At 43.2% G+C, this 54,936-nt stretch overlaps 7 protein-coding genes across 8 annotated transcripts in view; 4 read left to right on the forward strand and 3 right to left on the reverse strand.

Moving 5' to 3' along the window:
• LOC117858476 (uncharacterized) overlaps positions 1 to 3,984 on the reverse strand; it is a 5,135-nt gene extending 1,151 nt beyond the window's left edge. The window contains exons 1-12 of one of the 2 annotated variants that reach the window (XM_034741547.2): positions 3,790 to 3,984; positions 3,125 to 3,385; positions 3,006 to 3,040; positions 2,851 to 2,929; positions 2,648 to 2,726; positions 2,289 to 2,357; positions 2,073 to 2,203; positions 1,621 to 1,674; positions 1,183 to 1,342; positions 662 to 881; positions 286 to 393; positions 16 to 141 (exon numbers count right to left, since the gene is read on the reverse strand). In XM_034741547.2, coding sequence (XP_034597438.1) covers positions 16 to 141; positions 286 to 393; positions 662 to 881; positions 1,183 to 1,342; positions 1,621 to 1,674; positions 2,073 to 2,203; positions 2,289 to 2,357; positions 2,648 to 2,726; positions 2,851 to 2,929; positions 3,006 to 3,040; positions 3,125 to 3,328 — 1,265 coding nt within the window. In that variant the 5' untranslated portion in view covers positions 3,329 to 3,385; positions 3,790 to 3,984. Of the gene's footprint in view, positions 1 to 15; positions 142 to 285; positions 394 to 661; positions 882 to 1,182; positions 1,343 to 1,620; positions 1,675 to 2,072; positions 2,204 to 2,276; positions 2,358 to 2,647; positions 2,727 to 2,850; positions 2,930 to 3,005; positions 3,041 to 3,124; positions 3,386 to 3,789 lie in introns of both variants that reach the window. The other variant, XM_034741546.2, reaches the window with a different exon arrangement.
• A 9,819-nt stretch (positions 3,985 to 13,803) lies between these two features.
• LOC117856052 (selenium-binding protein 1) lies at positions 13,804 to 17,344 on the forward strand. The gene is made up of 8 exons (XM_034738473.2): positions 13,804 to 13,946; positions 14,037 to 14,235; positions 14,829 to 15,024; positions 15,136 to 15,363; positions 15,600 to 15,831; positions 16,114 to 16,221; positions 16,308 to 16,580; positions 16,892 to 17,344. Exons 2-8 carry the CDS (start codon positions 14,076 to 14,078, stop codon positions 17,174 to 17,176), a joined length of 1,482 nt encoding a protein of 493 aa, XP_034594364.1. The 5' UTR covers positions 13,804 to 13,946; positions 14,037 to 14,075; the 3' UTR covers positions 17,177 to 17,344.
• Positions 17,345 to 19,415: 2,071 nt separating this feature from the next.
• Positions 19,416 to 23,876, reverse strand: LOC117856051 (E3 ubiquitin ligase PQT3-like). Its single transcript, XM_034738472.2, has 6 exons — positions 23,223 to 23,876; positions 22,293 to 22,395; positions 21,660 to 21,800; positions 21,120 to 21,562; positions 20,192 to 20,948; positions 19,416 to 20,067 (listed from the first exon to the last, which is right to left on the reverse strand). The coding sequence occupies exons 1-6, from the start codon at positions 23,404 to 23,406 to the stop codon at positions 19,665 to 19,667; spliced, it is 2,031 nt and encodes a 676-aa protein (XP_034594363.1). The 5' UTR covers positions 23,407 to 23,876; the 3' UTR covers positions 19,416 to 19,664.
• Positions 23,877 to 24,129: 253 nt separating this feature from the next.
• Positions 24,130 to 27,269, forward strand: LOC117856053 (uncharacterized). The gene is made up of 4 exons (XM_034738474.2): positions 24,130 to 24,430; positions 25,606 to 25,697; positions 26,353 to 26,466; positions 26,799 to 27,269. The coding sequence occupies exons 1-4, from the start codon at positions 24,235 to 24,237 to the stop codon at positions 26,994 to 26,996; spliced, it is 600 nt and encodes a 199-aa protein (XP_034594365.1). The 5' UTR covers positions 24,130 to 24,234; the 3' UTR covers positions 26,997 to 27,269.
• A 6,149-nt stretch (positions 27,270 to 33,418) lies between these two features.
• On the forward strand, positions 33,419 to 35,370 carry LOC117857282 (glycine-rich RNA-binding protein 4, mitochondrial). Its single transcript, XM_034739867.2, has 5 exons — positions 33,419 to 33,578; positions 34,205 to 34,343; positions 34,433 to 34,501; positions 34,613 to 34,719; positions 34,867 to 35,370. The coding sequence occupies exons 2-5, from the start codon at positions 34,217 to 34,219 to the stop codon at positions 35,068 to 35,070; spliced, it is 507 nt and encodes a 168-aa protein (XP_034595758.1). The 5' UTR covers positions 33,419 to 33,578; positions 34,205 to 34,216; the 3' UTR covers positions 35,071 to 35,370.
• Positions 35,371 to 35,515: 145 nt separating this feature from the next.
• On the forward strand, positions 35,516 to 36,903 carry LOC117857283 (uncharacterized). The gene is made up of 2 exons (XM_034739868.2): positions 35,516 to 36,527; positions 36,616 to 36,903. The coding sequence occupies exons 1-2, from the start codon at positions 36,131 to 36,133 to the stop codon at positions 36,648 to 36,650; spliced, it is 432 nt and encodes a 143-aa protein (XP_034595759.1). The 5' UTR covers positions 35,516 to 36,130; the 3' UTR covers positions 36,651 to 36,903.
• Positions 36,904 to 37,286: 383 nt separating this feature from the next.
• LOC117857281 (THO complex subunit 2) lies at positions 37,287 to 54,428 on the reverse strand. Its single transcript, XM_034739866.2, has 33 exons — positions 54,112 to 54,428; positions 53,891 to 54,019; positions 52,833 to 52,874; positions 52,652 to 52,711; positions 52,484 to 52,546; positions 52,191 to 52,271; positions 51,082 to 51,156; positions 50,945 to 50,992; positions 50,782 to 50,850; positions 50,498 to 50,631; positions 49,968 to 50,043; positions 49,367 to 49,557; positions 49,001 to 49,081; positions 48,717 to 48,912; positions 48,127 to 48,315; positions 47,967 to 48,047; positions 47,758 to 47,877; positions 46,759 to 46,818; positions 46,430 to 46,557; positions 46,168 to 46,264; positions 45,960 to 46,088; positions 45,778 to 45,881; positions 45,394 to 45,571; positions 45,117 to 45,268; positions 43,848 to 44,454; positions 43,628 to 43,732; positions 42,332 to 42,487; positions 42,183 to 42,263; positions 42,011 to 42,086; positions 41,664 to 41,932; positions 39,923 to 40,963; positions 39,400 to 39,692; positions 37,287 to 37,940 (listed from the first exon to the last, which is right to left on the reverse strand). The coding sequence occupies exons 1-33, from the start codon at positions 54,253 to 54,255 to the stop codon at positions 37,871 to 37,873; spliced, it is 5,325 nt and encodes a 1,774-aa protein (XP_034595757.1). The 5' UTR covers positions 54,256 to 54,428; the 3' UTR covers positions 37,287 to 37,870.
• Positions 54,429 to 54,936: the final 508 nt, after the last annotated feature.

Consider the following 54,936-nt stretch of genomic DNA (forward strand, 5'->3'; position numbering starts at 1 on the left):
AGAGATGTCATGTACCAGCCACCCCGTGGAGCATCTGAGTAAGAACTTGGGTCCATCGGGTCAAGCTCATCATCTTCTGGGCGATTTCTTTTGCGATGATCTTTTCTGTTCTGTTTCCCAAAGGGTGGTTTTGAGCTTGATCTGCATGCAAATGGAATAAATGGCACGTTTATGCCAAAGTAGGTGATGGGCGGACATAAAGTACCATATAGACTATAGATCATATGGAAGAAGCATGGCCATCCAGCGAACCCATTAATGAGCAAAGTGCATAGATCATTATACCTGTCCTTAGCTCCAACATTCCCCTGAGTTTTGGGAGCATTGTTACCACCAGAGTGCATCGTATTGTTTGGGTAAGATGGATACTGTTGAAAAGGAAGATTTTGAACCCTGCCATAAGTTACCAGCAAACATTTAGCTATGTTTCTCAACATTTATAAATTGGGCTGGTGTTAATAATAGTTCATAACATAAAGACAAAACATGAAAGGTTGGTAGTACATCGGTCAATGACAATATCACGAATATAGCTTAGATCATAGAGATCCATTCAAAAGTGTAGTTTCATACAAAATCATGTCATCTATAGGATTGAGATAAATCATAGATCAAGCTTCACAATAAAACATTAGATCTGGGGTGAGATTAAAAAGATTACCTTGTGCAGTGATTGCAGTATCCCCAAGGCTGGACAAGACCAACTCCCCATCCACCACAGCCCAAACATCTCTGCATTTGAGAGTTCCAAATATCTGCAGTTTGAGCGACCGGCTCTACTGCAGTTTTGGTGGGAGCAGGAGGTGTAGCAATGGCGTTCACAGGAGTAGGAGGCTCCCACTGTGTGGCCTGTGTCCTTGTATTATAATAGTATCTGTGGCCTAAAATAATGCACACATCACATTAACCTGAGGATGATAATACCACACATGCACATTCCCAGGAAGCAAGGAAAAAAAGCATAGTTTGGGTCACCAAAGGGTCTCATGTTTTTAATGAATGTTTTAAAGGATAGTTTGTCCAAATGCAACTTCCAAATTATAGCTTAAAGTATGGCATGTTTCTGATCTTGCATCTGATTATTTCAAATTCTTTTAGAACCTTTGAAAATTTTAGGGCTAAAGATGCATATAGGCGATAAAGTCTATGATACATTAGATCTTTTTTTTTTTGCTCCTGTACCTGTTGATTTGTCAATTGCCTCCTCCCAATTCTCTGGCAAGGATGGAGAAACTTGATGGTGCATGGTATTCACAGCACCACCGGGACGATTCCATTGACTCACTCCAGTGCTTTGGTTGTAGAAATAAGGAGCACCAGTGGTCGGGTCCTTTGCTTCAACCTGAAGCCAAACAAGTTAGCCTTAATGCGGAATAACCAGCTCTTGTGTAGCTATACTACATTCCTTCTCTAGGATGGGACAAAGGTAACTATTATCCTCTAATTCTATAAACCATAGTGAAAACAAATAGAAAGTGTATCTGTTAATGGTACCCCTTGTACTGGCGCACTGTGAACTGACCAATAAAACATATATTGGCTAAACATTCAGTTTGATAACCACATGAACATAGCAGAAAAATAACAAAAGAGAGAGAGAATACTTGGGCACAAACTCACCCAACCAGGAGGCAACTCTTGCCCAGATTTGTTCTGGATTTCTTGGGAATCCACCTGTAATTCAGTGGCACGAAACAAATGATGCATTAATTAACACAAAAAATGTGCTAAATAAAATATAAATTGCACATCAAGGCTGTCAGATGTGCAAGCTAAAGCTAAATTTTCAAACCTTTTCGGTATCAACAAATATCCTCAGACAGTATCATTAAATTTTCAATTGTCCTTCTGGAATTATGTAGCACAAGTGGGATTTCAATTAACCATATAGCTTTCATAAGTTCATATGCTGCATAATATCATCTCCATGTCCAAATAATGAGTATAAGCATGATCCTAGATTATAACAAATGATCCATGCCTACCATGCTGGCACTAGATCAAGGTTCTCTCAACTACCAGTATTTATTTTCCACCTTCCTACTTTAATTTCCAAGGAATTTTTAACTTACATTCTGTGTATTCATGCTATTCTTATTTGTTGTCTCATCTTTGAGAATTCCCCTTGCTCTTAACCTCTGCTTCAAAAAATCAGGGAGATCGTTTGCACATTTTGCTTTATCAGATTCATCTCTAGGTTTATCTGAAGAAAAGGATAATAGTTAGCTCTCATTTATAATACTGGAACCAGCAAGTGACTTAAGGATGTGGCATACTCATTTGAGTACTTGGCAAGTTCGCAGCATAATAAGCACCCCCTCCTGGTACACCATAGCCATTGCCAATTTCAACATTGCCTGTAAGCATGCTCAACCATCAGATTTGGGAAAGAGATACATCATTGTATACTAATAAAAGAATTAGCAAGTAACCAGCTGCTTCATAACTACATGAGGAAACAATAGCCAAAACACAGTTAGCAGAAAGATGCATAAGTCGTGAGACAGAATTGCTAATCTTCATGAATCAGTAAGTATTCAACATCACAATCATCATAGTTGCATATCCACTCTAGAAGTGGACAGCTAAAAATGGAGGAACAAATTGAAAATAAGTAAATACAGCATTATCATGGAAAGACAATGACCATTGTTTGGATGAACTGGCTTCCCCCTTTTGTTTGCCATCTCTGCACGATGATCAGCTGTCATCTTTAATAAGTGTTCCTAAACGTCAGAGAATAAAAACAATGACTTAACTAATGAAAATCGTACAGAAAAACACATGATGTGGAAAACCTAAAACCCATAAAGAATAAAAAAACCAGCGATAAGATCAATCATCAATCACCTTCAATGCATTAGGGTCACGGCGGTTCGAAAGTAAGTCTTCCCCATATGCTGTAGGTTCACTTGTTGTGTTTGCATATCTGATGGAAAAAGGGGTAACGGAAACATCAAGCAGCTGTCAATAACTAGTGCAGAATGAAATGGGACAAAACACACCTTTGATTTTGTATGACTTGCTGGGTCTCAACGTCCTAGTTATCAGAAACAATTACCAACAATCAAAAAAACAGAAACATATCTGCAACTCTCAGGATAGAATCTGGGTATATGTATACCTGTGCATGAAGAACAGCCTCTTGGACAGCTGATTCAATGCCTGCTGCACTATCACTATTGTTGCCACTAGCAGTGTCATGTCTAGTGTCAAATGGAGAATGATAAGACTGTGGGTCAGAATTGAACTGTGGTGGGTGATTGGGAGGTGCCTGTGACCATGTTCCAACACCAGGTGGTAATGGTTGATTCTGAGAGCTGTCCATGATTAAGCAACAAGTAAGTAGCTGAAGTTCTGGGCTTCTGGCATTTGATCTCACAATCTGCAATATAAGGCAATCAGCGTAGCAACATCAGCACATAACGAGGTTAACAATACATACTGTTTGGCTCTAAAATCAAACACAGCCCGTGGTTCCACTAATCCGACACATTCAAAGGAATATATGCTTAGCTAAAGCTGCCTCACTTATGAAATTTGCCAGGTGCTGCAGCCTATCAAGTATCAGTATCCAAATCCATTCACAGTTCAGTCTCTGAGCACAAAATCACACTCGCATAGGATATCAGCACTACAAGTTCCAAATTCGCGCCGCAAATTACCACAACTTAAACCCTAATCTTAACACCTACTTCAATAATTACATTGAGTGCAGGAGAACAGCGGCTGACTTAGCGTGGGATGAGTTCATAACTCAACCTTAGAAAGAGTCGAATTAGGGTTTACCAGGAAAAGGGGTCGATTCCAAGTCCCGATGGATCTTCAGTCTGGCGCCAACCCGGCACCACCAGGGAGTGGCGACGCCGGAGGCCTCGAGGGCCTTCGAGGTAGCTGGTGTGCTCCGACCGGCGGAAGGAGGCCGGAGGCGGGTTCGTCAGCCGGACTGGCGGAGAAGAGAGAGAGAGAGATGTGGGTCCGTTCGAGGAGGGGGATGAGCCGAGGAGGCCTAGTGCCGGACCGGGCCTAGCTTTGGCCCAAGCCCGACCAAAATATGGTTAGGAGAGGCCTGCAAATTAGATTTTGATTTCAGCCCAAAATTTGTTTCTCTCTAAGGCCCGTTTGAATTTCCTCTTTTCTTCATCTCTCCAGGCATCATTGTTTGTTTGGATTTGAAATGATCCAGACATGTTTGAACTTGAAGCAGTCTTCAAGTCCCCTCCCCGACGGCTGGACTTGCATATGTCGTGCATGCTTTTGTGGTGAACTCGTGCTAATTTGACTTGCGCAAACCCTAATGTTGTTCCTTGGTACCATGGGATCTCAGAAGAACGCATGCAGCACGCAGTTGCATGACCGCGAAACATCGTCATCGTATTTGGTATTGTGGAATCTTCCAATTTGGCACTTGCTCAGAGTCACATGGAACTTCTTCCAATCCATCCTGTGGCTGTGTGGCAAGCAAGCAAGGGCCCCTGACTTTTGTGTCCTCTTCCGCGCCTGCTGTTCTCGCTCTCAGTCTCAGATATGAGGGCAGCGCAAGATTCTGACCCCTGCTCTTGTAATATTCATGCAATTATTTGTTGCTGTTTTGCCTGAGGCTACTCTGAAATGCGTTGGCCGTGCCCGGCTCCAGTTCTAGCTGTGAGGCCGCCAAGAAATTGATTATTCGTGGATGAGATATGAATAAGATATATCGGTCAGCTTCACTCATGCTCCGAATCGAAGAAGCACCATTGGAGATCTTTTGATAACCAAAGTTAACACTGCACCTAGAGAAACAAAACTTTGCAAAGACTACGTGTATCAGTGTATGTGTATTGTTTTCGGACTGATCGATCCAATAGACCCCCTCTATTTATGCAAAGAGAACAGCTGAACTGAAATACTTAATCTTTCTCGCCAGTTTCACAGCACGAGAAGGGCAAAGAGCAGTTCCACTGCACGAGAAGCGTTGAATCTTTCTTGACAGTTTCACTGCACCAGAAGCATGTACGTCTTCAGGCAGGCCTATACTAGAAACTGGAAGGAACGGAAAAGGGAAAAAAAAACGTTGTCACCCGTTTCTTCATGCCTTTTTAATTAGTAGTAACAGCTTAACACTAGCTATGATCAGGTAACTAGGCTGGATTTTAATTGCAATGCAGTGATTCGCTCGTACAATACCATGCGCTCAGCCCAATGTCTCAGTGGCAGTTTCATAGAGTTTCATGAGCATTAATTTTTATGCCACATCACCAATTTTGCTGACTTGGCTAGGTATTTATGAGGAGAGAGAAGAAGTTTCATCATATGTGAGAGGAGTTTCATCCCCATAACACTAAACAAGCATAGTTACCTAGTTCTCAGTTTTGGTAACTGTCCAAAAAAATTATCCACTGAGACTGGCCTAATCGAATCGCAAACACAGAGATCACATAAATAAACTAGTGTTCCTCCTTCCTCCACCGATCCCAATTCCCATGCACTGCTTAATTGTAACACCCCTGCTGTTAATAACACTCATTAAGCCTTTAACGTGGTAGTAACACTAATCATGCATGCATAACTGTATTTATTAATTTTTGATAACATTTCTACACATGTAATGTTAGTTCTTTCAAAGTGCAATTTATGGAGGGTTTAAGCTTTTGGCAATTAAATACAAATAAAAAGTATACATTTGAAAATATGAAATTTTATGCTTCAATATAGTTTGAAATGTTACATGAATCAATTTTGAACCTTGAAAATGTTTGATCGTTGAAACAAGCTCAAAATCCCAATTTAAGTGCACGTTTGAATCAAAATTCCAAGTGTTGGAAATTCTAAGAGTAACCATTTTTGGTGGTTTTGAAAATTAATTTTACCTAAACACATAGCCAAGGTCTTGATCAAAATGAGTCGCTCTATGATTGAAGTTTACATGCACATGCTTGTTGTTAATTTTGGATCGCATTTAAACTTCAAAGTCAACCCGAATCTGGCCAAATAATATAAAATGTCAGAACTTAACATTCTGACCTTGGTTCAGACACGTGGTTTTCCCCATCTTTAAGGTAACCGATCTCCAAATCCTTCAACCAAACCATCATCGAACCTTTACAAAAGTTAGCCCTTTGTACCATCTTTAACTTTTACTTTAGCCGTTTGATAAGTTGTGATACAAAACCGTAAGAAAATCTAGCTCCAGCTCGTTTCGATTCAGTCGGTCGTTGCCCAACCAACGCTCTGGGGCACGACGACTCGCGCCGACGACGTCCACGCCCGCAGGTCCTCACCCCTCCACGCGCCAGTGCCTCCACCTTGCTATGCTATCGCCATACGCCGCCCATACCGCGACCGCGCGTCGGTCAAGGTGTTCCTAGATGCCGGCCGCGCGAGCACACGATCCCAGCGCCCAGCCGCCTACTCCAGTCCTCCTCACCCGATCTTATCTTCCCTGACTTCCACGGCCTTGACTCCTCCCCTAGTCGTCAACCTCCTCTCCCTCTCCCATTTGCTTCCTTTCTTCTTCCTCCGGCTAGGACAAGGAAAAACAGAGCCGAGCCGGCCCCAGCCATCCGCCAGCCAAATCCTCCCCATCCCCTCCACCATAACCAAATCGCCGCCACCACGACCTCTGCAACCTCCTAGGCTCCACCCTCCACCACTCCTTGTTGAGTTTCGGCCACGGTTCCACTGGAAATCGTCGGATTTCCAACCGCTTGTGCGCCACCGCCCACCATGGCCACCCTCCCGTGGACAGCTCGCCTCGAGTCAGCTACACGCCAATGACACCCATGAATGGGATCCCAATGAGCTCTTTGGTGCCCATGCCCTCGCCATATCACCGTTTTAGCTAAGTTGCTGCGCTCGATTTCAAGCTTGCCGCCGAGCGTGCGCCGCCGGTCGTCGCGGGTAGAGCTAGGGTTCGGGTTTTGAGGAAAAAAAACTAGGGGAGCGGGTGCGCCACAACGTGGGGAGGCTCTTTGGGTATTCACCAGGGTGCGAGGCGCCGCCCCAGCACCGCCGTGGCTGCGCCGCCATCGTGCGCCGTGACTGCACGGGCGGTTTGGAGGAGGAAGAAAAGGGGAGGGACTCGGCTGCGAGAAGAATAAAAGTGTAGGGGGTTTTGTGAAAATTACTAGGGTTTAAGTGTTAGGTAAGTTTTCTTACAGGAGCCTAAGCGCTAGATCTGGGGGCTGCAGTGTAAAAGAAGAAGTAGATCCGCTAGGAAAACTTGTTTCTGAGGACGTATCCACAAAGTACTATTCCTTTTTTGTCTTTTAGTTTTGTTGAAAAGATTGAAAATTGTGAAATCCATAGTAAATCATATAAAAACGGTAAAAATACAAAATAAATTTTGTTGGGTTTTTGATGCTCAAATCTACCTAGGAAAATACTTGTCCTTGTGAAATATGTGTTTCTATTGCTGATTAAAATACATGTTGTTTAATCTCCTTAATTTGGAATAAATATTTTGAGTACTCATAAAATCCTGATAAATTCACAGTAATATATTACTATGTTGAAAAGTATTATGGAAAGTTTGTAGAACCAAATTGCTTTTATAACTTCTGAAATAAATTATTCTTCATATCTGCAGTTTTGCAATGTTTGATTTTTAATAAATTTTGTGGTAGTCCCATCATATTGAAATTTTTACAGTAGTGTGTTTGTGTGATTCGTAAGCTCATGTAAATGATTTATGTTCATATAACATAGAATGCTACCTGAATAATTATTCTTTCTATAAACTAGTTTAAATTATTAAAAATACTTGATGCTGAAATTATAGGCTAATAAATTATTTTTATGCTCTTTATTAGTAGCATGTTCATCCCTGAAAAGTTCGCTAACAGGATCTCTATAGTTGCTTGTATATGTCTTTTGTTTGACCTCTAGCATGTTATTGCTATAGTTTCACTCATAAGCATGTTTTACCTAGATCTTGCTGCTATCATGATATGCTAATCACTTGTTTTGGATCTTGTATTCATGCCATGCTGCAACTAAAATACTGAAATATTATTGGCTTAATTTGATAATTGTATGTCTCACATGAAAACTCTAGTTAGTTCTTTTAACACCAACCATATTTCTTTGTGTAGATAAAGTTATACTTTTATGCTCTTCTTTTTGTCTTTACATGCTATATGATTGAGTTTCTGCGAAGTTAACTTGTTGTACGATTGAGATGCTGCATAAAACTTGAAGTTGCGTTGTTATGTTTATGATTTATTCACTCGCTTGCATTTCATCATAGCATACATGTAGATTCCGTAGCTAAGGATGTGGTGTTCCGGATCGTGGGTGAACAAGGAGAAAGGATCAACAGCAACAGCCCGAAGACCCGACCCAAGGTCGGAAGGGCCCAAGGCATAGAAAGTACTAACACCACAGCAGAAAGGCAAGCCCCAGAGCATGACCTTTATTTTCAAAACTATGCAATGTTTTATTTAAGTATTGTGCATTTACGTTTTCAGGAGTTTAACGAAACCATAGATGCATGATCCATAGGTTTCCATGATTATACTAGCATGTGTAGGTCGTTAGCTCTCTCATGCTTAATTAAGTTTGATAGAATTCGGATGATTGCTTGTCACTCGCGAGATATAGGACCTATGGATACTAATATTTTGTTTTATGGATAAATGGTTTGAATGGTAAATTGGGAGATCGGGCGGAGAGGATATTGGTTAAGGATATGACATATGTATTGAAAGATGTACCTCCGCCTGTGTCAATTAAGGCCCGTTCGTTGTTGGCCCTGCTGACCGAGTTTGAACATTACTAATCACATGTTGGGAGTAGGAGGTAGTCGAAATCGGTAAACCTACGTACCTTAGTGCGCGCTAGTAGTTGAGTTGATACCATCTCTCTAGAGGGTGCTAGTCAGTAACTCATGTCTGACCCGTCAGGGTATCGGTGGGGACTAGTACTTAAGGGTCGTGGAGCAGTTCAATGTATTTGGCGCTCTCTCTAAGAGAACGGTTGCCACGTGCCGCTTGACGGGGGGCGCATGTGTCGTGTGATTAGGTTTTCCTTGCAAGCATCAAATCAGATCGATTCGCTGCCACTCTCGGATAAAAGGACCTTGGTCACCGCGTCGGATCGAAGTGGAATAGGATGATGATAATTACTGTGGTTTGTATAATTAATTATTGTTTTCCCCGCTGTTGTGTTGTAGTCCTTCAAACTTAGAAAATAGCTGCTCTCACATTTAAATTTAGCCAAAATGTTGAAAGTAAGGATTCATTCTTAGTCGCTTTCTAGCAAAACAAACCCCAGAGCCAAAAGCCTGGTATGCTAGGAGTCGGCTATGTATATACCATAGTCGGGTAAGTCTTGCTGAGTATTAGTGTACTCAGAGTTGTTGTTGTGACCCTTTTTCAGGAGGCACCGCTTCTCTTTGATGTCATACTGATGGGCTCGGTGTGATGTCCTCCGCTTGCCAGCGTTACCGCTTAAATCTATGTATTATTCTTGTATTTAAACTCTTTTTGTAAACTTTAGTATTATCTTGTGTTGTTTGTAATATCAGTGCTCATCTTCGTACGAGACTACCGATGTTTGTTTCGATTAGCGTGCTAGGGAACCACGTCTTCATATGAGACTACCGATGTTTGTTTCGATTAGCGTACTAGGGAACCATTAAGATAATGAGCCGAATTTGTTCACATGATGAGCATTCATTTAATTGGAGTTTTAATTTGGCGGTTCTGTCACGTTAATTTCGCTCGGTCATCCTGAGTTCATGACCACCTCGTCGCAGCCGTCGACCTCGATCTCCTCATAGGCGCACCCATTCAGACGGTACTCCTCGAGGATGGCCATGTCCTTGTCATGCTCGTCCTCGGAGTTCTTCAGAGTAGCTTCAAGTTCTAAAAGACCCTCACGAAATTCCAGCTCCACTTGGGACTCGGCAGGGTGATCGAAGACGATGGGGCGGCGAGACCTCCAGCGCGGGGGGCGCGCCAGAAGTACGTCGATGTACTGCTGATTCACCTGCACCTTCAGCTTCTTCGTCGTCTTCTTCACGGCTCCCGCAGGCTTGCCCTCGACCTCCTCCGCCGCCGTCTTGCTCCCCGCTGCCACCGCTTCCGCCATAGCCGCTCTCTCTCCTTCGATCGGACTTTCCCTGCCTCTCTCGAACCAAAACTATCTCTCTCTGGATTGCGGGGTCGAGGCGGCTGCGGTTTGTGTCGATCTAGCGGACGCCCAGGACGTCGATCATAATCCCGCAATGGCGCAACCCTATGCGATATCGGATCCCTTCACCGCCTCGGACTCTACCACTGATCCCGACGTCCACAGACCACAGTGGCTTGATCACTAAGCATCCTCCTCCTGATGGAACCTGATGGAGCACGACAGGCTCCACAACATCCTCGTAATATTGTGCAGGACAATCTCATGACTCCAGTACTCCAAAGAATTTGCCAATTGGGATTATTAATTATTATAAGGCGAAGACCAGTCACAAAACAAAATTTCAGAGGAGAGGTCAAACATTTCTGGAAAGTACAGAAAATTTTCATGCGATTATTTGTTTTTAGTTGCCTGAGGCTACTCTGAGATACGTTGACTGTGCCTGCCCTGCTCCAGTTCTATGAGCTCAGCTGCCGTGAAAATTGATTACTCGTGGATGAGATATGATATATCGGTCAGCTTCACTCGTGATCCAGCAGCACCTTCTTTAATCTTGAACTGATTAAAGTCAACTTGCTGATTCTATCTGCCATTAGCAATTTGTTGCACCAGGTTGTCAGGTGATCGTCCCAGAAATCCTGAGTAACATGCCCTTCCGTGCATCATCCGATCTGACCATTTGATATGTCCTCAGCACGAGATACTATGCAATCTGAATAGCAATTTCGAAGTACAGCTTCAGCTCTTCATCTAATAATATGATAATGTGGTGCTACACTTGGAAGATAATGTATGTACGTGTTCCTCTCCGCGCTACATGCTTGCTAACAAAATAATGCTAATAAAATATAGTAATTCGTTGAGTTCTGATCTACCGCACAGTGGCTCGCCGTTTCTGTCTCCTACAGTTGGGCTAAGCGCAAAAGCTGGAACATAACGTGGGTGAGATCGTAATATAATGCCAACTGCAATCTAAAGGGGAGTGCCTGGCTAATCATGCCAAACTTTTTCCTAATTAAGGTCCCATGTCGTAATGATAGAGTTCAGCAAAAAGACAATATGAGTAAGTGAAGGGGTCCCTCATACATTTATGGACAATATGGTACTAAACTATCTACCTCACATGGGTTTCTTCTTGTATTGCACCTGTCATTTTCACATTTATTTGGAAAAGATAACATGTCTTCCCAAGGTACAACTCGTAGAATCATGGAGATGGAGATACACAAATAGATAGTTTTGTTTCCAAACTAAATAGATATTTAAACCACTTTAATTTTTAGCACACAAAATCTAAATATGATGTTGAGCTGCAGCTTTGCCACAAGGCCATAGCTGACATGCGCAACATGTTTTTATTTTTTTTTCTCCCATCAATCCCCTCATTTCATTGCCTCAGTATCGGTATTCCTATTGTCCTATTATCTCAAGGAGCCATATTTTTCTTATTATTTCCTTTTTGTTTTAGCTCAAGGCATGCTTGAATAATTGAAATCGCAGTGTTCATGTCCCCAAAGGCTATAGTCACGGGTCTTTCAAGAAAAAAAATAAAGGGCTATAGTCACGTGCTTGACTGTATGGTGACTGTCCTTCACAATGCCACTATTACTCAGGGGTGTTTGGATACACCCTGTTAAAGTTCAGCACCTGTCACATTGGATATTTGGATACTAATTAGGAGTATTAAATATAGTCTCATTACAAAACTAATTGCACAGATAGAGTCTAATTCACGAGACGAATCTATTAAGCCTAATTAGTCCATGATTTGACAAATGTGGTGCTACAGTAACCATTTGCTAATGATGGATTAATTAGCCTTAATAGATTCATCTCGCGAATCAGACTCCATCTGTGCAATTAGTTTTGTAATTAGCTCATATTTAATCCTCCTAATTAGCATCCGAACATCTGATGTGACCTTGCTAAAGTTTAGCACCTCGTATCCAAACACCCCCTTACCATTTTACCATTGGTGAATTACATAAGAGCACAATCATAGAGCACTTGCGTGAAGGTGATCCTGCTGTTTTTCCTCAGCTGGTTCCAAGATGTGAGGGTAAAGCTTAGATTGTGACCACCCCTGCTGCACTTGTAACATTCATTTGGCTGTTTCTTGCTTTTCGCCAAGGATACTCTGAGATATGTTAGTTGACAGTGGCTCCTCTGCATGCCCATGCTGCATGATTGCCTCCATGAATAAAGTATGTGACAGATGAGATGAGATATGATATAGTACCAGCCAATCTCCCATCGTGATCCTGCAGCATGTTCTTTACTCCCAAGTTAATCAGAGTCAACTTGCTGATTCCATCTGCCATCCATCAGTGAACTTGTTGCTCCTCCAAGTTGCCAGATGATTGTCCTCAGTCAAGCCCTTCTCTCGATTTGTCCCCAACGCGCATAAAAGTTTCCTCTGCGATCTGAACACCAATTCCGCAGTACAGCAAAGATACATAATGTACCCACGTCCTAAACTTTCCTTCGCACTGCGTGGATGCTAATAAAATAGTGCAAGAATATTTGGAGTCCGTTGAGTCCTGAACTCTTGATCCGCCGGCAATTGAGCTAGGCAAGATAACGATAATGTGGGCACGACCCATATGCATCAGTAATCTAATCATACTATATTCGTTTGGCAGCAATGCAAGGTAACAGAAAGTCCATTGAGATATGAGCAAGCGCATGTGATCGGATCCACTCGGAGTGGCGTCTTGCGTGCAGCCACCTTCCTCTTGCAGCCTTGCGCCCGTTGTCATGTTGTCCAAGATTTGGGTTAGAGAACTGAAGGTCTCTGGGATCACTGTTTGCGGGTGCCATTTGTTGTCTGACGTGTTCCGGGCGTCCTTAATCTTATCTGCCAGTCCTATCTATCCACTGATGACAGGATATGTTTTGAATGGTCAGACGCTTTTGAGCGTTCCCCCTTGCTTTCACAAAAAGGATGTTCAGTTCAGATAGGCAGCACGGCACAGTAGCAAAGAGAAGAAAGTGTGTGCGACTTTGTGAAGCCAACTGACTCTGCAGTGCCCTGCTGCTCTTTCGGAGCCTGAAAACGTTGATGCCAATGTACTTTCTGAATCCATATACTCGCGGCGCAGTCAGTGCAATGTCCATGCACGGAGATGCATGTCCATGAACTCACTGTTCCAGATCGTGAAACGCTCTCGAATCTCCATGGCGACAGCGACAGCGATAGCGTTCCACGACGGCACGTTCATTGTTCAGAAAGCGTCCAAGCGCAGATGACATCAGTTGTGACGCTGAACCCGTGCCTCGACAGCGGAAAGCAACTCCTGCTAACCTTAGCTCGGAGACGACGCAGCTGGCCCAGTCCAGCAATCGGGGAGAAGGGACCAACACGCCCCTGACGTGGATCCAAGCAAAAGCGACGGTCTTGGCTAGGAAAAGTCGCTGGGAAACGGCCGTGCGCACGACGGCACGAGGGGGGCCGGCCACCGCACCCCGGCGTGCATCGCCGTCTCGTTTCGCCGGGGATAGCTAGCCGGCGTCGCCTTCCGTGTTCCCGTGCGTCGCCACCGGGGCCCGCGGATGGATCCCACCCGCCCCGCATTATCGTCCAGATACGACGGCCACCTCCCTCCCTTCATGCCGTGGGGCCCAGGTTCACGCAGCCTTGAGTCTTCCCCATGTCCTCACCCGCACGGATCGCGGCGCGGGATCAACGGGCCACGGCGTGTCCGCGTTGCAGCCGGGACACTATAATTAGACGGCCTCCCCTGCTTGCAGCCACCCCCTCACCAAACCGTGGAACGCGAGCACACAAGTCATCTCCTTCTCCTTGTCCGGCTCTCTGACGAGTGAGTGAGCAGGTTTGCTTCTCCCATCTCCCCATCTCCGGAGCTCCGGTGGCCGTGGTCCTGGGCTGATCAGGAAGGCTGCGTTCGTTTTGGTTCCTGCAGGTAGCTGGTGCGCGACCTGAGAGCACAGGGAGACTGAAGATGGCCGGAGCAGCGGCGGTCGACGTGCCGGCGCCGGCGGCGACCAACGGCGGGGCGTGCTGCCACGCCGGCGCGAAGGGGCCCGGGTACGCGACGCCGCTGGAGGCCATGGAAAAGGGCCCCAGGGAGAAGCTCATCTACGTCACCTGCGTCTACAACGGTGAGCTTGCTTCCTGCATAACCCCATACGGGCCATACCGGCGTCCTGCAACTAGCTATGAACGGAAGGATCATGCGCATACTGCACATGGACACATCTAGGTAGATCTTGGACGTCTAATTGGGTGTTTAGGAGCTCTAATTGGGCGTTAGTGGAGTACGAGGAGTGAGGTCAGGGGTGCTTAATTATTATTCCATGAAGTTTCTTTATTACGGGTTGTTAGGATGGAAAGGGACCCTTCAAAATCAACCTGAAATTAAGTCAAGACAAAGAAATATTCTCTGTGGGCTTAGATCCCCAATGACCAGGGAGCTAAATTAAATAGGATTTTTCTCCATGGCCTGTACTAGTGATATATGTTTTCATAGTTTAAGACTATGCCTATTAGTTTTTGATATTAATCATGTGCCTTGCTCCATGGCGGAAACAGACAATACCAATTCTGAAACAGTTTCGGTTAGTGGCAGAAGTTCACATGGTTTCTGCCTTGGGAATTTCCGAAGACCACAGAAATCATGTGAGAATGAAGAGAGCTGTGGATCTTGCAATTGTTGGAGGGGTTTTGTTCTTATGACTTATGTATGATTGTGCAGGTACTGGAATTAACAAGCCGGATTACCTTGCGACGGTGGATTTGGACCCCGCCTCTCCTACATACTCCCAAGTGATCCACAGGCTCCCAGTGACCCACATTGGTGACGAGCTGCATCACTCTGGCTGGAACTCTTGCAGCTCCTGCCATGGTGATCCATCAGCAAAACGCCGTTTCTTGATCCTACCTTCATTGCTGTGAGTATCAAACAGATATGATCACAGATTCACATAAAATGAATAGATTGACTTGTTAGAGTGCTGATCGCAGAACTGGATTTGTGATGTTGCTGCAATGGCTATATGCAGGTCAGGTCGTGTATATGTCGTTGACACTGCGACAGACCCCAGGGCGCCGTCCTTGCATAAGGTGGTCCAGGCCGAGGACATTGCTGAGAAGACGGGGCTTGGATTTCCTCACACATCTCATTGCCTTGCATCTGGAGACATAATGATTTCTTGCCTGGGAGACAAGGAGGGGAATGCTGCTGGGAATGGCTTCCTCCTGTTGGATTCAGAATTTAATGTCAAAGGGCGGTAGGTTCTTTTCACAATATAGGCAAATTAATGTGGAAAAATAACATGTAACTAGAGCTAAACTACAGATAATAACCTTATTATATTGAACCAGATCATGCTGATATACAATTTACCATGTCAGCAGTAATATATGATCACACACGGTCCATATGCATGTCATATTGTTACTTGACATGTGAAAAGCAGACAGATTCATTATGCTAATCTCATGTAAGTCAAATTGCTACTTGTAGCTGGGAAAAGCCAGGTCACAGCCCCTTGTTTGGCTATGACTTCTGGTACCAGCCTCGCCACAAGACGATGATCAGTTCAACATGGGGAGCCCCTGCAGCCTTCAGGACAGGTTTCGATCTTCAACATGTCCAGGATGGTCTCTATGGAAGGCATCTGCATGTGTATGACTGGCCTGGTGGTGAGCTCAAACAGACGCTTGATCTAGGTGACACGGGACTTCTCCCCCTTGAGGTAATATAATGTTTAAACTGCAGTAACTACCACCAGAGTGGTTTTGTATCAGTCTATGTTTATTACTTTCGAACTGCCTTTGTTTTTCATTAAATGCTACCAGAATAGTCGGTGCTTGTAGTATTCTTTCAGGGGCTGTTGTAACGAACTCAGTTGCTACCTGCAGCTGGAGGTTGACAGGCCTCAGTTTTGTGATGGATGATTAAAACTCTCCTTGTCAGTTTCAGAAAATATGGGACTGGGACAACTAAGCCACAGTTCTCTGTTTGTTTTTTTCTGCAGGTGAGGTTTTTACATGACCCATCAAAGGACATTGGCTATGTTGGCTGTGCTTTGACAAGCAACATGGTCAGATTCTTCAAAACTGCGGATGGATCATGGAGCCACGAGGTCTGCCATGCGACATGCTAAAGTTCTCACACCTAATAAACTTGATTTTCCAACTTTGCTTACGCTTCCTAAGATTGTGTTTGTAGGTTGCTATCGATGTAAAACCACTGAAAGTCCGCAACTGGATTCTGCCAGAAATGCCAGGATTGATAACTGATTTTGTTATCTCTCTTGATGACCGCTATCTCTATTTGGTCAATTGGCTTCATGGGGATATCAGGCAGTACAACATTGAGGACCCTGCAAAGCCTGTCTTGGCTGGACAAGTATGGGTTGGTGGTCTTCTTCAAAAGGGCAGCGATGTTGTCTATCTTACTGATGATGGCCAAGAAGAACAGTACAATGTGCCCCAGGTCAAGGTAATTTCTCCTCTCAGAACCTTCTTAATTGAGAAAGTAATTTATATTAATGATTTAGAGTTTGTTGGTAGTTGCACATGGTGCGCTGAGCTATCAGAGTGTCAAGTACCAAAAAATGTGCGTCATCTATCTTGCCACACTGATCTGCATTGCCATGTTCAACAAACATTACATCTCCATTGAAATCTAGCACACTCGAAATAGTCACTACGTTTTGTCTACATATTCAGAGGCGAGAACACTATAGGACAAGATTGTTGAGAATATGTTGGAATTAGATAATCTAATTCAGTGTGTTTCTTTATAATCAGGAGCATCGACTTAGAGGCGGACCACAGATGATTCAGCTGAGCTTGGATGGCAAGAGGATTTACGTAACCAATTCACTTTTCAGCCGATGGGATGAACAGTTCTATGGTGATGATCTTGTCAAGAAGGGCTCCCACATGCTGCAGATCGATGTCGACACTGAGAAAGGAGGGCTGGCTATCAACCCCAACTTCTTTGTAGATTTTAGCAAAGAGCCTGATGGTCCTGCCTTGGCCCATGAGATGAGATATCCTGGTGGGGACTGCACCTCTGATATATGGATCTAAGGTCAAGGATTGGCATAATAGTCTGCTGGAGGTCGTTGTTGTATGCACTGTATTTGATATGGTATCCATGCAGTGTTTCATCTTGTATTGTGACTACTCCAATGGACTAACTAATAAGCCATGGTTTCATGAGAACTTGAGCTTAATAAAAGATCTTTCAATTCTGAATTCCTGATTCTGTCGCCCGCGATAAAGCCTGATATTGTTACCTTTGTGATTTCTGTAAATCGCTCTCCTTCTCTTCGGGGTGGATGGCAGCCCCCGCTACCCCTTGTTATTACTCTGTAGGGTTTGGCAGTGTTCCCCGGTCTCATACTCTCATAAAGATTTCCTAATCATTTGGTTAGAATTTGGCTTACAAAGAATATCCGTTGATCTACTGCGCTGAAAATGGAATGACATCCTTCTGTCAGGGTACGAAGGAACTCTTCAACAGGGTGATGGCCTGGGCCTAAATCCAACAGGTCAAGTAGGACGAATGCAACAGAGAGTTAAATCAAGTTGGCATTGTGCAAGTGAACAACTCCATTGGCAAATGGCAATCTAATGCAATGCATCTATCTTATAATCTGCAGCAATTTGTAAGGCTTTTGAGTGGGTGCGTCCGGGAACTTACAGCGACACTAATGGCAGGGCGACGGAGGCAGCGGCCCATGTCACGGTGTCGGTGCTGCATTGCACGCCGGAGTGCTCGTTGTTGCGGGCGCGATACGTGTGATCGGAGAACCGCCCGATCAGGCACTCGTCGCCGCCGCACGGCGGAGACGACGCGGCGGTGCTCCCCGCGGTAGAAACTACACCGGCGGAGGGGAGTGGGGAATCATATGGGGAGGGCATGGAGTGGTCGAGCCTTGCGCTTGCAGTGGACAGAGGGCGGTGGGCCGGCGGCGGATCGCCGAGAGGGGAGATTCTCCCCGGGAGAAGAAGCGGCTTCCCACCAGAAACATATCGGTCCAAATCAGGGGCCTTTACATAAATGGACACCCGGCAGTTTACATAAACACTACTTTTGATCGCGATTAATAATCGCGATCCAAATTAGGGGATTTAATGCAAAATTGTGGTCCGTTCTTTTACGTAAAACCCCCTAGTTTGGATTGCTGTTAATAATCGCGATCCAAATAAGGGTGTATTTTGCAAAATCTCCAGGCCGGCGACATGGTGAGCGACGAGGCGGCGCCGCCGCCTGCGGCCGTCGCGACGCATTCAGGCGCCTCGAGCCGTGTGTGCCGGGCGTGACGCCGCCTGCGGAGCTTGGGGCTGCAGTGATCTTAGCCGCCGCCGCCGGCTGGCACGGGGCAGAGGGCAAGTCGTGCACGAACGCGTTCCCGGGGCTGAGGTCGCACACGGAGCGCGCGGCGGCGCAGCTGCGGTCCCCGCCGGTGTCGGAGCCCGGCCACCATGGCCACGGCCATGAGCGTGGCCACGAGCAGCACCTCACTCCCACCCACGAGTCCACCTGGATGTCTCGACCGCCTCGTCTGGAGCTTCCGCAAGCTAGCCGGCCTGACGGCGCCGGGAACGCCCTATGGCGGGTGGGAGGCCCCTAACGTCCAGCTCCGGGGACACTTTCACATCTCAGTTTGATTTCGATTTTGTAGCATTTACCCGCAACAATTTCGCAGCTAGGCTGAATTTCAGGGTCCTGATGCTGTTCTTTTCAGGGCACTTATTTCAGTGGTCGGGTGAAGAATGTCATACAGAAATACAGCATTTGAGAGGCAGTGGGAGTCTCTCAATGAGGAGACTGGTGGGATGAATGATGTGCTCTATCAGCTCTACCACGATAATGGTGATTTACCGTTTGTTAAAAGTGTAGCATCGATTAATACAGTTACATCTAGCTGATATCTTTCCTTTCTCCTAATTGGGCAGAATGATCTGAAGCATTTGACACTGCTCATCTCTTCGATAAGCCATGCTTTCTTGGGCTGCTTGCAGTTCAGGCGTGCTGAACACTGATCTGGTTTGCTAGTTGTGGATCTTCAGCTATTTGGTGACAGCATGATTAAACATTACAATAAATGACTAAATGGAATTTAACCGGTTTCAATTTTAACTATGTTAAGAATTGTGATTACTAGCTTCAGTTTAATTTTCTTATCATTCGGCAGCCACTACATGTCTATATATCGAACAGATTTAAGTTATGCCATTACTGAACTGGTATTACCAATAAGAGTATCAAAACGGATATGGAGAAGGGTAGGACCGTAAGAGTATGACCAAATATGCAGAATTAATTCAGAAATCAGAGAAATTCCATTCATCTTTGGAGACATTACATTACAGAGGCGAGAGCTGGCAAGGCTCTCAAGTACAGATTGGTAGTAAATCAATAGCTGATCATTTCTGCTGGGGAAAACCTGCAAGTTTTCCTGTGCTTTCTCTTGCTCTCCTTGTTTCCAGAGGCATATACACAATTACAAGTACTAGAAAAACTATAAGCGAGCATCGCGGATCAGCAATCCTATGTTCAGTCCTTCATTCAGTGCCTCGTGTCCACGGAGCCTGATGATCTGCGCCCCCATCTCCTCTTGAAGTTGCACTCATCATCGCTTGCATCCTCCTCACGAGTCGTACTCCTGGAAGTGTGTATCGACCTCCGGTTGCTCTGTTTGTCGCCATACAATGGAGAAGAATCACGCATTCTCTTCCTACTAGAGTGATCCTCGTAGTAGTCATGGGAGGCCCTGGCAGAACGCCCATGGTCCCTTCTCTCAGAGCTTGACCCGGTTCTGCTCCTCGATTCTGAACCATGAGAAGAGCCTGGTTGGCGGTTGTGCTCCGATGATAGGGGCTGAAGGTGAGTGTCCTTGGGCCTCTCAGCCTGCCTTGGACGTGCCGCGACAGCTTCAGTGCCCTGGTGATGTGTGGGCCGAGTTTTAGACCTGAAGAAATAGGCAACATGGACTATTAGCGTCACAATAGGAAGTGAACTGGCAGCCGAGAACAGCCGACTGTTGTACAGCGAAAAGGATCATTCTCAACTGAAGATGCTAGGACAATACATACCTTTGATAGCTTGCTGGATAGCCCTGCGCCGCAAGAGCCTGCGGTGGCATGCCATTGAAGGAATTTACACCATATGGGCCCATTGGATAACCACCGTAAGGCATCGCCATTGAGCCGTACATGTATGGTTCAGTTACCCAAGGATATCCACTGAAGAAAGTGTTGTAATATGCAGCGTCAAGTGGAACGTTGTAACCATAGTCAACATTGTTGGGTTGAACATTCTTTGTTGAGTCTACCTTCTTCCGCTTCTTCTTCGGTTGATCTGTCCTTGTGGCATTATGATCTAGGGCTCCTGAAACTGTAGTGACCTTCGATTCCGATGCACTTCCATCTTTTACTTTGATGACTTCAGCACTTGCTACAGCCTTCTCTGCTGACACTTCTGTAGAATCACCTTCATCTTTGCTCATGATATCAACATCGGCTGCCAATTTCTGAGTCTGGTTCATGAGATCACCTTCCGTAGCAACCTGGAGTCCATCATCAGGTGCAGATGCTGCTGATAGCTGAAGGTTTGTCGATTGCTTCATCTCCCTTTCTGAGGCAGCAGAAGGGGTGTGGCTCTGTAATTTGGGATCGGGGTTGCTGCCTGATGAACTTTTGTGCATTGTTGTAACACTTCCGCTGCTGCTAGCTCGTGTTCCCAACATATTGCTGATTGTGCTCCGAAGTGTTTGATTGGGAATGAGGTCATCTGCTAGCGCCTTGGCTCCACAAATGCACTTTGACTCGGTAATAATGTAATCCCGAATGCCTGACAGGAGGTAAACAGACAGTTGTTCATTATCTCGTTTGAAACGTAACTACTTGACACAGAAACAGCTAGATACTGCTATTACTAAAACAAAATTAAAGTGAACATTGATTAACACCCAACATAAAGATTTTAAGATACAAACATATGGAATATAGGAAAACCACTTACATTTATCACAAAAACTGTCAAAACAACACTTGCTTGTCAGTACTGCATCTACCATCACTTTTTTACACAGTCGACAGTGGAGCTCTGCTGGCAAGTCATCAACAGCACTCGCTGGTGCATCTGGGACAAGTGATTCCAGAATGCCATTGTCAGGACTTACAGTAACTACCGGTGCAAGAGACCGACTCATTTTATTATTGTCGAACTTGGGATCCCCATTGGTGGGGCAATGGTGAATGAAGTGCCCTGGGATTCGGCATCTGTAGCAGATGTATCCAGGTGGAGGCGTCTTGCTTTCCTGTGGGCAGTGTTGAATGAAATGGCCTGGAACACCGCAAGAGCGGCGGATGTACCCTAGTGGAGGAGCTTCCACTTCCCGTCCATAGTTTCGTCCTGATGTAAACCTTCCACTGCCCTGTCCTCTTTTAGATGGGTACTGTTCCCTACACGAACCATGGAACAAAATTATCAGAGTGAAGGTAATACAAAAACTACTAGAGTTTTATGGGAAAAGCTGAAAAGGGAATATGATATGCCTACAATTTGAGTTCGGCCGCATCAATCACCGCCGTGATTGCAGCATCTTCATCTTGCACTCCTATAGAGGAACGCGATTCTGAGCTTAAGTCAGTAACCACTGATTTGCTTGAAGGTACAGAACATCCTTCCGTGACTTTCCTTCTGCAATTAGTTATATATATAGAAGGTCATCATTTTCTGCCCTGCACGTTCTGCTTGAGCACTATCTGATATTGCAAAAAAAAATCTGTTTGCACAGAGAGGGATCGAAGAAAACAACCAAAATTGCCTGGGAGCAGAGAAGACACTTAAGATTAGGGAAATAGATAATTATTTTGCTAGTTTCATTGTGAAGTCCAATTATTCAGACTGAAGGCACATGTTGTCTAAGCGGAAGGTAACCTTTCCTTTCTCGGTTATGAGACAAGGTAGAAAATTCGCTACAACTGTTTTTTTCACAGCTATAACATCTGTGAATTTGACAGTAATACTAATGTTAAAAAATAATTTCAAAGCCAGCAAATTCCAGCAGAGTCCAGGTTTTACATGGATGCATGATTCAGTGATTTAAAATGTTCATCTCCTAACCTCTCTGTGCAAACAGGGAAACGATGACTTTGAATGTGAAGTAAAATTTTTATGAGGAGACATTACCGTGGGGACAAGACGATATTCTCCGACAGTTGTCCAGGAATGGAAACTCTGCGAACCAGCACATGTGTGTTCTGTAGTACCAATGTCCTTTCATCTTCATATTCTGAATTCAAGAACAAAGCACAGAAAACAGAAATGTCAGCCAACATATTCTTGTAAGTTATAAGAGATGATTCATTTAATTTAACATCAAAATTGAGATGTTTAAATTGAATTAGACTATGATTTTTGAATGACAAATTGACTTTTGTTCACAATTGGGATTTCTCAGAGCGCTATTGAGATGTACTGGACTCATGCACAGTATCGAGAAAGAAAGAGAAGAAAAATAGGATGTTACAACTGATTGCAATTTACAAATATAAGTTTTCCATCAGGATTGCAAGGCACAATCTCCAGGAGGGAGGATGTCCAGTTATATGGATCATCTTTCATCCAAGATACAGCTTTGCTAACACCTTCAGGAGCACATCCCATGGGCATACAAAAAAGATAGTTCACTGCACACAATTTTACAGCGCTCATCTTTTTCCCAGTCATACAAAATTGTTGGAGAACCATCAATTTGCATGCATCAACACAGAAATAGCCATATAGTGAGTAAGATCCAGATTGAAGTGGCATGTGCAGAATCACTGGGGCCAAAAGCAATTTCCTTTGCTCAGAGCTATGATTGAGCACACAACATCCACAAGTGAACTCAAAAACCAAAACAAAGTAGACCACCAGGAATCCTGAATAGACCTGGTGTCCTGGTCACAAGCAAATTTATGTAATCGAAGCCATGTCCTACAGGCTGCATGAATCCAAACATCTCATTGGCAAAGCTACTAATTATCCCAAAATCGTGATAATATGAAGTGCACATAGGGCCTACGATGACACAGTAATCGATTGCAATCGAGCTATTTAACGTTAAAACGAACCTACCTTCGCCAGTCTGGGCGTTGGAGATGACAAGATCGTCCCTGAGACGGCCGCGGGATCGGGCACTGCCGTACTTACCATTAGTCATGATAAGCTGCTTTAGTTCAGAGACAGAGATAAAAGCAGAGGGCACAGGCATGGAACAGATATCCTTTTCACTCTTATATTGGTAATACACAACACCCATGATGGATGGATGGATGGATGGAGAGTCCTGATTTCACGCAAGGCCTCTCTTTCACAATTTACACGAGATAGCCTGATTTTCTTCTCAGATGAAATACACAAAAATTCCAACGAGAGAAGAGGTACAGATCAAAATCAATCTACGGGGAGGCGATCGGCGACGACGGTAGGCTCTCGGATCCTCGACGCCGGGCGTGCGTAGACGAAGCGATTCCTCGGGACGCCGCCTGGGGAAGGTCGCAGCCGGAGAAGTCGGGTGGAGAACGCCGGGGTGAACGGAGGTGTCGGAGCGCGTCGACCGGGGATAGGAGCCGCCGATTTTGCCGGATGAGGGCGCCGGATCTGGAGGCGCCGCCGGAGCTAGGGCTCCGAGGCGCGTGCGGATGCGGGCGGCGAGACTGCGAGAGGCGACGGGATTGGGGAATTTTGCAGAGGCGAAGAGGCGGCCGCGGGGATGCTGGACTTTTATGGCAGAAAAAGTAAGCGAACGCGTGAACGAGTCGACGCGGTTTCTTCCTCGTTTCCGTGGCCACGAAGGTTCCTGTGTTACCGACCTTTCCGCGACGGGCCGACCCTTCTAGACGACCCACGGTCATATTGGGCCAGGCCTCCAAAATGTAGACCTGAAAGTTGAGCAGGCCTAAAGCCTAAAAGTGGATGTGCACGCACGAAGCCCATAATCTGGCTCTCATTTTCCTTCATTTTCCCATTCAGTCAGCAACCCAGCACCCGGAAAGGTTCTCGGTATCGTTCTCTCCACACAACTGAGTACTTGAGGCAAAAACCCTAGCCGTCTTCCTCCATCTTCCATCCCAAGCCTCGCGACACCATGGCCGCATCCAACAGCGGCGGCGGCCCGATCTCAACCCAGGCGGCGGCGGCGCTTGCCGAGGGCATCAATCTGGTGTTCGGGCGCTGGACGGCGCTGCAGATGGCGGTGGAGAACCAGTGGGGCGGCCGCGACTCCCGCGCCAAGGCGGACCAGTTCGGCGAGTCCCTCCACTCCTGGTTCTGTCGCTCCAGGGGTACGTATAGCTCCTTCAGCATCCTCGGATTATTTACTCCCCTCGAGGCGAGTTCCGGTAGTTTAGGCGCTCAATCCTCAAATCTCAGTCAGCTGAAATTCTCATATCTCGGTAGGAGTATTTGGAATTGGGATCGGCTGTAGGATGTTGCTATGTTACATCTAGCTGTAGCTGTAGCTGTAGCTGTGGCTCAACTAGCTAGGATTTAGGTTTCTGATTGTGTGCAAAAGTTTCATTCACTACGGGTAATTACGTTGTGCTTTGTATGAATTGATCATTATAATTGGATGTTCTGGGTATTAACTGTGAGATATGGAGAAACTTAAGGTTATCTAATTCATCATTGGGGTTGCTGTTTTGAATTATTTCGATTCAAATAGTTAGAACATATAGTCATATATCCTTTAAGGAAAATAACAGCTTCTGCCCAATAGAAATCTTGGACGACATTGGGTCACATTTTCGCTGAAAATATGGGAACCAGGCAGCTGCCATGCGTTAAGCAATTAATTTTTACTGCAAGAGCCACCTCATTATATATTTTAAAGAATCAGTTTCATCAGCTCCTATAGTGATGTACTCATAAATAGACAATTGTTAAATAACCTGCCAAATTTACTGGATCAGATGGCTGATGCCTTCTTTAATCTTTAGTCAGCAAAGAAATGGCTAGGTGCATCATGTCACATATGAGTTACATTGTGAGAGATTTGGTGAAAATTAGCCAATTTTGGTGAATCAATATGAATAGTGTGGCAGGTCCCTTAGAATCGGGGACTACCAGCCAGTTGCCATTGGTAAACCTAATATATCTATTTGCTTATATGTATGATTTGAGTAGGTCGGCACAAATTAAAGCTTGTTTCACCTGCTGGAAAAATGTCTACTGTGCAGCATTTTGTAATGTTTACATTTCTGCTTTCAGCCCTGAGCCATCTTTGTACTGTTATTCTTTTACTTTAGCGATTTGTTTTAAATTTTAAGTGCACAAGTGCATTGGCTTTATGCGGGATTCTTTAGTCAGGAAAGAGTGAATTTCGTTCCAATTTTTTCACAGCTTCATTTATTTGGAATTCAAGTGTTTTTTTAAACATCTATTTAATTGTCTTTGGACTGAATTTCATAAGCTTAGACATTTTTGGGGTCCATTTGTATTGATAAGGTTTCTATTTCAGGTCCGCATTATTTTGAAGACTTGGTGGATATGATGTACGAGAAAATATCTGATTCTTTCAATGCTGACTTCGAGGATAATAGTGTTGAGGAGGTAATTATTTCCCCTGTGTACTCATTTTCAGTATTGGCTTAAACCTTAACTTGATGAAATGCTTCCCTGAACCTAGTTCCAGTGAAAACTCTGTCAGAACAGTGTATTACTGTTTTGTAGTGTGGATCTACATGTCCCTTGCAAAAATGATGGTTCAATTTATCATTAGTACTGTTTTTAATTAGTACATTGGGGTTTGTGGTACCTGACTTATATTTACAAGTTGAACGATCTTGCTCGATGCCAGTTCAGCAGCATAAGACCTTAAGACTTTCCTTTGATGTGAACCTTTTTGTAACAGACAGGTAGCCTAAGAATTAAAGTTTGATAAGTGCATGGATGGAAATTTTGATATGGATTGTACCATTTCAATTTTACACAATGATTGTTAGTATTGGGGAGATCTTGTGCTGTTTATGACATATCACTCCACTGTAGCGAATATTTCTTCAGAAGAATTAGGCCTCGTTTTATATTACACATTACCTCATGTCCTCATCTATTTTGTCTTCAGGGAAAGTTCTGTAGCATATCACACAAACAGAAACTTCTTACAATAACCAATGCCGTGTTTCTGTTAGTGTCAAGTTTTTTGCATTTTAGTCGTACAAAACCTGGTATACGTTCATTAATTTCAATATTTTTTTGTAAACAGGTCGCTGAACAATTATTGATTATGCATGAAGAATGCCTGCAAAGCAACTATTCATCTATAGAGGTGTTAAGGAACTCACATGTTCAGGGGAGTGCTGTTTCTCAAAGTAGACAGGTATGTACTGTTTTTGCACTTCATTGAATCATATGTTTCTCGGAGTGGACATGTACCTACTGTTATTGCACTATACCATATCATTAACGTGCACCTACTGTTAATGGTAGCTTCAGTGTGTGGCTTGCATGTTTTGTTCCTCTGTGTGAGATGGTGGAGATTGGTCCACCTTGATATAAATGATACATAATTCATCTCAGCTGAGATTAAAACCTCCACTTGTTGCTATTGTAATATTGGTTTCATTCCTGATATTTTCTTCTCTTGGCAAATTGTTATTGCACCACCGGCAATTCTTGGCACACCATAATTGGTTTTCTTCTCATGAGCAGATATCAGCTGATGGTGATGACAGTGATAGCTCAGATGATGACGATGGCGACGCGTCAATGATGGAAGATGAAGCAGCAGCTGCACCAGAGGAGATGGCGGTGGACAGACCGAGGCCCTCGAAGCCTGCACCTGATGCTGATGGGTGGACCGTCGTGCCTCCTAGGCATGGTGGTCGCTCCCGCGGCGGCAAGAATTAGGCAGGGGGCCGGAAACCTTGACGTATACATACATGTTGCTATCTGCCGATTTTGTTACTGGATGTTGAGTGTTGCAGGTCTTGCTTGGGATTTTATCAGTGATATTGGGTGTTTTGCCTGCCACCATATTGGTATTTCGACATGGTAATTATAGATAACTTGCGATTGGGTCTTAAGAATTCCGTGCTCAGTTAATCGCAGTCACACTCGGATATGTGTGTTCTTTGTCCATTGCTATTCTGATTATAGAAGAGTGACTCGTGGTTTTGATTAGTAGTCTAGATAGCGTTAGCTCTTGTTCTAAATTATAGGTTATTTTGACTTTTCTAGATTTATAGATATTATTATGCATATAGAGAGACGGAGGGAGTAAGTTGCATCTACAATCGCCATATTGAACAATTCAGTGCCTGTGATGCGTCCTAGCACGGAATTTAAACACCAAGAAACAATTTGCAAATCACCATACTCGCTAGCTAACGGCCTTGCTAACGGCCTTGTTTGTATACGTTTTTCTGGAACTCGCTTATCTGGTGAGCAGGCTTATCTGATAAGCTTGCTGTCTGGAAAATCTACTGTCCGAATAAGCTGGGTGTTTGGCAATCCTGATTATTATGTGTCGATTGTCTGTCCTAACCGATGAAATGATCTAAATGCTCCTGAGGTTGATAATAACTCATTTTTGTTGTAAATACGAGGAGAAGATAATTCTAATGTTATCCACTTATTTTAAGCTGATAATAAGTGAATTCTAATGTCATCTACTTATTTTTTTTCTTTTCCTTTATTTTTTTGGTTTATCTTCTTCCTGCCTGTTCGCAAACAGGCGGCATGCGATGGTCGCAGAGGGCCTGCCGGGGTTGTGGGACCTGCCAGCCGCGGAGAGGCCCGATGGGAGCGGCGGCGGCATGGCCGGTCTTCTTGGGAAAGATGGCCGGCGAGTGGCCGGTGGAGTACAGAGCTGCCCGTCGGAGGGAAGGGAGCCGGTGAAGAGCGGCGGGCGGCGGATGGGGCTGGCGGGCGGCAGGCAAAGCCGGCGACAAACGGGGCCGGCGGGCGGCGGACGAGGCCGGTAGCGGATGCGGTATCGAGATGGTGCGGGGGTGAGGGGTATGCGGGAAGCGCCTCCGAGGCCGTGTAGGAGAAAAGCGAAGGGCTAGTTATATTCTAGATTACGGGAGAAGCGGCTTGTGTGGTAAGCGAAAAATAAGCAAAGGTTTGGATGGATTTATCGCTTATTTTCACCAATAAACGAGAAATAAGCGGATACAAACATGCCAAGATAAGGTTGGTCACGGCTTGGTCTGACTGATAGTCTCGGGAAGTTGTTTACAGGTTCAGATGTCAGAGGAACTGTCGTTTCGCCGATCAACAGAAGATCTTATGATCAGCCTTATCCAAAAAAAAAAAATCTTATGATCAGAGAGAGGAGAATACAGTATCTTGTAACTTTTCATCAACGCTAGACTTTGAAAGTACCTGACACCAAGTTACAGCCAGGCACTGTACTCTGCCACAGCCCACAGGTGTTACTCGTCGGAGCTGACCCGAAGGGTGGCTGCGGGCGGGACGACGCCGCCGGGTCGCCGGCACAGCAGCTCCCTCACCATGGTATGTTGGTTGTTGGTGTATCATCTTGTTTCAACTTTCAAGTAGTAGAATCACTATGTGCTGGGAAATGTTGCTGTCCTGTTTTCTCAATGATTGTCTACGTTCTGAAAATCTTTAACTGGAATGTGAGGGGCCTGAACTGCCCTGCTCGTATGGAGACTGTGCTGCAACTTCTAAAGGATTCAGAGGCTACCTTAGTGTGTTTGCAAGAAACTAAGTTACAGAGTATTGATGCTACGATTGCACGGGAATTCTTGGGCCACAGGCTACATCAGCACTATTATCTGCCGGCTGATGGCACCAAAGGAGGGGTTGTGCTTGCCTGGGATGAAAACCTAATAGAGGCTACAAATCTGACATTATGCCAGTTTTCTCTTTCAGCCACTATCACCATGCGCATAACTAACATATCCTTCAATATTACGGTGGTTTATGGGCCATATGAAGATCCTGATAAGAGTGCTTTTCTGCAATAGATACAAGCTGGGAAGCCAACAGCAGGAACACCGTGGCTATGTGTGGGGGATTTTAACCTAATTTATGAGGCAAAGGATAAGAATAATCTTAACCTGAATCGACGACTGATGGGGCAGTTCAGAAATGCTTTAGATCATTGTGAATTGATGGAAATTGCACTACACAACAGAAAGTACACATGGAGCAATGGGCAGCTAAGTCCAACGTTAGTTCACTTGGATCGTTTGTTCTGCAACAATGAATGGGATATACTGTTCTCTTCATTTTGTTTACAAGCCCTCTCCAGTTCAATGTCAGATCACAGTCCTTTATTTCTATGCCATCAAGGAGGTACACCGAGGAAAGCAAAATTCAAATTTGAGCAATTCTGGACGAGAGTGCCAGGTTTCATTGATGTGGTCAAGGAGGCTTGGGAAAAACCAGTTTTGGGCCGCAATGCCATGATGATCCTCCACAACAAGCTGCAAAACACCGCTACAACTCTTAAACAGTGGAGCAAAACTCTATTCAGTGATGCGAGGATGCAGCTGCATATGGTACAGGAAGTGATCCTCCGGCTGGATCAGGCGCAGGAGCATCGAGATCTCTCGGTGGCTGAAGTAGAACTATTGCGAGATCTTAAAGTCAGAGTGCTTGGATTAGCTGCAGTGGAACGCTCAAGAAGAAGGCAGAGCTCTAGAATGATATGGCTGAAGGAGGGTGATGCCTGTACCCATTTCTTTCATCTGCGGATGACAGCGCGCAGGAGGAAAAATATGATCCCAGCCTTAAAGAAAAGAAATGGTCAAGTTCTATGGAGTCACAAAGAGAAGGAACAAGAGATCTTGCAACATTCTCAGGAACTACTGGGTTCAAAAGTGCAGAGATCATGTACATTTAACTGGGAAGCATTAAATCTGTCCACCGTTAAAGGGGCAGAATTGGATGGAATTTTCACGGAGAAGGAAATTTGGGACGCCATTTCCCAAATGCCGACGGAGAAGGCCACAGGCCCGGATGGCTTTACTGGGGCTTTTTACAAGGTTTGCTAGCCAGTGATCAGTAGGTCTGTGCTAAAGGCCTTCCACTGCTTGTACAATTTACACACTGGACCAATGGAACGCTTGAACTCAGCTAACATCACACTAATCCCCAAGAAGGAGGTGGCTGAGTGCATTTCGGATTGTAGGCCAATCAGCCTCATACACTCCTTTGCAAAACTTGTCTCAAAGGTTCTGGCGACGACCTAGTCTCATCCTCCCAGAGTGCATTCATCCAAAAGAGATGCATCCAAGACAACTATCTCTATGTCAGGAACTTGGCAAGGGCGTATCATAGGACTCGGACGCCATCTTTGCTATTCAAGCTTGATATCTCAAAGGCCTTTGATACTGTATCATGGGAGTACCTCATTGTGCTGTTGCAGAAACGTGGCTTCTCGGCAAGGTCGAGAAATTGGATATCCTTGATCTTAGCCTCTTCCTCTTCGGCTATGCTGTTAAATGGCATACCAGGGCCCAAGTTCATGCATGAGCGCGGCCTACGACAGGAAGATCCACTTTCGCCATATCTGTTCATCCTAGCAATTGACACCTTGCAAAGTCTTTTCGAGCTCGCAACAGACCAGGGACAGCTTACACCACTCAGGGAGCGTAATGCCAAGCTACGATTGTCTCTTTATGCCGATGATGCTGCCCTTTTTGCAAATCCATGCAAGGAGGACGTTGATTTGGTTATGAGGATCATGTCCCAATTTGGAGAGGCCACTGGCTTAAAGATTAATGTGGCAAAAAGCGCAGTTGCATATATAGGATGTGCTGGAATAAACCTCGATGATATCCTATATAGTTTCAACGGCCAGCCCGATTTTATAGTTGGGGCTGCCATTGACACTAGGCCATCTGCGACTTGTCCACTTGCAGCCAATCCTGGATAGAGCTAAAGCAAAATTGTCAGGCTGGCAAGGAAAGCTAATGAGTTCAGGAGGATTTGGTTCGGTCAGTACTCTCCTCAATGCCAGTATACATACTGACTGCCCTCAAAACCCCGAAGTAATTCATCAAGGAGTTTGATAAAACTAGAAGACGCTTTCTAGGGGCAGGCTGTCAGGAACTACATGGGGGGAAGTGCTGCCGGCCAGTAAAACAAGGTGGATTGGGCGTCTTGGACCTGGAACGATTTGGCAGAGCCCTTCAGCTACGGTGGCTGTGGTTCATGGACAAACCCGGAGAAACCGTGGGTTGGATCGGAACTGCCGATTGACGATACAGACAGGGCCCTATTTGCAGCTGCTACAAAAGTCACAATCAATAATGGGAAAAAGGCCATGTTCTGGAAATCAACATAGCAAGAGTAAGAACAGAACGGTGGCAGAAGCTCTAGGAGGTTTTCGCTGGGTTAAGGATGTGTGTCACAACATGAGCTTTGATTTACTGGTGGAGTTCTTCAGGTTCTGGGAATTGATTGAGGAGGAGGCAGTTGATTTGCACTCGGAGGAGGTAGATCAGATCACCTTGACAAGATCAGCATCAGGACCATACACGGCGAAATCGGCATACGACATGCAGTTTGAAGGGACAACGTTGTCTGCTTGTGCTCCAGCTATTTGGAAACCATGGGCTCCTTCTGGATGCAAGTTCTTTACTTGGCTGCTCCTTCGAAATAGAGTAGGGACTGCTGATGGGTTACTACAGAGAGGATGGGAAAATGAATATTTCTGCCCTCTGTGTGAAAGGAATTTGGAAACGGCAAATCATCTCATGCCCGTTCTCCCGTGAGGTGTGGACAGCGGTGGGAGCATGGGCGAGCTGCCTTCCATCTCGCCTGCTCAATGGAAAGAACACGATATGCACACTTGGTTCTTGTCGATGTCTGATACGTCAAATAAACGGGGTGCTCGCACATTAGTCATTCTGACTACGTGGCGATTATGGCAGGAGAGAAATGGACGGATTTTTCGACAACAACAGAAATCCAGACAGCAACTAGTGGAGGAGCTGCGTGATGAGGCAAGACAGTGGGTTGGAATTACATTTAGCGAGTAATTGTCAGGCCCCAGTACCTGCGAGAAGGAATTAAGGATGGTAATCCCACTAGGACTCATACCATATAATTCTACTAGAATTTCTCCTTATAACCGACTATTAGTCCTGCGCCTGAAGTATATAAAGGAGGGCAGGGATCCCAATATTAGTAGACCAAGACCTCATAAAATCACAATAGAGAACTAAATCCTCAACACCAAACAACACCCAAGCACAGGGCGCTATATACAACACCCCAAATAGGATGTAGGGTATTACGCTACTCTGGCGGCCTGAATCTATATAAATTTGTGTCTTGTGTCCTCATTTTTACCTTCGAGTTACAGGTTCAATGATCCCACAAATCTACTACCTCGGGTATCTCCAGGTTTGACGATTCCCACCAATTTATTATCTTGGGATACCCTTAGTAAGTTGCTGAGTATGAAACACCGACTGCAACCACTTTAGTTTTTTTTGCCGCTTCCAGTAGTCTACTGTGAAGGGTGACCCTCTCGTTGTGACTCTACGCATCTTGCGCATGTAAACATTCTACTTCTTATTAATAATGCCGGTGACGGTGCCGGGTCTTTAAAAAATAATGATGTGAACAGTGTGAACACACTGGGTATGCAACCAATCATTCATTCGGAAAACAGCACGAATGCTGAAGCCCAAGAACATGGGCTGAGTGAATTGGGCTTAAATGGCTTGCGCTGCTTGTGATTTAGAAGGCCACAGACAAAATGAGCCCAGGACTCAGTTTAACTGGGCTGGGCGCTCCTAAACTTATCAGCCCACCAGAGTCTTCCCAAGAAAAGCTCGGTGGGTCCTACTGCTGCGTGCGGAGACCCGCCGCAAAAGCGAAATGCTATGGGAACACTGGCTAACAACAAAATGGGTCTAAAAAAAATGAGCAACAACAAAATGAAATCTTATGTCGGTAATTACTCAAAGAGAAAAAAAACCCAAGCAACAAAAATATGGGACAGTTTTCCATTCTTTCTCTTGGCAGATAATAGGAACTTGTAATTCAAGTCAATTTAACCTAATAAGAACGTCAAGGTCTCATGGTGTCACAACGTTGTAAATTGCCCCTTTTCTAGTAGTATTATAGAATGTAAAAAAATAATAACTGTAATTTGCGTGTTTTATTCAAGGTATAAAACTTATGAATTTAATAAGAACTATTTGCATTGCTACACTGGAATTGAGTTTTTTTCTAAATTATACCCGGTTTTTAATAAGTTTGGGGGGAAAACGAGCGGGCTATCCGGGTGCCCGTGGCAATTTTCAGTTAGGTTATGCGTATCCGGCCAGCGGATATTTTCCTGGCGCCTCCAACCGGCGAGATATTTTGCGAGGCAACGCCAAGCAAAACCCTAGCCGCCGCCTTCTTCCTTTCTTAAACCCCAAGCCGCGCCTCCGCCCCTTTCATTCTTCCCCATTCCGCCGCCTCTCCTCGTCCGGCCTCGTCCCATCCCATCTTCAGGTACGTCTCCGTTCCGCCGCCTTGTTCCGCTCGATCCTCGGTGATGCGCTACGCGTTGGTTAGATTGATTTTAGTCGGGGGCAGAGGGGGATTGTTGGATCCTTGGGTGGAGGAAAGGGTATCACCGATTATCGCTGTTTACATGTGGATCTCGCCTCCCGCCGGTAGGGGGAAGGGGATTTCTTCGCGTGCGTGCTGTTTAGTGCATATTTGTTGGGGATATGTTTTGGCTTGTGCGAATCTTAGGATTCTCGCGTGGAAGAACCCGATCCTCTCTATGCTATGTGATTTCACCTAGGCCCGTTTGGTTTAGGCTCGTTCGTGCGCCATCTGACTCCCAGTTTGCTGGTGCCAATTTTAGGATTCGATGAATTCTGTAGGTTTTACATTAACCTGGTTGATCCTCGCCAGGAAGAAATCAGATCCTCTAAATTCCTGTGCTATGTGATTTCTATCTAGGCCGGTTTGGTTTAGGCTCATTGGTGTGTTATCTGACTTCTAGCTTAAATGCGCTTAAGTATGTTAACATCTTGGAAATGTTCGTGGCAGAGATTTTTTATTCTTTGTGGTAGCCGTTCTACGTCATGCTAGTCTGTGTCTACCTGACTTATCTGTTCAATGTCCAGGTTTAGTGTTCAATGGCGGCCTTCAACAAGCTCGGCAGCCTTCTAAGGCACAGCGCTCTGACAAGCGGTGCCCCTGCCAGTTCGGCTCCTGCATTGTTTAATGCTGCTCGGCTGATGTCCACCAAGCTTTTCGTTGGTGGTGAGTTTTTGTTGTTCTGTTTTCTTTGATTTATGTTTACAAGCAAGCCATCACTTTTGCTTTATGTTTATTCGGTGTCATTTGGTTAGGTCTTTCCTGGGGTACCGATGATCAGACTTTGAGGCAAGCGTTTAGCACCTTTGGAGAGGTTACTGAAGGTTAGTATACATTTACATGTTGAGTTAGCAGTTGGTTGGCTGATCTGTTTTGCTTAGCTGTTGTATCATGGTCCATTTTCTGTTTTAATATGTTACATTTTCTTGTTGCAGCAAGGATCATCACAGACAGGGAGACTGGAAGGTCAAGAGGCTTTGGCTTTGTGAATTTCAGCAACAGTGATGAGGCCAAGGAGGCTGTGAGTAGCATGGATGGTCAGGTGAGCGAGATCTCTTTTCCTGTGTTTCAAATGAAGTTAGTAGTGTTTAGTAGCATTAGCTGGTCAAGATTACACACTCCTGCTCCTTTGTCTCTAGTATGGTTATACCACTGCATTTGTCTAAATGGAGACTGGAAACAATTGCAGGAACTTGATGGGCGGAGTGTCCGTGTGAACTTCGCTAATGAGAGGCCGCCTGCAGGGAACCGTGGTGGTGGTGGCTATGGTGGAGGTGGCTACAGTGGCGGCGGCGGTGGCTATGGTGGCGGTGGCGGCTATGGTGGCAGCGGCGGCTATGGTGGTGGCAACCAAAGCTATGGTTCTGGAGGAGGGGGTCAGGATGCATTTTAAAAAGTGCGCTGACTATCAAAAAGAAATAATGGACTTTAGGACCTGATGTGTGGCTTATGTGAACCCTTGTTCCTGTTTACTATTTCGTGCTCTGAAGTTGGTTAAATGATTACACTAGGTGCAATTCAGGGGCTACCGAATTTTGCCTGGTGGTGGTTTTGAAGAGTGCAAAGTTGCGTGCATCTTCTCTCGTGAGAAGAACAGAACAAAATTTGAGCGCATTACTTTAGATCCCTATCTATTGCAATGTGTACAGAAGTACCAGTTGATTATCGAAAAATTGGTTGCCAATGCTATCTAGATTGGTTTATGTGTTCGGTTATCAATTGTTGCAAATTTGCTTTCCTTTTGAAAGACGGGTTCGAAGCTAAAAGATACCACTGCTGTTGTTTGTACTCCGGATGTCCGTATCATTTGAACAACTCGATTCTTTTGTGCCCAGCTATTTTTGCTTGATTTGAAACTCAATTGTGTACAGCGAGGCAAATTTAACGGCAGTCGTGTTAAACAGTTAAATGCACCTAGGGTTTTTTTTTGCAATATGTAAAGCGATTGAAACTCACTTTCTTTTTGGTCGAGCCCGCCACGATCATATGCCCGTCGCCTTTCATACTTGTTCAGATTTAAAACCCTAGCCGGTAGCCGAGCGAATACCTACTTGCTCTGATAAGAAAATAAACTCCATCTAGGTTTATTGTAAGTTAAACTTTCTTTATCTTAATTATGTCTATCTAAAAGTTTTGATTAACAACACGCAGTTGGCACTACTGACTCCTTGTGAAAATGTATTCATAATATTTAACTATTTCATTTCAAGTAACATATCTGTATGGTATTATACCATATTGTAATCCTAGTGAACTTATGTTTCCCATAGGATGCAGTATCACATTAACCGTTGTAAACATTAATTACCAAAATTAAGTCAGGTTTTGCTGATTTATATTCAAATCGAACACCCCCTTTCGTTCTCGCAAAAGCTGGATTTCCTTTCAAGACAGCCCGTACCATCGCCGCCGACTCGCCGACCATCCCCACCTCCGCCGAAAAGACAGGCACCATGAATCCGCCGCAACCAGGGCCCGGCCTTCCGCGCCACCAGCACGTGCTCCACCTCCACCTCGACCCCCGCCATCACCACCATGTCCACATCCACCTCTGCCACCACCTCCACGGCGCCCACTCGCTCGCTCCCGCGCCGCCGGCCTGCGTCCACCACCAGAGGCAGCAGCAGCAGCATCCGGCCCCCGTGTTCTTCCCCAACTCCAACCTGGGCGCGGCGCCCTGGCAGCCGGAGCCGCCCCCCGCCGCCGTAGGAGAGGACGTCGAGGAGTTAGATCCCGAGCCGGGGCTGCTGGGCGCGGAGGCGGCGGAGGACGAGGAGGAGGAGCCGGTGTTCGTGCTCACGGACGAGTGGGCGGAATTCTTTGCCAAATCCGAGGCCAAGAGGAGGCTGGGTAATTGATCATCACGCCTTGCTTCTTTCTTTCCTCGTGATTTTTTTTCATAACACCGATTAATTTCCTATTTCCTGCCGATCAACAGCTAAACAGCAGAAGAAGAACAAGGGCCGGAAGTGAAGTGATTGGGTCCTTTGGCACTTGCCAGGAAAAACCTGAGCACACGACGATTCAGTGGGCAACTGCCATCAACACACGCATGAGCATGACGCATCGCTTTGCCACAAAGTCATGATACAGCTATCTGTCTTCACGGAATTTTTGGATTTACATGGTTTTGAATCCTGTGCTGTATTTGTTGGAACTTTGAAAAATTAGAAATACTAAATGTCGACACGTAAAAGTTGCTGGCCCGCCGCGTCGACCATCGCCAGTCCTTGTTCAAACATGAAAATACTGCGCTGTCCCTGATGGCATCACCCAGCTATCTATCTCATAGATAGATTCGACACATCTTCATAGCATCATATGTAAAAATTCAGAAGAAATTTGCTAATCGCCCAATTTACAAGCTAAGCCAGGTAAATTAAAAGAAATCCAGTTCTGCACTATTACCTGTTAACGAACATGATGAATCTTCCCCCGTTCCTACACAAAATCCTACTGTTTAAAAAAAACAATCTTCTCCGTAAGTTCGAGACAGAATAATCAAATCTCAATCTTCTCCGTGCGTTCGGAGACCGAATGATCAAAACACAAGGACAAACGACAAGAAGCCATCCGTGCTCGATTCATCCCAACATGCTCAGAACCACGAAAAGAAACCAGCACATTACGCTTTACGCTAAGAGTAGCAAAACATCTAAACATTGATAAAACAGAAAAGAAAAACATCTAAGCAAAATTTCCGACCACAATATGTACATTTCAATCATGCTGCCTCCCTAACATTTAATCCTAGACCGTGCAAAAAATGGTGATCCATATGCTTCCTACACCAAACATGTTAGCAGTTAGTAATAAAATACAAAATAGCCGGACGGTGAGCCAATCATCTATGTTCACAGTACAAAAAAACTGTAAGCTGCCCATATGTATTTTCTTCACCTTCCACATTGTTTACACCATAAAATGTATGAAGCTAAACATGGCCCATCTCCATAGGTTAAATTCTGCATTGGCGTGCTTCTATTTGCAGTACTGGACATGAAAGACTTTATGGTCATCTTAAGCTGATTAGCTCCACATCTCCCTAACTGGCGCCAGCAGGATATTCTTAATCTATCTGCTTAGTTATGCTGAAACATGTTTTCTCAATACTAGAAAACATGAAATTTATCTGCTACTGTGCTTGGAGGAAGTTTATGATGTTCGACTGAATCCGTATCAGCATTGCTCAGCTATTTCCGATGCTTCCTTTTTGTTTCAGTTCTTGGCCGCTTTTCCTCTTCCCATTCCCTATCATGCATTCTGCATTTAAACCAAATTCGGTTCATTAGAGAAAAGAGAATGCCAAGCATAACAAATGGATTTGATATTCACAAAAGTTTCAAATGATCATTAAATAGTAAATACTGCACACATATTTGCAAGTGGACAGCACTGGCAATCATAAAACGCTTCAAAACAAATTCTTTGATGCTAGAGCCATACGGAGAAATAAATCTGAACCACTGACTCGCCTGTTATTTCCCTTTAATTTACATATATGTTACAAATTTATTAAAAATGATTCCAGCATATGAGCCAGAGCCAGGATGAAGATTAAAATTTTCATTCTGTTAGAAATTATCTCCACAATTTCAGGTAGAACTAATTAATACAAAAAGCATGCAGGGGGATTTGCTTCCATACCAAGTACGGACAAAGACAGGGTTGCCAAAAACACCACCAAGCTCGCGCGATATGCAGGGCTACTGTACTAGGCCCCACTTACATTGTCATCGTAGATGGAATATTGGCAATTTTTTATAGTTCAACCATTTAGATAAGATGATCCCTTGTACAAAACTACTTTACCAAACAACATTTGGTTAAATATGTATCATTTTAGTCCAAGATATTATTTCCATCTGCTATGGGACTATACGAGCTTATTAGCAGGGCGAAGTCATGATAGATAACTGGACACTATATCATGTATTGACATGTAATTCCAGAGAATGTAGATTACATCTAGTTTGATTAATGGAAGATGGGGGCAGTGGGGCACACATGTGCTGTATATGGAAGATTTTGGATGAGGCATTGTTTAGCATCAAGTACAACGCACGTTTGGGACTTTGACACGGGTGATAAGTTTATGGCTTTAGACAAATCTCGTGGAGGATTTTAGCTCCGCAATTTTCCTATAACATGGTTTTCAACCACGAGAAAATGAAGTTCGCTTATGTCCGTATTAGTAAGACAAGCATGACAAGCTCTAACTACAAATGATAAACAAAATCAGCTATGCATGATCACACTTTTATAAAGCATGTCTCATCCAAACATTTCCTAAAGTTTAGTTCAAGTCGATTTGGAGAACAAGGTCCCAAAATGTAACTTTGACCACTGATGTCAATTGTAATATATTTGTAAATATAGAAAATTATAATATGACGTAACTACTTTTTTGGGGACATATCAGTTTCAAATGTTCAAAACATACTAGATAATATGACTCTATGCAACGCAAAAAAGCCACTTGTCTCTGACTGGAGCGAGTATTGTCATTGATTTCCGTAAAGTTCAAGCCCCAAGTTATTTTTAGTTACCCTTATTTCGAAGGAAAAATAACATCCTAGATTTACATAAAGCGCTTTAGTTTCTGTGCAGAATATCAGAACTTCTGTGAAAATGTAATTAGAACAACTGAAAACAAGTGAGCAAACTGTTGGAAACTGTGCAATGCATATTTCAACAAGAAATTATTCTTCATTGAACTCACTGTTCAGCCTCTCGACGACTTGGCTTGCTTGTCGTATCCTTGCCATGCGTCCTAGGAAGGTCATCAGTGTGCGAACTACGATGCTGTGAAATTACACCTTTTCTTTCTCGTTCTCGTACATCAGACAATTGTGAGCTGCCAGTTCCATGGGAAGGAAGCTGTGGAGCAGAAGGTGCGTATTCCCCAGCTTCTAAAGAAGGCTGTTCTCGCTTAACCTTTCTTCGTTTGGAAGCGCTACTAGGGTCGCTGTCTTCCTTCGTAGTAGTCCCTTTTTCCCTATCTCTGTCATCTACCTACACAATCAACAAAGGACTCAATAAGTCAAACATGTGGTTCTTCAAGTAACAACAATCTCACAAGTCAGCATATGTGAAATTACAACACTAGGTTCTTCAGCTCTCAAACTGCAGATAACAAGCATTGAGCACAAAACAAAATACATACTGATGCAACCAAAACAAAGAGCACACAGTAGTCACACACCAGATGGAAGAGGAAGTAAACTGGCAAGGACATTTTTTACCTTGTTTGACGGAACATCCCTATCTTCACGCTTTCTATCACGAAGATCCTCTTCCCTTCTGTGCTTTCCATCATCCTGAAATGACGAAGCATTCTCCTCTGACTGCCTCCTTTCTTTCTCATCGCGCCTGGGAGATGACCTTTGTATATGCCTGGCGCTCCCACCCCTTCGGTCAGCATCTTCTTCTCTTCGGTTGGCACCAACTGATTGGGGTACAAAACTTGTGGGAAGTGGTGGAGGTGGTGGCAAACTTTGCCCTCGGAACCTTTCATCAGTAGAATGTGTCCGGTCAACTGAAGGTTCAGCATATTTACCTTTATTCCTCTCATCCTTATTTCTATCCTCTCTTCCTTTTTCAGGAGCTTTATCTGTAACTCTCTCTTGCATCCTTTCAATAGAACGTTCTCTCCTATCTGATAATCTATCTGTTGATCTGTCAATGGCATCTTCCCCACGGCGCCTTTCAGCTCGATCTAATTTTTCTCTTGGATCTCTGTCATATTTATCATCAAATTTCTCTCTTATTTTTTCTGCCCTACTTAAGTTTTGTTCCTCATTAGTACTCTTCTCATGATCTACTGAACGAAACTTATCAACGGCACGTGAGTCCAAACTCTTTTCCTTGTCTACATGGTGTTCACTCAAATCACTGTCTCGGGGTTCAGTTTCTCCTTTCCTTCGCTTACTTGACCTATCCTGTTCCTCAGCTGGAGCAAGTCTTTTTTGCTGTCTCAAAGTAGAGTCAGTCAGCTCATTAGCCTCACCAGAGGGATTAGCTGCTCCATTTAACGCTGCATTTCTTTGGGAGGAGGATGAAACCTTTCGCGGCGCTGGATGCAAGTTACCATTGCTACTAGTGGAATTGGTATCTTGGACAAAATCGGCTGCCTGAGACAAAGGTTCTCTGTCAACAGGAGCGGTTGAAGCTTGTTGATTTACATTCCGGCTGGAAGATTTTCCAGTTTTTGCATCTTCCTTTGCCACATCATGCTTCAATATCTTCCCAGTGCTGTGTGCAGCACGCTTTTGTGGCGCCCTTGTCTGTTGTATAAAAGAATAACTGAAATAAATTCCAACAACTCATGTCCAACTCAACATTGCTAACTGATGCCTTCAGGCATAATGATTAGTCCTTTTTTTTCATTTGAAAGAATGATGCTTATAAAATGCTTACTTTTCTGGACAGTTATGTCCATGTGGAATTCAATAATTCTATAATGAGTTGCGAAGCAACCTCACCTCCCCCTTAACTTAGTTTAGCCAGCTGTTACCTAAAACTATAAGAGAACCCAAACTGTTTCCATTTTAGACATATTTAGTTAGCTTTGCTGCAATTGTTATAACATTGAGTACCAAATGTCAAAATCTAAATAGCCCTCAAGATTTGGGCAGTGTTCCATGAAAATATAAAGGACAAAGAATAGGCAAGCTAGCTTTTGAATAAATATTAAAAAATCATCACATCAAATTATAGAGCGAGAAAGAATTTACTACTCACTCTAAATATAGGTTGCCATTGATTCATTTAGTCACTTTAAAAATTTCTGAGTACTAGTGAAAGTTCCATATGGATTAACCAGAGCTACATAATGATGAAGTCATAAAGATGCATAATCCAAATGAAAACCAGCCTATATTTAGTGGAGTGTCTGCAAAATATTCTTATGTTTTTGTTTCCTTTTCGATCGAATTCAAGTGTGATGACCATACAAATTAACAAAATATAAACTCTGGGAGATACCTCAGATTCTGAAGTAGGCCTCGCAGAAACCTTAACCCCCTCATCAGATACAGGTTTTGGAGGTTCATCAGCCACACGTACAGTCCCTGAAGATTTTCCTTGTATGGAGGAAGATGGTATTTGATTATCAGATCCATTTGCAGACACAGAGCTCTTCTTTTGTTGAACATCAGGCTTCATAGCAGCTTCTGACTTTTCATGCCTACTCTCTATAGACTTTGCACGGGCATTTTGATCTTTTGCCATCGAGGGATCTGTGGACTGGTTTCCTGAGGAGATTCAAAGATTAATAATGCTCAATCTAATCACAAAACTTAAAGATAACAACTTCATAAGTTTAAATATACCATGTGCAGATCTTGCTGTTGCTGGCTTCAGATCAATGTGGCCCATGCCAAACTCTTCTTCAGATAGCCAAGAACTCTGCACATTAGAGCATTTAGCTCGTCTGTGTTGTATATAAATAGATGTCTCCTACTGGATGGGGAAAACACTAATTAGGAGCATTGTCGAACTTACCTTGCGAGCAGCCAAAGCAGCAGCTACACCAGTAGCAAGAACTTTAAGATCTTCTCTTTCATCCCCTTTAAGTTTAGCCACCTGATTAAAAAGGTTGGTGAGAAATATACCAGCAGCATAACATAAGCAATAACTGGTAAGGGGCTTACCCGTTTCTCAAGATTGACCCCACTTTTACGAATTACAGGAAAGACACTGGAAATCTTTGTAAGCACAATTAGGGCATTCCGGATTTCCATGTATTCTTTTGATTCCATGCATTGGTTAAGCACCTTGGTGATTCTTGAACTCCACTTCCAATGAACCTTTCAAAAATACAAAAGTACAAAATAATAAAAATGAAGAAAACCACACGGTGTCGATACAGTGAATAACAGAATCAGGTATAACATTTTTCCTAAATTTTCGAGTCAAAACCAAAATATAAAAGGGTGCATGATACCAAAAATATAATAATACCAATGGGTATTTCAAATACATTGAATTAATATCATGAATTAGGACAACAGAAGCTCCACTAGTAAAAATGTGGCCGTGAGCATGACCAAATATACATACAGAGAATGGCAGATACTAAAACATACTAATTCGATGTATAAGTTCCGCCTCTTCAATACCCCACACATTCAAACTCTAATTGAGCAATCCAGCTTGTCTTGAACACGAGACAGCCGCATACAGGTTCTGATTGTTTTTCATTTGATGACAATAGTACAAGTAACAAACAACTATTAACCGAAAGCACTTCGTATAATTAACAGAATAACTTTGCTTTCCTAAATTCTGGAATTTTGATAAGCAAATTATTATTTTTTGTATATATGACATTAGGTGAGTCTCGAGTGTTAACACAATAGCACCCCCCACGAGACATCAGACAAAGGGCTTGATGCACCAAAGGCAGGTGGATTTGTGGAGGCCGTATTTCTAAGACATAGGAACTTCCCAAATTTTCAAGGAACCTTTGCATAATCATGAGCATACACGCTCTGGTCTGTCAAAAAACGATGCATCAAAACCACATCCAAGGGCATGTACCAGGTCTCCTGTTAACCTCCACATAATCCTAAAGACGAGATGACTTAATAGCCAATCCCTACAATGGGTTAATTTTTCAATTGTCTCCTAGTAAACTCCGCAAGCCATCTGTGGATTGATGAGAGAAGAAAAACATGTCCATCTCAACAATACAACAGTGTCCCTCAATGTGGACCCTATTTAGACCACACTGAGAACTTTTGGGAACTGTCACAATTACAGAATTGGAGTATCCATAACAATATACTCTTATAGAGGCATTTCTTCTAAACAACTGTGATTGAAGCATAAAACAAAGGTCTACATGACTACTTTTTTTTTCATTTATTACACGATAAATGATAGAATGTACACGAAAAGAATTTCAAGCAGCAGTAAATATAACTTTAAGGATGGATAAAACCTACCCGAACAAACTGACTATAAGATACACGCTGGCTGTTAGGGTATCTGAAGTATACAGCAAAACCTGGTTTGTTTACACATTCACGCTCATACACAGATTCATCGCTCTGCGAGGTGTTGAAGGAAAACAATTAAGAAGTGTTAAAAAACAATAACCAAGACTCCATAATACAATGAATACAACAATAATAAATGTGTGGTAAACCTCAAGGGTTAGAATACCTTCCAATAGTAGGCCATCTTTAATGTATCGTGAAAAAACCTTCCAAGCCTGCCAGCTTCAAATTCTGTGCAACAGCATATCATTGGCTGAAGGGTCTTACAGACGAGGACATCAATATGATTGACTGTGTTAAAGAATGGAGTCCCAAGTGAGTGTAGTGTTTGGACAAACGTAGCACAATATACGGCATCCTGCGTACTAAAAACACAGCGTGGGAATATGCAGCGCTGTAGGAACTCCATGTTGATCTTCAGTGCATCTGGACTGGAACTCAACCACTTATCCTTTTCACGGGCTAGCCTTTGGACCACAGATGCAATGTGCTGTTGGTGCTTCTGAGATTCACTATTCAGTTTGTCAAGTAAATCTTGGATTCTCTCCTTGTCCTTCTTACGTCTTGAAATTGCAATGCTAGAGTTATCTGAGCTGTCCTCCAATTGTTTGAGATTGTCATGCAGCTTCTTGATTTCTGTATCGTAACGGTCTTTTGGGAAGTGAAGATCATAGAGCGTTAAGCCCCAGAAAGTAGCATATAAATCTGGTGAAAGACTGTTCCAAGCTTTTGCTGGCAGAATTGACCTGACTGTGTTAATAAGATCTGACCACCTGTAGCAAAATAGAATACAGAAAAAACATGAGTGGAGAACTTTAAATACTTGTCAGGTACCTGGGCAGATCTTCAACAAACATGTATTGAATTTCTAAACTCTACACATTGAGCTAATCAATATTCCCAAGTTAATTATCTCTAAATCTGAAATTACAGATCTTTCAAGTGGATTATTAAGCCAAGAAAAAAACCACATGAGAAATGCACAGAAAGATCCTCCAGGTTAGAAATACCGCAACCAGCAAAGAAACGCCACTAACATTTAAATACAGGTGAACCAATGGTGGAGGAGTTCATTCAAGCCTTCATTTGAGAAGTTCAACAGTTGTGAATTTAGATAACGAATGGTGGAGGAAAATAGGAACAATTAGCTTGCTTTGTAAGTCTTCTTCAAAAAAAACGATAGCACCGCAATTCCCATAATATTGGAGTCAAAAATGGAAACTGACGATTAAAGGAGAAAAGAAATAATTTAGATGAATAGATAGACAAGATGAAGAAATAAAATAAGGGCACAGATTAATCCAGGTTACAGGGTGTTCAGGGATTATATTATACTACAACTATATCATCTCCATCAAACCAACTAACATGTAATGAGAAACATGCATACTGCCATACTGATAAAAAAAAGTCAAATTAATCATGGAAGACTTACATGATCGGTTCCTGAGACAAGTCAGGATGCAAGATAAGATCATCAGATGATACAGATTCTCCTTCCTCGTTATCATCAAGAGGCCAACAGGTGTCACCTCCACTAGTGCTCTTAAAAAGCCGCATCACCGGGCGGTATATAAGGAAAGCAACCTGGATTTAAAGATAAATACAACTATGTTTACCAACATGGAAGAACAGCACAGAAACAAGTAGCACCACCCAAACCCACAACCAATAATAAAAGTAAGCAAGGTAGCAGAGATGGTAGGAGCTACCTCTGGCTCAATGTGGTATTTGTGAACCAGATCTTGCAAAGGTGGTATTAGTTGAGCATAGGCGATTGGAGTTACAGCACTTGAAAGAAACTCAACATACTGAAGAAGTATTCCATGGCATCTATCAAACTGCTCACTGACCATTTTAATATATGTAGCATCTGCATTTATTATGATCCTGAGAATAAAAACGATGTTATCAAGATTTAAAATTGGTGCAAAAAGCTAGAATTAGATATGACAGGATCTATTGCAAACACATAAATTTTCGTCAGGAAACCAGAAGGAAACTAAAACAACTTGAGCACAAGCCAACAAAGCATTACTGTGAAGAGGACTACAGCAGAAAATTGTAGACATAAAGTTTATTAATAAAAATCTTACTTGGATCGGTGCTGAGCAATAAGCAGTAACAAAGGAACTGCAAGTTTGGGCTCTTCTTTTGGAAGCAATGAATCCCTCAACCTGTTTGTAGACTTACTCAATACCTACAAAACAATTCAATTTTCAGTAAAAAAAAAGTTGACCTTAATATGCTACTGAGAAAGAAGCATGTTCCTCACAACCTTATAGTTCCTTGTCGCTCCAAATAGTGAAGCTTGCTGCCGCAAAGTCTCACTTCCTGCCATAGCATCAACTTGTTCCTCCGTCATGTTCTCAGTGTATTGCACATTCGCCATTTGCTGAATGAGCTCCTGCGTGAATAATTATGTTAGGCTTCAGAACCGTACAAGTCAAAGGCAAGAAGAGGCTTAAAAGGGGCAGACAACAGACCTCCAGGACAACAAGTTCTATGCCCACACCCTTCTTTAGTTGATTAACAAGGTACTGCAAAAGGCTTCTCAGTTCCACAGCATTATGCTTCTTGCACCTGTAAAAATGAATTAAACCAAAACAGTTACAGCAATTATAAACCCCAAAACTGAATAGGCTAACCCGTGAATGTAAAGTAGCCAAGAGTAATCAAATGCGACAAAGCAAAATCATATGTAGGATGCCAGAAAGTAATAACAGCTTGAAGTGAAAAGGTACATACAGGTGGCCCCAAAAAGATGCAAGACATTGAAGCCAATCTGACAGATTAAGGCCATTGTCTTTGAGTTTCGCACGACCACCTTGAGCCAAGCGTTCAATTACAATATATTGCAAGATGTCATACTCCAGCTGTAAATTTCGATAGAACAATGCTCTGAGTAAAACAGATGACAATCCAAAGGCATGTCGAATTAATTGCAGCTGATACAGTAAAAGGGCACAGGTACATTCATAAATCATGCAATAATACAATTAAACAATAGAATACCAAACAAGTGTTTGGTTACTATAAACATAGCATGATACATAAATCAAAATAACGGGTACTACCTGAGTCAAGTACTTAAAAGCATCCACAACTGGCGTGATCATATCCCTGTATGCTTCGACCTGCAAATTTTGGCATGCAACTGTAAACACATCGGTAAAGTGCACAGAGAATTGAAGACACAACACAGTCAAAACAACTCAAGGGATGACTATAAATTATGTTCCAGAACATATGGATTGCAAGTTAACCATTATTTCAGCACTTAAGAAAAAATAAAATAATAAATATTACAATCTAGAAACCCTAACTGTGTCCTTGCTCTGCAATTCTCCACGAACAACAATGCTTGATTTGCAGTGCCCACAAGTGCAAGGTTAATTTAAAATTAGAGAGAAGAGTAGGTAATTTTCTTGTTGGTAGTGTCTATATTGCGCATATTACAGAGAAGTTTCCAGAAGTCAGATGTTATCTCGTCACCCGTATAAAAGGTATAGCTATCCTCCCAAATGCTATCCACAATGAATCAAGAAGAAGAGTGAATAGTCTTAATCTCCAATAAACTTTGCATTCCATCTGCAGTCTTACTCACGAATGTCACTGTAGGCAGGATAGATTGCGTACAAATCGTGCGTTGTTTTGCATTGACGCTCGAGGGCGAATATATAGGAGTACAAGACTTCGGGGGGCAAGAAGCCTCCCCGAGATATTTCCTATACTACCAAATATACTCTAACATCCAGAACCTTCCCTGCCTTGTATTCCTCACGATGGTAATTATCCCATTGTCAATTGGAACAAGGGACAATTACCTGGAGGTGACTTGGCATTGCTGAGGTAAATATGTTCGTTTATGACGTAACAGTTACTAGGAAAAAGTATGATGGTTCAGGTTTCCCAAGGAAATAGAACGTTTGGATATACCTGCAGCACATGACCCCCCCCCCCCTCCCCCCCCCCCACACACACACAGAGAGAGAGACCCCCACACACTCACCCCACCCTACCAAAAAAATAAATAAAAACAGCGATTACATGCACACAGCTTCGGTTGCATGTACCTGTTGGACAATTGTCCGGAGCACAGTCATAGGATTTGCATGAGCAAGTTTAGCAACCATTCGGCCTAGCGGCTTCAGGTTTTCCTTAGCCAGCCGTTTTAGGAGCCTTCTGGTGTCCAGCTGATATATTAAAAAGAAGGATGTATGTGAATTTAAAATGGATTAAGTGATAGATTAGAAAAAAAACATTAGACAGTTAAAAAGATGACCTTTGCAGTTTGCCTTGCAGCAAGGACAATTGGGTTTTGTTCAGTCTCCTTCTCCCATTCACCATACAGACGATAGCGGGTCTGGAAACTAAGGAAAGTCAAGATACTAAACTGCTAATACATTAATAGAGTGGTAAAAAACCTATATGATATGACAAACCTCATAAGGAAGAAGGGAAAGAACCCCCCATATCTCCATATCAACAGCAGGATTAGCAGGGATGAGCTGCAACGAAGGAAGCAAGCATGACCCAAGTGCCTCTTCAATCCGAAATTCTGGTGAAACTACACTTGTGGCACGGGTTGACTCTTTTGATGAGTGGTAGTATGCTTTTAATACTCTGCAAACCTGGAAAGGTAAACATGAACGATGGATCACTAAGTAGATAATGTCCAACAGCTTTTGCTACTAAAAAATCCATATGGAACTGGACATTTGCAACTTCCAAGCAAAGATATTTCATAGCGCAACCTACTCAGAGCTTTGAACACTAACAAAATTAACATTATGTGCTGTTAGGCTGCAAAACTCGACTGCTGATTTGTTACAAGTTGGCAATGACAGTGATATTCTAGTTACGACTTATGATAAATAGATGCAATGCAAATGCTCCTACTCTGGTGCTTCTGTAAGAATTAGAATGCCACAAGTCAATAATATATGACATCAGTACACTGAACAAAACTATCAGTTATATAAAGATGGCAGCAGCAATGCAGCGATGGCAATGCTAGAAAGATTTAAGTTACCTTTTGAAGTAATTGAGTATCGCGATGAAGATATGGTCCACAAGCGGTGAGCATTTGGAAAAACTCTTTTGGTAGATCAAATGAACTTAAGGACAGGGCAGATGTGTCGGTCTGGTCAGCACCATTCTTAGGAGGTAAGTAGTAATACAGTTGACAAACTACATCATAGGCTGAAGACATTGCCTTTTCAATCATTCTGCGTAAAGAAAAAATAGAGATAAATATAAATTAAACTGCGTAAAATCAAGAAATATAATCATTGGAACAAAAGAAATACAACAAACCTGAATAATCCATCACAAATTTCAATATGCTCAACAGGATTTAGGTGTGCAAGACGCTCAAAGAGTACTTGTGCATGGTACCTGAGAAAGAACAGAGGGGGGAAATCAGTTATACTTACAACAACAACCACCTTGTGTCCCAAGGCTATGCTAAAAATTGCTTTTCAATATCCTCACACTACAGATAAACCAATACTAGTGCATTTACTGCAGAAATGTGAGTAAAGAGTAGTTGTGCTTTTTCAATATACTACTAGTGCATTTACTGCAGAAATGTGGTTGCAATCTATGAATAAACTAATAGTAATACATTTCAACATGCTCAATTATACAGCAAGTAAAAATGATGGAACAAATGTATATTACCAGTCATGCACAGAGAGAAAACCAAGAAGAAGCCCAAGTTTCTGGTTCTTTTCCATCTCAGGTGCTCGCTCCCCAACTGTATCATTTTCCATCTCCAACGCTGTGTACAAATCGATAGTGATTTCTTGCTTCTCATCATCCATAAGGTCCTTTCCAGTAGCAGCAAGATTGATTTTGCCAATTCTATTAGCCTGCAGTCAAGAAAAAGAGGAGTAAGCTCATCAGTCAAAGCTTCAATCAGTCCAATTAAACTTAAAAAGGAAACAATACAACCATAGTGGTAATGCAAGAACAAATTCATGCGTGGAATTAGAAACAGTTCCAGTTAAGAAACAAAGGAATAATGCTCCTTCTGTTTTTTATTAGTGCGAAAGGATAACATAGTACATGTAGTTACCCAAAAATGTATAACAAAACCATGGAGTTACCAAAAGGGATGGCTATATAGTACATAAAGCAATAAGTTCCAGAAACTTCGTAACATTTCCCTCCCTGAACCTTTTCTTTGTCACTCCCTTTCATGCTAAATCGTATGCAACAAACATAACATAGACACTCTCCTTAGTTGCATAGACTTTCTACAAGTTAAAGGGATACCAACCTCATCAATTCTTCTTGAACTGAAAGAATCAAAATGCTCAAATGCCTCATCATCATTTGGAAGCAAGTGAGAATAGCTGAAACAAAAAAAAATCGTGAAGCATAACCATTTGAGAAGGGTAATCAACAATAATAGATCTGGCAGCAATCAGGCTATATTATACAACATAAAGCAAAAGCATAAAGACTACAATCAGCGGAATCATATTCATGTGAGTTTCCTTTGGTTCAGCACAGCTATGTTTGCCACAACTTGCGGAAAATGAACTGATACACATCTAATAATACTGAAAAAAATAGCAAATTGAGAAACTAAGAAACGGCCACCACAGTAGGATAAAAAATTTAAGATAAACATCATTTTCAGTTGGTTACACCTTAGACAGATCAAAGCTAGCAGACCTCACAGGACAAAATAAAAACATAATCAGATAATCATTTAAATTACAGAAGCATGTGAATAATTATGTCTAAAATGACTGTTAGCAATCATGAATTCTCGAGGGATGTGAGGACTGTTAAGAAACATACACATTATCAAGGTCAATGAAACCAGATTTGACCAATAAAGCTGCTGTTCTGAAAAGCCCAGATGGAACAGGGCTGTTGACATCCAATCGTTGATAGTACTGAAATTTGAACCCCAAAATTTGAGCTGCATGGGACTGTAATAGAGGAAATTGTAAGATACTGAAGGGGGGGGACTGACGTGGTGGAAACAGACATTAAATGTGAGCAATGTGTTAGAAGACTAAAAATAGTACATGAATTATGACTATAATATCATGGGCTACTGGTTATGACAGAACAAATACCTTAGGAAAAAGAGGAATGAGCTGATGAAAGATGTTACTATCTGGATAGACTTCAAAGCACTCCAACACCTAGCAAGTAGCAACAAGAATAACAAGATTACACAAACTTCAATAACATACTATCCAACACTTGATAACAGTGCCAAAGCAATTGAAGACTCACAATGTCGAATACACGATTTGGGTCCAGATCAAAATGACCGATCAATGACTGACAAAATAACAACATGTTATTACACGGTAGCACAAAAAGCTTTAAAAATATATATAGCACAACGGGAATTAAGGCTTACTGACAACCTTTATAATGCTGATTGTAACTGAAGAAGAATTCTGGCAAGCCAGATCTGAGCCAACTTGACAAAGGAGTGTCACCTGAATGATCCAGACACACAGATGAATAGGGTAGAAACAGCTAAACTTTAATAAGCATCACGAAAGAACCTTCAGGAACTACAGGAAGAGTAGGACTAGAAGAAATCCCAGACAGTGGCAAAGTACAATCGTTTAGGTAATTCTCAAACTACAAAAGGTATACATATATACACAGTATGCGGCATTTCTAATTATAGTCACACTTAGCATTTCTTTCCAAAGTGATAAAATATATGCCATCTAGAATTTATCAAACGCATTTATAACAGTTGCTTTGAGAATTATACACTCATAGCTCCCAGCCATTTTGATATTAAATTCCAATCCTTAGCATCAATTAAGCATCAAGATGAGCTTTATTGCTTTAACAGACACCTACTGAGCACTTGCTTGCACACTGTTCAGGTTGTTGCTTGGTTCATTCAACCTCTGTCATCTCTAAGAAACTCAAGGGAAAAAAAACCATAAAACTGATATATTATCAAACTTTGACCTCATCCTAACAAACTACTTCTTAGTTCTTACTCTCACATATGGATTTTTCTTGGCTTCTCAAAGTCCCCTCCTCACCTTAAAAGAGTCACTAGGCACAACAGCAGGCTACGAGAAAGATTAGACCAGTTGCAGCACTCGAAGTGCAACATGTGCTGCAGTGGAGTTCGATCAGGCTAGCACAAGAGCTGAGCATGGACTTTCTGCCAAGGACAAGCCAGATGCACGAGGCCATATGGCAGCAAAACCCATTGACTATGATACAAGGTACGGGATTTTGATTATCTTTATTCATAGCAAACCATGGCATTCAAGTATTAAACTAGTCCAAAACCCATTGACTATGATTCGAGCTACGGGATTATGGCTATCTTTATTCATAGCAAACCATGGCATTCGATCATTAAACTAGTCCACATCCCAGTTTATAAAATAGATGTGCATCCAGCAATGTTTTATAGGGATGACCCAATTGAGCTCTACAATCACAACAAGAACAAAAAAGGGGAACAGAAAAAGTCAGGAGGAGTAGATATACATACCAACTTGGCATAGCCCTCGCTTTCCTCCCGTAAGAGGTTGAATTTAGTTTGCTGGTAAAGAAGCCGTGTGTTGACCCTAACCTATTATTTAAAACCAACATCAATCAACCACACAGTGAATGTTAAAATAAAACAAAAATTAGCAAATAATGTGAGGTAGAAGTACAGCGCTGCATTAAGTCATTAACAGTGTGTTCCCCACAAAAAGATGTCAGCATAAAAGGACATGATTGTGAAATCCTAAAAATATTCAAAGTGTATGACACATTGACAAATTAGTACATTATGCATACCTCCTTGGATTTTAAATCCTGGCCTTTCAGCTTACTTTGTTCAACCTCCCAAAGGAAATCTTCCTTCAAATTCATGAGCGGAGGAAATAGAAAGCATGTATCAGCTTTTATCTTAACTTGATGTCAACAGAGATACGGTGCACTAGTACAAAGAATAACAATACTCACTTCGCATCGCTCTTGCAGAAGCCTAGGTGCGGTAATCGAGGACTCGACAAATGACTTAGTCTGAAGGAAGAGGATTGAAATAGAAATAAATGACCGGTCCACATTATTGAATCAAAAGAAAAGTAGACAGCGAGAAGTATGAATTGTTCATTTGCATTAAAAGTCATTCCTAGGTTATTACCATTTTAACAAGACGGTTGCGATATTCACCAGAGATTGTAATCTGCAGGTTGAAGCAAGTCAGCTTGACTAAACACTATAAGAGGAATCCCACTAAATAGAGACACGACAAGAGAAAATGTTACCCAAAAAAAAAATACAGGTGGAAAAGATCATATTGAGAAAAACAGCGATAGGTCAAAAGTCAATACCCCAATTGCAGCAAATAAATAACAAAATAGAGGCAAGGAAGTATTTAGATGATATGGTGGGAAATGGCAAGAGCCTCAATGCATAATAGCATTTGCATTTTATACAGTGCCATCTCTGCTTTCTACCTTTTAGTTCAAAGAAATGCCAGAAACAGAACTTCTTACTGACAAATCAAGGCTAATCTGTAATTGTTATGTATTCAGACAGTACAATCTTGGATAGATCATGCTGAAAAGGATAGCACCATGTGTATTTAGTTTGTAATCACCTAACCAGAAACAAAAAAATATACATGAGCTTTTGACCCTTGATATGCTTCATTATCTGAAAAAGCTTTCTCATGTTAGCATTGAAGTTCATTAAATGACTCATGATCGCTTGAACAAAAAAAGCTATCTACTGCTAGTAGAATGCACATTCATGTGTACAAGGCTGCTGACTAGATCATGCCATAATAGATTTGCCTGACAATTATCTGGTTCATTTCTGATCTACCAAAAAGCATGCTTAAATATTAAGCTAGAACAGCATTATTCAATTTGTTTATGTTACGACTTCAGCTGAAACTTTTTATCACAACACTAGTGTACATGAAAGAAAAGTACTCCCAGAGCTAATGCTCGTATCCAATACAAATGAGATGTTGTTCAAAATACCAAACAAGTCAGCTAGATTGTCAACCTAGCTACCACAGCAAGCAATACACACACAGCAGAGTGGCCAATTCACTTCATACTCACGCATCTAGTCACCGAAACACAATCCCAGACTGAGAAACTCGACTAATTAAACATGCACCACGGAACCAACCAACCCAGTGAACCCACTAAACACAAGACGGCAGCAACACGAGTTACGCATACTCACATCCTGCCCAAGGTGAGCGATGATATCAGCAAGCACCGAGCCGAGCTCCTCCTCCCGCCGTGCCTCCTCGACGAACACCACCGAATCCAGCGCGACCCGGCTCTTCTGCGGCGGCAGGTCGCCCCGCACCTGCGCAGCCGAACCCACCCAATCAGCACGGAAGGACCAGCGGGGCTGAGCAAATCCTAACCACGAAGCAGCCCGAAGTGCCGGGAGCTTACGATCGCCCAGCAGAGCTCGTAGAGGAAGCGCGCCATGGGGATCGGATCGGGGAGCCGGAAGGCGCCAGCGGACTGGCCCTTCCATTCGCGGAGGCACTCCTCCGTGATGTGCTTGTAGTCGGGCGCCTGCAGAGGGGGCGACATGGCGGCGGAGGTGGTGCTGGTCGGGGTCAGGGTTTTGGGGGGATTAGGGTTTCATGGGAGGTGCCGAGGTCAGAGGGGGAGGAGCAGGACCGTGGTGGGGTGGTGGCGAGCTGGCGATGAGAGATGGCCAGATGGGGAAGGGGAGAAAGACGGCGACGGAGGCGGGGTGTGTGCGAGAACGCGATGCCGTGCTTCTTTTTTTTTTTTTGTTTGGGTTGGGCTTCTGCGGTTATGAACACGGAAAACTCTAGGGGTCCGAAGAGGCGTAAACGGAGCAAGAATGCGGAAAATGGGTCGAAACGGAGGCGTGCAAATATAAAGTTGGCTGCCTTGTGCGATCAAAGCCGTCAACAGGACAGAATCAGAATGGACGTATATAGAATTTACACGAAAGAATGCATTGTAGCTAATGATATGCTTTCAGAATTGTTAAAAAACTACCCCTCCGTCCCAAATTACTATTCGTTTTGACTTTTCTACATATCTATATATTTAGATGCATATTAAAAGGTTTATATCTAGAAAAGCAAAAAACGAATAGTAATTTGGGACAGAGGGAGTAAATAAGTTTATACTACTCCCTGAATGTATTGAAGTTGGTTGGCTTAAGAACGTTACAGAAGAATAAAGGCTCTAATCAAACACAAGCACGAACATCCCAAGAGGAAGACAAAAGAAGAT

The sequence above is a fragment of the Setaria viridis genome, chromosome 5 (genome assembly GCF_005286985.2).
Source record: "Setaria viridis chromosome 5, Setaria_viridis_v4.0, whole genome shotgun sequence".
NCBI classification, from domain to species: domain Eukaryota; kingdom Viridiplantae; phylum Streptophyta; class Magnoliopsida; order Poales; family Poaceae; genus Setaria; species Setaria viridis.

Coding starts and splice junctions, on each gene's coding strand:
- LOC117856052 (XM_034738473.2), top strand. CDS start 14,076: ATGGCCGGAGCAGCGGCGGTCGACGTGCCGGCGCCGGCGGCGACCAAC. Junction 15,025..15,135: donor TTGATCCTACCTTCATTGCT/GTGAGTATCAAA, acceptor GGCTATATGCAG/GTCAGGTCGTGTATATGTCG. Junction 15,832..16,113: donor CGGGACTTCTCCCCCTTGAG/GTAATATAATGT, acceptor TTTTTTCTGCAG/GTGAGGTTTTTACATGACCC.
- LOC117856051 (XM_034738472.2), bottom strand. CDS start 23,406: ATGGGTGTTGTGTATTACCAATATAAGAGTGAAAAGGATATCTGTTCC. Junction 22,396..23,222: donor CAACGCCCAGACTGGCGAAG/GTAGGTTCGTTT, acceptor TCTTGAATTCAG/AATATGAAGATGAAAGGACA. Junction 20,068..20,191: donor TATCCAGCAAGCTATCAAAG/GTATGTATTGTC, acceptor CTATTTCTTCAG/GTCTAAAACTCGGCCCACAC.
- LOC117856053 (XM_034738474.2), top strand. CDS start 24,235: ATGGCCGCATCCAACAGCGGCGGCGGCCCGATCTCAACCCAGGCGGCG. Junction 24,431..25,605: donor CTGGTTCTGTCGCTCCAGGG/GTACGTATAGCT, acceptor TTTCTATTTCAG/GTCCGCATTATTTTGAAGAC. Junction 25,698..26,352: donor AGGATAATAGTGTTGAGGAG/GTAATTATTTCC, acceptor TTTTGTAAACAG/GTCGCTGAACAATTATTGAT.
- LOC117857282 (XM_034739867.2), top strand. CDS start 34,217: ATGGCGGCCTTCAACAAGCTCGGCAGCCTTCTAAGGCACAGCGCTCTG. Junction 34,344..34,432: donor CACCAAGCTTTTCGTTGGTG/GTGAGTTTTTGT, acceptor TCATTTGGTTAG/GTCTTTCCTGGGGTACCGAT. Junction 34,720..34,866: donor TGAGTAGCATGGATGGTCAG/GTGAGCGAGATC, acceptor AAACAATTGCAG/GAACTTGATGGGCGGAGTGT.
- LOC117857283 (XM_034739868.2), top strand. CDS start 36,131: ATGAATCCGCCGCAACCAGGGCCCGGCCTTCCGCGCCACCAGCACGTG. Junction 36,528..36,615: donor CGAGGCCAAGAGGAGGCTGG/GTAATTGATCAT, acceptor GCCGATCAACAG/CTAAACAGCAGAAGAAGAAC.
- LOC117857281 (XM_034739866.2), bottom strand. CDS start 54,255: ATGTCGCCCCCTCTGCAGGCGCCCGACTACAAGCACATCACGGAGGAG. Junction 43,733..43,847: donor AGATGGCCTACTATTGGAAG/GTATTCTAACCC, acceptor AACACCTCGCAG/AGCGATGAATCTGTGTATGA. Junction 40,964..41,663: donor GGCCTACTTCAGAATCTGAG/GTATCTCCCAGA, acceptor TTTATACAACAG/ACAAGGGCGCCACAAAAGCG.